General features: G+C 39.3%; 1 protein-coding gene across 8 annotated transcripts; it reads left to right on the plus strand.

Annotated features, from left to right (window-relative positions):
• The first annotated feature begins 9,819 nt into the window (after window positions 1-9,819).
• On the plus strand, window positions 9,820-53,294 carry ZNF267 (zinc finger protein 267). Of its 8 annotated transcripts, none has more exons than XM_074026994.1 (7): window positions 9,820-9,869; window positions 9,970-10,022; window positions 14,363-15,303; window positions 16,671-16,767; window positions 26,942-27,068; window positions 27,608-27,703; window positions 50,467-53,294. In XM_074026994.1, the coding sequence occupies exons 5-7, from the start codon at window positions 27,035-27,037 to the stop codon at window positions 52,470-52,472; spliced, it is 2,136 nt and encodes a 711-aa protein (XP_073883095.1). In that variant the 5' UTR covers window positions 9,820-9,869; window positions 9,970-10,022; window positions 14,363-15,303; window positions 16,671-16,767; window positions 26,942-27,034; the 3' UTR covers window positions 52,473-53,294. The 8 variants fall into 8 exon arrangements, with proteins under 8 accessions (XP_073883095.1, XP_073883096.1, XP_065393538.1 ...); XM_074026995.1 differs by having other exon boundaries at window positions 14,363-14,773; XM_065537466.1 differs by lacking the exon at window positions 16,671-16,767 and having other exon boundaries at window positions 14,363-14,773.
• The last annotated feature ends 18,795 nt before the right edge of the window (window positions 53,295-72,089 follow it).

The following is a 72,089-nucleotide window of genomic DNA, read 5'->3' on the forward strand; positions in this document are numbered from 1 at the left end:
TACATTGCTTTGGGCAGTATAATCATTTTAATGATATTGATTCTTCCTATTCATGAGCATGGAATGTTCTTTCATTTGTTTGTGTCGTATCTGATTTATTTGAGCAGTGTTTTGTAATTCTCATTGTAGGGGTCTTTCGCCTTCCTGGTGAGCTGTATTCCTAGAAATTCTATTCTTTTTGTGGCGATTGTGAATGGGATTGCCTTCCTGATTTGGCTCTCAGCTTGTCTGTTGTCGGTGTACAGGAATGCTAGTGATTTTTGTATGTTGATTTTGTATCCTGAAACTTTGCTGAAGTTGTGTATCAGCTGAAGGAGCTTTTGTGCTGAGACCATGGAGTTATCTAGGTATGGAATTATGTCATCTGCAAACAGGGATAGTTTGACTTCCTGTCTTCCTATTTGAATGCCCTTTATTTCTTTGTCTTGCCTGATTGCTCTGTCTGGAAGTTTCAATACTACATTGAATAGGAGTGGTGAAAATGAGCCTCCTTGTTTCGTGCTTGTTTTCCAGGGGAATGCTTCCAGCATTTGCCCATTAACTATAATGTTGGCTGTGGGTTTTTCATGGATATCTCTAATTGTTTTGAAGTATGTTCCTTTGATACCTAATTTATGGAGAGTTTTTAACATGAAGCAGTGTTGGGTTTTATCAAAAGCCTTTTCTGCATCTATTGAGATAATAATGTGGTTTTGTCTTTGGTTATGTTTATGTGATGAATCACATTTATTAATTTATGTATGTTGAACCAATCTTGCATTCCAGAGATGATGCCTACTTCATCCTGGTGGATTAGTTGTTTGATGTGTTGCTGGATTTGGTTTGCAAGTATTTGTTGAGGATTTTTGCATCAATATTTATCAAAGATATTGATCCTAAAGTTTTCTTTTTTTATTGTGTCTCTGCCAGGTTTTGGTATCAGGATAATGGTGGCCTCATAGAATGAGTTGGGGAGGCCTCCCTCCTCAATGTTTTGGAATCGTTTCAGTAGGAATGGTACCAGCTCTCCTTTGTACATCTGGTAGAATTTGACTGTGAATCCATCTTGTCCTGGCCTTTTTTTAATTGATAAGCTATTTATTACTGACTCAATTTTGGAGCTCATTATTAGTCTGTTCAGGGAATTAATTTCTTCTTGGTTCTGTCTTGAGAGGGTGTGTATGTCCAGGAATTGATCCATCAGGATCAATCCATCTGAGGATCCCCAGAGGATGGGAGCTTGTTCTGGAAATCACAGCAGCCCTTGTCACATTTTCACCAACCTGTGGCTCTATGGAAGAAGCATCACTTTAAAATCCCAATTAACGAACATTGAAGTAAATATTTTTTCCTTCTTTGTGGTTCCCAGTGCAGCTGAATGTGGTCAGATATGGGCATGCTTTTTCATATGGATTCAAAGGATCAATGGAGCTCAAATAAGCTGTCATTAAAACATCTGTTTACTACTGTAATATTTATTTAAAATAAAATAAAAGTAATAAAACCTACTGTCTGTTCCTCTCACCTCTTTCGGGGACAAGTGGCAGTCCAATCATATAATCACTTTGTCTCTTTTTATGATGGTGGAAATTGACCTGAGGGAAAAAAAAACCTTTGAACATGTTTGTGTCCATTGGGTATTTTCCATTTTATTACCTTAAAAAAGGATCACTAGTACTAATTGTTGTCATGGTTTGTGTGATTTAACTCTTTTGAAGTCACACTTTCAGAAAAACAGGTAGAAACCACTTCCCATCACAGCCCAGATCTTTTCTTTCCTTTTTTCCTTATGTATCACCAAAGAAATCTGCGTAATAGTTTTACTTCTGTATACACACACACACACAAAGACAAGAATAGAATGTCTTTTTACTTCTATCAGCCAGATGAAAACAGACTTCATGGAGCTTTGTATCATGAAATTAGAAATCATTTTTATTTATACAAAAATTATGGAAACAATTTTCATTAGTTTTGACGAGTTTCCCTAAGTTCTAAAGCTGAACACAAGCATTTCCTGACATATCCTCAAGAACAGCAATAGCCTGAAACACATTTGAAAAACACATTAGTATAGAACCCACGCACCCCTCCACAGTCTATCTTAAGAAGAGTTCCTTGGTCACACCCTAGTCCTCTGCCACAGGCCCCAAGACGTCCATGAAGCTCTCTTCCTTATCTCAGGGGAAAAAGCTCCCTGGGCATCGGACCCTCTGGGGGTCACCTTCCCAGCACTGGCGGTGCATCAGAGCCCCCTGGGGGCTTCAGGCTTGCTGATGCCTGGACCCTAAGCTGGATCACCCCATCAGAATCTCTGGGATGGGACCTCATAGGATGGTGAAATCCTCTGTAGGGAGTTCTAATCTGCACCTTGCTGTGAATCCCACTTACTGAAGTTCTTGCCTCCCTGTGGTACATTAAGATGAGGAAAGACAAAGGTCATCCCTGCCCTTAGAGCAGCTCATGACAAAGAGAATTCTGTTCTTCTGAGGCTGTGGATGTCAACCCAGGCTGCATGTCAATATCATGCAGGGAGATTTTCACAAACACGATGGTCTGCTCCAACAGAACGTGTTTCTTAGACCTGTTTCTCCACATTTCTTGGGATGAGTTTATCAAAACGATTTTACTTCTCCTTTGTAGATGCCAGTTTTACACGTCTTTCTCTTGAACAACTTTTGTCATTAATATATACACACCCCCACCTTATTTTTCACTTTTCTAACTCAGAGAGATATAGAAAAAATAAATCAACCAAAGTGTATTTCCTTTTCCTCACTCAACAATCAATACAGAATACTTCTGTGACCTCTGGTCACCAAAATATATGGAGATTTCTCTGCATCAACAGCCAATTATGCAGGAGACACCAGCTGGGTGTTGTATAATTCAACTGGATTCTGACACCGTCTACCTGGAGCTTCAGGGTCCTCTCTTGGTGTGGGCACCCCACCTTCCAGGAACTGCCATGTATCCAGCTATCCAGAAGCTCTAGGAACCCCTTCATTTTGGGCTTCCCTGCAAGCTTCACTAAATAAGCATGATTGATTAAATCATTGGTTATTGGTGATTAACTTTTAGCCTCTCTGCCTCCTCAGAGGTTGGGGTGGGACTAAGAAATGGTCCTGTTAGAGTGAAATTGTATCTGCAGGCAAAGACGGCAACATCCAGGTGAAGAAGTGGCATTGCTTCTGCATGTGGAGAGAGGACGCCTGTTCCTAGGCTGCAACACTGATTCCGTGGTGCAAGAATTCTGCTGGCTTCATTTTCCGATTCTCCCCTGTTCTTCTCTGTTAAGTTTCACCACCAGCTCCACAGGCATCCCAGCCCTTCTCCTCCTTTGTCTGTGTTCTGGCGGCAGCTCTCTCAATTGCCCTCCCCACCCCATGTCATCTCACATGGCATGTTATCATTCTGATGAGTAGTCTGAAATTATGCTAATACCAGGAGAAACCGTTTTCAATGGGAGAATTCAAGGCCATTTAAAGACTTTAAATAAAACATTCCGACCAGTTAATTGAGAATAGAAAAGAGCAATATCTGTAACCCCAGGCCCGTTAGAATGTCACTTATCAAAAAAACCAATGAAGGCAAGTGTTGGCAAGGATGTGGAGAAAAGAAAACCCTCGTACCCTGTTGGTGGGAATGTGAAGTTGTACAGCCATTCTGAAAACAGTATGGAAGTTCTTCAAAAACCTAGAAATATAAGTATCCTATGTAAAGAAAATGTGGTGCATATACACCATGGAATACTATGAAGCCATAAAAAGGAATGAGATCATATCCTTTGCAGGGACATGGAAGGAGTTGGAAGCCATTATTTTCAGCAAACTAACACAAGAACAGAAAACCCAATACTGCATATTCTTGCATCTAAGTGGGAGCTGAACAATGAAAACACATGGACACATGGTGGGGAACAACACACACTGGGGCCTACTGGGGGGTGGGGGGAGAGAGAGCATCAGGGAGAATAGCTAATGCATGCTGGACTTAATAACTATGTGATGTGTTTGTGCAGCAAACTACCATGGCACACGTTTACCTATGTAACAAACCTGCACCTGCCGCACCTGCATCCCAGAAGTTAAAGTAAAATTGAAGAAAAAAAAAAGTATCCTATGATCCAGCAATTCCACTTTTGGATATATATCCAAAAGAATTCAAATTAGGCTATTGAAGAGGGATCTGCTCTCTTGTGTTTATTTTGGCATTATTGACAGCAGTCAAGATATAGAAGCAATCTAAGTGTCCATCAACAGATGAATGAATAAAGAAAATGTGGTGTATTTACACAACGGAGTATGATTTAGCCTTCATAAAGAATGAAATTATGTCATTTGTGATAACTTGGATTGAACCAGAGGATGTTATACTAAGTTAAATAATCCAGGAACACAAAGATATATACTGTATGATCTCACTTAGTTGTGGAATTAAAAAGATTGATCTCACAGAAACAAAGAATAGAGACTAGAAAGGTGGTTACCAGAGGCTGGGTCAGGGGGAAGGGTGGGATAGGGAAAAAGAAGTGATTTATGGAAGGATACGAAGCTTTAGTTAGACTGGAGGAATAAGCGATCTATTGCACTGCACAGTGAGCACAGTGAATAATGTACATTTCAAAATTGCAAAATTAAATTTTTAATGTTCTCACTACAAAAAAAGATAAATTGGTGAGTGGATGGCTATGTTAATTAGCTTGATGGAATCTTTCCATAATGTATACATATATCAAAATGATCACTTTGTACCCCATAAATATATAAAATTATTATTTGTCAGTGAAAAAGAAAAGACAGCCTGCTCGGGTTCTAGTGATATTTATCTTTGATCTTCCACCGCCACCTGGTGACCAACTTCAGAGTGGAGAAGAAAGCAGAGGGGTGAGAAATGAAGTGACCACTTTGCCTCTGGAGCCCAAATGAGGACTTAGCTCCCGGTTGTGGTGGGAATGCGTTCTTTCACAGAATTCTTCCAAATTAGTGCCTAGCCCCCAACAAAACCTTTGGCACCCTCCACCAAGTCCCCCACCCACCGCAATTGGTCTTCTGCGTGGCTGCTCTCAAAGGAGCTGAGACTGAAACCTGAGGTTGAAGAGCCACCTACTAGGTGGGAGGATTCTGGATTCCACAGGACTTTACTTTTGTTTAAACTCAGAGCATTTCCTTTAGTTCAAACAGGCAGCGTATCTCATACTCAGTGGCAAACACACCACAGTACACACACACACACACACACACACACACACACACACACACACACACACTACACACACACACATGGAAATACACATTTGCGTGCATTTCATCCGAGGAGTGATTAGTTCCGTCCCTGATTCAATCTGGGTAATTTTTCTTTTCTTCTCATCGTAATGCATAGAAATTGAGTTTTTCAGGTGTCTTTGGCAAGAGTACACACCCCATTATTCTTTTTTCTTACTTTTTTGGAATGCTGTTGCCAATTTGATTGATGTGGTGGTAGCAGGTTTCACCCAATCATTGCATGAAAGCACAGATATGCCATCCACAGACTACTTAGGACTTTGTTATAGAATATATTTTTTCCTTTTAAAATAAAGCCTGTCTTCAAGTTTCTCTCTTCTTCCTTTTTTCTTCACTGTGAGGAAAGAATGTACTATGTTTCCATGAAGCGGAACTTCCATTTTGCTTCCCGTAGTCTATTTGTCATCTTCCCCGCTCTCCTGTCACACCCCCTCCAGCTTGTCATGTGGCACAGTCCTTTTCTGAGCTCATGCACTACTCAGCTCACCCTGACAATGGCAGTCATGAACACATGAGCCAACCACTTCTAGCCTGTTGTCTTTTCCTTCAAAGCATAAGGAGGATGTCTCATTTCCTGCCTCTCAGATTTTGTCAGCAGATAGACCTTTACTGTAGTTTGCAGTTGCATGAGATGTGTTGCCCTCTATCCAGGGTGCAGTGTGGCTTGGTATCAACCATGGACTGACCCCTAAGAACAATTTACCTATGTAACTTTTCTGAAGGGGTGTGACCCTGGCAGCCTACGGAGATCCTGGGAATATCTACCAGAGGGCCCTGGAACAAGGATATCTGCCTGGGTGTGAGACAGACAACCTCCCACCCTCCATGCACCTCGTGGGCCAGGACATGGAAATCTCACAGGCACCCTGCCCCACGCAGAAGAGGAGGGGGCTAGCCTCAGAGGGTGTGGACAGTTCCCTGGCTCCTGGGGGCACTTCAAACTTATTGCAGACGGAAACCCCTTCTTCCTCATTTTCAGTCCAGCCAACACACTTGGTGACTAGAGAAACTTTACTTCCTGTTTTGATTTATATACTACATTTTTCCTTTTCATGTTACACAAGATGTGTATTTAAACAACCAGATCCTAGCTTTGAAGAAGAACATATCTGGAATTTGTTCTGTTCTTTTAATTGTCACTTATCCTGTGTGAGGACAGATTTGTTCTGTGTGTAACAGCTACATTTAAAAAGTTATAAAATTGTCCTTAGCGTTACAATGATATATTTTTAAAAATAAAATTTTCTAATTGAACAATGTATGCAAGGGTTATTCCCTTTTATTTTTTTCCTGCTCCCAACAAGCCTAAAGGATCATTATATTTTTTATATTGTTGTTGTTAAAGTCCTGGAATATAGAGATAAACGGTGAGTGAGCAGCCCCTGGTGGAGAAAGGGAGTCTTTTCACAGAACCAGTGTTTTCCCTCACCTGCCTTCATTGGAAATCACTCAACACCAGTGACCCCAATGGTCATTGGAAATCAATGATCATTGTTCATTCAGTACAAACAAACAAGCAAGCAAACAAAAACTATCAATATGTCTGTATAGCTACACCCGATAATTTATGTACAATAAAGGAATGAGGAACAGGAAAGTGAAGAATAGAGAAAGGGATGCTGGACCAGTAGACGTGATGGAACCATATTGCAATTTTCTATGTGAGAATGTCTGCTTGGTCTGTAGTAACAGAGTTCTGGGGTAAAGCAGTGAGTATGTTCTCAGTAGACACTCCTGTCTGCTTCTGGAACACATCAACTGAATATTTGTCCTCCATTTCCAGTTCTGCAGATGTGTCTGTTTCACTAATTGGCCCCAGTCAAAGTGGAATCTGATCTGTGTCATGGACAAACTCTGCCTTTCACCAAAGGCTTCCACTCATTCACTAAGTAGTGTGCACCTCTTCACCGCCAACTGCACCCCAGGACCATCCTACCTGCCACCTTCAAATTCTGCCATAGCGGAGCCTGAAGGCTCTCAGCTGCAACTTCACCAAAGAGGTCCAGTGTGTGCATCAAACTAATGAGCCAGCAGCTCCCGATGCCATAGGTGGAGGAGGCAGCAGAACCTTACTCGGTGTTTTTATCACCATCCCTCCAGCAATAGCAGCAGCAGCAGCAGCAACCACAACTACTATTTCTAATTGTGGTAATAATAATGGTCACACTTAGAATAATGATGAATAACAGTAGTTGTAATTGCTGACATGCTTAGTTTATATATGTGTTATTTGTAATGTTCTATAATTTACTTTTAGTAATATACACATTAATTGTGTCATAAATATCAGGACCTCAAAACACCCCACCTAATGAGTGATTCTCACCTATGAACCTATGGCTGCCCACCTGCTAGTGCTGGTCCTCTCACCACTCTACCCTCAGAGCTTCGACCTGTCTGGTCAATCTTTCGGTACGATGAAGTAGTTGAAGCAGTCATATGCTGATTGTGGTCTTGGCAAATAGCTTGACTTGTTAGAAATCAAGGACTGACTTTAAGACGTACTCAGCTGTTTGGCTAAATTGTGGCAGGAGAAAATGTCTTCTCAGCAGATATACCTTTGTGTCTCTTGCTTTCAGAGTAAAAGTTTGTTTCAGGCACAGTAGTTTGAGTTAATCTGAATTGAAAATCATCAACAGCCTTCAAATACTGAAAGGGGACAAAAATAATTTGCAGACATATTGAGTCTATTATAAGTGCTTTCAAATCTCTCCCATAAGAAATGAAAAATAGAATGTTAGGCCTTGATTTCTTAAACCCAGCCTTCAGCCATTTCCCCAAATTATTCTAAATGTTTCCAAGACATTTCAGAAGCATTCTCTGGTGGGGATTATTTCCAATTGTGAAGAGTACTAGAAGGATGAGAATCAAAAGGAATCTTTCTTCTATTGCAGAAGAGTCAGTCTCCAGGATCTCAAAGGCCTAGGGAAGCTGCTTGAGTTGTGAGGTCCATGGAGGTGCATGGTCTTTGGAGTCAGACAAAGTTGATCCTGAGTTTCAGTCCAGCCCCTTAGTAGGCCCTAAGGACTCCCGCGGTGCTATCACAAGCAGTGCTGCCTTTGGGAGCTCCTAACCTCCTGCCTTTTCTCCCTTCAGTGTGGGAAAGGGGTTTGGTCAGCCAGTGGTGTCAGCAGCCCCACCCCATACCCATTATCTACACCTAATCTGGTGGCAGGGAGGCCACAGAGTGCAGCAATTGGAACTGGGTGTGAGGGTGAGAGGCAGCAGGGCCCCAGGCCGAGTCAAGCGCATAGAATCCTGATTGTCAGCAATCAGGGATCTTTCTGCTTTGGGGAGGGAAGTATTTGTTCCACGCGTCTCACTGAATAAGGCACAGCGCCTAAACTGTCCCAACTGGGAGTTTAACCAAGCTAGATGGGGGCCTAGGGCCCTGGCCCAGTCTGACACCCACCTCCTCTCCCACCTTCTACTCAGCGGGAAGACTAGGAGAATCCGAAAGCAGAGGTGCTGCAGCGCCACTAGCTCCAAGACTCCAGAAAAACAGGGATAGGGCATTCTGGCAGGTCAAGGCGGACAGAATACTTGAGCTCAGGAGTTGGAGAACTGACTAGTAACCTGTAGCCCCAGCTACTTGGGAGGCTAAGGTGGAAGGATCGCTTGAGCTCAGGAGATCGAGACGAGCCTGGGCAACATGGTGAAACCTTATCTCTACAAAAAATACAAAAATCAGCCGGGCATGGTCGCATGTTCCTGTAGTTCCAGCTACTCAGGTGGCTGAGGTGGGAAGATTGCTTTAGCCCGGGAGGCTGCAGTGAGTCATGATTGCACACTGCACCAGCGTGGGCAATAGAGTGAGACCCTGTCTCAAAACAAAAACAAAAACCAGAGGAGGAGTCCATGGCCACTGAGCCTGAGCCAGCAGGGCCCAGAGGAACTGAGCTCCCAGCCCTGTCGCTGCCAAGGACCCTTCTTCCCTGAGCTTGAAGGGATTGAGAAGGAGAGACAGACGGACAGTCAGCGGGCCCCTTGCCAGTGATGCAGACTCCAGGAGACGGGGGCAGAGTTGTAGATTAGAAGAAGAGGCCAGCCCCTCTTCCACGTTCCACCACTGCCCGCAACATCCTCCTGGGACCCCAGCCTGCATGCCCCTATAAGATGCTTTTGTACTGGTTCAGTGTATGTATCATGCAAAGGCCTAATTGAAAACACGTGAATGAAGTGTACAGTCTTCTGTTCCCAGCTGAGGGGCCCCCTCCCACGGTGGCGTTAGCAGTGGGGTACAGTGTGGTACGGGATGAGGGTCTTTCTTGCTTTAAAGGTGTCTAAATGTACTTCTTAATTAGCTAATAAGATGTCTTATACAAGCAGAACCAGGTAAGGGAAAGAGCAAGTGCATTTCAAGTCGCAGCTCACCCCTTAATTAGCTGTAATACCCGCGGCAGGCGGCCCCACCTCAATGAGCCAGTCTCCCTTTCAAAAAAATAAAAAATAAAAATAAAAGAACCCACTAGTAATGAGGGGGCGGGGCATGGAGCTTTATCCAATCAGAGGCGCTGGAATGGAAACCATCCAATCAGGAGTGAAGCCGGAGAGCAGGGGCGGCTTCCGGGATTTGGCGGGGGCCTTTGTCGGCTCCAGTTAGAGGTCGGGTCTCCTCATCACGGCCTTGAGTCTTTAGTTCTGGGAGGCCCAGGCAGCTTCACGTTCTGAGAATAAACAGTCTGTGTTGTTCTGTGACCTGCAGGCACTGGGAGATCCGTAGCTAAGACGCCAGAGCATCCCGGAAGCTGGGAAATGGTGAGTGTGGGGGTCGGGGGTCCCCAGAGTGGGGAAGGGGGTGGTCGGAAGCGGCCAGAACCCGCTGTAGGGGCACCCGGGCCTCCCCGCAGTCAGCTCCGGGGTCTGGTCCCCGAGTCCCAGCGGGCGCAGCTCGGCCCTCGGTCTCCTCCGCTGCAAGATGGCCGCCAGGCCGGCAGCCGGGACCCCTCGCGTCCTGTCCCGTCCCGTCCCGACCCCGCAGAGCGACCTCGGCCCTGGCCAGAGCCCTCTCTGGGCGGCTCCGCGCCGCAGCCCCGCGTCTCCCCCAGATTGTGCGGTGAGGACGGGAGCGTCTCTGGGGAGACCCAGGTTCGGTGTGTGGTTCGTGTGTGGGGAGAAACTGTGCCCCGTGGGGTCCTCAGTCACTCCTTTCTCCTATTAAGAATTAAAGGGAGTCACTGTTAAAACGTTGAAGAATTTGAGCAAATAGCGATTTGTGACGTGGGAAACCTGCAGTCCTGGTTTGTGGTTCGGAGGTCCCCACAGGGGCTTGAAGGAAATGTTTTTTATAAGGTGCATGAGTAAGCGGACCAAATTAACCGATGGGTTACAGTTCTGTAGTTGCCTTATTTAGACTATGCAGGTGGAGGTGAATTGGAGCTTTGTGGTTCGTTAAGTCTGAATTTTGTTTTCCCCTAAAGTTGTAATTTACAAGAAATGCATGAGTTTGGTTTTGGTTTTTCTTCCTAGAAACCTGGGGCACTATAACCACTTCCGTATAATCGCCTGCTCGTTAATCATCTTAACACTGCCCAGGGGAACTGGTTTTCCCCTGCGGTTTCCTAACGTGTGTGGCACGCAGAGTCTCAAATCCACCACTGTGTTCTCCCAGTCTAACGGGGCTTGCAGTAAAATATTAAATTTCCAGTTCCTTCCCGACATTTCCAAAGGCTAACTTCCCCTCTCCAATTCACAACATTATTAACTACTGGTCATTTACTGTACATTTCATATAGAGTATTTTATTCATTAATCATGATTTCACAGAGCAGTGGATGACACTTTTTTAAAGATTTGTGTTATTTTGGTATACATTTCACATGAGAAGAAAGAGAGAATAAAAAAGTCCCTGACACTCCACTGCAAAAAAATATTTGTGCCTCTTTTTCATTCATCTTCCCTAGGCACAGATACGTTATCAGAAAGAATGTCTTTTGACTTGAGGTTTTGCACAGGGCCCTGTATAGCCACTCTCTATCCAATCTTTTCCTGTTCCTGAATTTCAGTACTGTCTGGGATGACTCAAGATGCCCACAGTGGCCATTTCTCCTGAAATGTTTAGTGACTGTCAGCCCCAGGTCACCTCCTTGTTAGAGGATGGCCCAAGGTATCGAAGTGTAGCCCCCCAGGGGAGCAGCTGGATGCCCTGGGGCTGAGAGAAATCTCCTGGGACATCCTTAACCTAAAAAGATAACCCTTTGGGACTTAAGAATTTTATTTCTTCAAAGCTAGTTTTCATCCCTTGGAGACACATTGCTGGTCAGCCAGTTGTTTGCTGGTATTGAGAGTAAACAGTCACAAATGATTCCTGCCCCCAGATTCATTCAGATTTGTGAAGGGAGAAAAACTCCCAAAGGACCAAAAAACAAAAACCCCACCGCAGTGAGGTGCTGCAAACTCGGCTGCAGTGCGTGGGGGCACAGTGCAGGATCTCCTGGGAGGATGGTCCCTGAGCATTTTAATGAGCAGTATTGGGGTAGGAGAATGTCCCAGATGATACCGTGACCCGACTTGACACTTGAGCCAGTTATGTCTTGTGTTTCAATCAGCATTACCACTCCCTGAGTCTGCTGCCTTAGAAAGATTTGTTCATTTATTTCTACTTCAGTTTTTCAATTAGTGTAAATTTCATCAGTAGAGCTTGAAAGATAAAAAGCATTTCCAAGGCCGTGAAAGGTGGATTTCAGAAAATTAAAATATCAAGTCATATAATTCATTGTTAAAAATTCTTACTATCTTTTTTTTCAGCTGAGTGAGTGTAGTAAGTTTCTCAGGTTTGTTCTTTTTTTGAGAGTAATTTAAAACAATCTCAGGGCTCACCTTTTGGAAATGCTGCCAGGGAAAAGAAATGGAGAAAATCTTTCTTTCATTATTGGCTGTAGAAAGTGAATACATTTTCACAACAATGTGTGGTAGATTAATTGGTGAATTACATAGTTTCGTCAAAACATCAGTTTCTTTTTTTTTTGTAGGGTGAAGAAGTTATGACAGTGGATATCTTTGTTCTTTATCCTCTTGTCTGGATGTTGAGTTTATTTTTTATTTTTTGCTTTTTGGAGACAGGATCTCCCCTCTGTCACCCAGACTGAAGTGCAGTGGTGTGGTTACAGCTCACTCAACCTCCTGGGCTCAAGTGATTCTCCTACCTCAGCCTTCCTAGTTCCTAGTAGCTGGGACTTACAGGGGTGCTCCACCATGGCTGGCTATTTTGTTTTTTCTTTTTGTAGAGATGTGGGTCTCACTGTATTGCCCCCAGAGTGGTCTCAAACTCCTGGGCTCAAGCGATCCTCCTGCCTTGGCCTCCCAAAGTGCTGGGATAACAGACATGAGCCACCATGCCTGGCCTTGGATGTGCGGCTTTAATGCCGAACTTAGCACCTGCTAGAATTGTTTATATATATTTACTAAATGATCTGTTATCATGGAAATAAGTGGCCTATTTATTGTCTGAAAGGGATAGATACTTTTGTATTTTCTGTTGAGGTATAAATTATAAAGGCGTTTCAGTTTCCTTTATTCTATAAACGCTGTTTGAGTAGTTTTGCTTTCTTCAAACACTGGGCATTTTCTCATTGAATACTAATTGAATAACCCTGACTGGGAAGCAGAAGCCTGAGCTCGGTGAGTGCAAACTAACCCAGTCTTGAGCCTGCAAGAAGAGGTCACTGAAGCCCAGTTAGTTCTTCCAGGGGAGTTTCCCCTGCACATGTCCCAGCCTGCTCACCCCAATCATGGAAGAAGCCCTTTATACTGAGAAGCTACAGAGCCCTGGAAAGCTGAAAGCTGAAAATCCACAGAAAGAGGCAGTTAGGGTTGGGAGGCTCTTTCTGAGGATAGAAATTGTTGTCCTGGTTTTGGTTTTTCTCCCTGGAAACCCAGGGCACTACAACCACTTCCATATAATCGCCTACTCATTAATCATTTTAACACTGCCCTTGACAACTGGTTTTCCCCCTGTGTTTTCCTAATATTTGGCACGCAGAGTCTCAAATCTCTGCCACACTGTGTTCCCCCAGATTAACTTGAGGCTTGCAGTAAAATATTAAGTTTCCAGTTCCTTCCCCACATTTTACTTGATTTTGTCAAATAAAACCAATTCAGGTTTAGGTAAGAAGTTCCTTAATTCTCAAGGAGTATTGCAACAGGGGGAAAGCACCAGCTGTAAGATCTTTGTGGATCTCAAAGGTTAGGCAGACAAAGACTTGCTTTCACAGGGAGGAGCAAACAAGCTCAGAAGGCAGGAGGGGAAGGGCAGGATTAAGATGCCAATATCAGATTCTAGATCAGAGCATATTTCACTCTGATGTCAGCCTGTTCTTAGGAGGGGCTTAGGGAGGTGTTGAATGTTGACCAGGCTGTGGGTGTGTCAAAGTCCAGCAACTTGGAGAAAAATATAAAGTTTGGTTGAGTAGTTTATTCTGAACACTGAAGACAGAACTGTTCAGCTGAGTCAGAAGGGGAATTTGGAGAGTCTGTGGCTTTGTGATGACTAAATCAGGGAGCATCATCGAAGTCATAATAGGGTGGTTTTTGCAGTAAGCTGTTCTTGGAGAACACAGAAGATGGGGGATTTCTTTAATCACAGCTATTTACTAGGTTACTATTCCTATCTTTTCCCACTGTTTTTTTTTTTTTTTTTTTTGCCCTGTATGTATTTATCTCATTTGGCTGTTCTGAACTGTATCCTTATGATAACCTGATAAACATAAGTAAAGCGATTTGCTGAGTTATTTGAATAGATCTTTGAAATGATTGAACTTAAGGATAGGGTTATGGGTGCCCTCGATTTACAGGCAGTAGCTTGGAAGTATAGATAGTGCCCCAGGCATTGTGACTGGCATCTGAAGTGGGGGCAGTGTTGTGGAACAGAGCCCAGAACTTGTGGGGCCTGTGCTGACTCTGCGTGGTGTCAGAATTAAGTTGTTGGCACTCAGTTGATGTTGGAGGATTGGTTGGTGTTCAGCAAACTCTACACATTTGGTGTCAGAAGACAGACCTCACAGAGGCCTGGGTTGAAGAGAGACTCCCAAGTGTCTGGGGGAAGGGAGGCTCTGTTCTGCACACAGGTTGTCCCACTGTGCATTGTCCTTTGATTCCAGGTCTCCTGCTAGGGTGAGAGGGGACTGAAGACTGAGAGGAAAGGCGTTCTGAGAAGAGACCCCCTCCCCCACCCAGCTGCTACTACATGATTCCCACCCACTCCTGAACATACCAACTAGGCATTGGCATGTCCCCGTCCCTCCCAGGAGAAGGCTTGACCGTCAGGAATTACATCCGTAGCACCTTTGCTTCCAGTTTCCTGCCAAAAACCCACTCAAGTGCCTGAGGACTCCTGGCTTGTTGTAAGCCTAGACACTGAATCCGTAGCAGCGGCCTCGTTTCTCCATCAAACTAGGCTTGTGGACCATCCAATCATAATCTCATCTGCCTGCATGGACCCAGGAATATGTCAGAGCATAGCCCCACCTGGGCCAGTATCTGTAGCACAAACCAGTCCTTCCACCAACTTGGTACTACCCTCTGCTCATGGCTCGATAGCACCTTCCTCTGTTCTGCCTTTTACTTCCCCACAAGCCCCTTCTTTATGTGTACCCAGTGTTCCCCACCCCACAGGTGCCTGAATCCAGCACCTATTGGAACTCAGATGTCCATGAGCTCAAGACCATGGCCCTAGGCTTGGCTGTTGTAAGAGCAAATACAAATTAGAAATATATATAAGACTTAATCCTTCTTGAAAATAAGGAAAGAAATTTTTCTTTTTTTTTTACTTTAGAAAACTTTCATATGTAAATTATTTTTCTGTTTTACAATCTGTCTAAATCACTCTAACAGCTAAATAGGTCATTTGTCAGTCTTTTTGACTCACTACTGCCTTTCTCTAAATGTAAATAGCAAAGAAGATAGAGCCGTATCCCACAGTTTCTCTAGGAGAGCAGGCATCTGGCTCCAAGTTGCAAATCTGCCTGTCACGAAGACATGAAGTTTATTTTTCCTTTGACTGTAGCCAATTAAAAACCACAGATGGCCTCCCAATTCCCAGGTGAATTTAGAATGAACTCTATCTGACGAATGGTGCTGTCAGGTCTTCTATTGAGGACTAATTATGGTGGCTTTTCACCAGTGGGTGTTTTTCTAATCTCTTAGCAGGTTGCCTATCATGTCCTTTACATTCTGGGCTAATTATGTCACAAAAGAGTTTTCTTTCTTTTCTACCACTATGGATAGTTTTTCTGGGGTTGGAGATGATTTTATGATTTTCTTCTTCATTATATTTTTCAAACGTTGCCCAGAATTACCATACAGAATATAAACCTGTAAGGTGCCTGTAAGACTTCACTCCAGAGGGTCCTTTCCCTCTTTGATTTCTGTTCACAACCCACAATTGTGCAGCACAGTGCCCACTACTCCCAAAATCTGCAGGCAGAATGGTCTCTCTGCTTACTTGGAATCTTCAGTCCCTTCTAGAACCGTTTGGCTACATTTCTACAAAAATAAGTTCACAGGGCATCAGTCAGTTAGCCATTCCAGCTCTGTCTTTCCATGCCCCTGGCATCTTCAGACCTGAAACTGATTCAAAGACCATGGGGCCTGGAAACCAACCAGGCACACACACATGCATGGAGTAGGCCTGAGAATCTCAACATTCCCCTCATCCTCTTGCCCAAATGCCCATGAATGTGCAGAAGGCGCATGCCACTTCCCTGCCCCTCCAACACCTAAATATGCAGCTGTGAATTCTGAACCCAGGTCCTGGGGTTCTCCAGGATGTGTGAGAGCAGCCTTCCTGAGGGGCTGTCTCCTCTAGTTTTCTTCACAGCAATACCCAAGAATGCAGAGCCAGGTTGATCCCACCTGGAGTCTGCACATAAAGGCTGGTCTCCACCTGGGATCCACGAGACAGGGCCAGACTTTGGACTCAGGATATATAGAAAATCCAGGGAACGTTTTCTTCATTGTGAGAGATCAACATGGACTTTGTATAAACAGAATTTCGTGGCAGAATCTGTAAGTGTAAAGCAGCACCTTAGCAGAGGGAGGGAGCCATGAGTGAAGCTGCGCCTACCTGTGAGCTGTGTTACTGGAGTAGGGTAATCTTGTCCTTTCTTGTACCTAAGAGTTAGCTGATCAGGTATAGGTAATAACATATCTGGATCCTGGATCTGTGGCCCTACGATGACAACTCAATTTTCTATTCTGGTTCCACAAGGACAACTTGAGTCTTTCCTGCCTGAATCACTATTAGGTTTTCATCACACAGTTACAGGGACTATCTCACCAGCACCTAGGGGTCCTTGAGACACTTGGTTATATCCTGTGCAGGCAGGGGACAGGCTGACAATGGGCTAATCTTGCTTCTGTCTCAGAGGGAGAGGAATGAGTCATCAGGGTTTGTTTCTCTTTTAACAGAAGGAATCTCCTTATTTGGTATCCAAGTGGGAGTTGCTCCAGTTTTCTAATGTGTGGGTGAAATACAAGGAGGAGGCCTGGAGACTCATACTGATAGGTAAACCAATTGCTTCCATTTCATATGGCCACTAGGAAAACAGATGCAGCAGCCATAGTCCCTACCATCCAGGAACTTTCAGTCTAGAGCAGATGGATAATGGTTGAATTCAACATCATGTGGTCAGGAGCAAGAACAGAGGTGTACAGGGAACTTGGACTTGGTTTGGGACACTGCCCTTATGTTGACGTTGTGAGTTCTGATGTCACCACCTGAAGGGCCACCCATGGACAAAAGAGTTGTTATTATAATGATTATTTATATTGCTTTTTTCTTGTTAAAGATAATTATGTAGCTACTAATATAATTTTCCTAGAAAGCCCTATGCGTTTTGGTTAAATTGTTTGTTGTTGCATGTTACAAAATAGAATGAAGCTTAAACTATTAAAACAAGGCAACCCATGGGAGTCAAGTTCTTGTTGGTCAGGCTTAGGAAAGACAACTGAAAATAAAGCAGCAATGTAGAGACGAGAAGTATAGCCCAGCCCCTGCCCCAGCCCTGCCCAAATCCATGCCCAAATTCATCCTCTTCTGAGCCTGGTCCAGGTCTGCCCCTACCTTGGAGCCTCCCCTCATAGAACTGACTAGAGGAGATCAGACTTCAGGGTGGCTGCTGCTGCCATCTTTTCAGAGGTGGTGCTCACAATTTCCCCAAACCCAAAAGCAGATAAATGGGAGTAAAGGACTCACTTTTTCAAAATTATTTGAAAATTAAATTTTTTTCTTATTGAAACCAGTACCTCTAGAAACATTCCACCTGGCAACCTCTTTTTCATTTCTGCAGATCCAGTAGTTGCTCTACAAGTTGTAACAAAGTCAGTGTAAAGATATAAAGAGAATAATGAGAAATTCTTTTTCTTCTTCTTTTTTTTTTTTTTTTTTTTTTTGAGACTGAATCTCACTCTGTTGCCCAGGCTGGAATAGTGTCGCAATCTCAGCTTACACAACCTCTGCCTTCCTGGTTCAGGTGATTCTCTGCCTTAGCCTCCCGAGTAACTGGGATTACAGGTGTGCCACCATGCCCAGCTGATTTTTGTATTTTTAGTAGAGACAGGGTTTCACAATGTTGACCAGGCTGGTCTTGAACTCCTGACCTCAAATGATCCACCCACCTTGGCCTCACAGAGTGCTGGGATTACAGGCGTGAGCCACCACGCCCAGTGGAGAAATTCTTCCGAACTAAACTTGACCCCTTCCTTTCTGTATCCCTCCCATCTGTCTATAGTTAGCTTTTATAGTGATAGGGAAACAAGAAGAAATAGAAAGGCTGGGCCATTATCTAAATCCTGCTGGGAATTATGGGATACTCAGGAGTCACATCCCAGAGGTTTATGTGGCTTAACTGGCACCATGTGATGTTCCCAGCACAGTGTATACTGTGAGCACTTAGTACAAGCTCAGTAAACACTGCTTTAATGCATGTCTCCATGTTGTTTTCCAAATGCTGACTTAGACCTACTGTCTTCTCTAGTCTCTGTATCTGTAGACTTTAAATGGCTGGCAAAGGATGTGATCTTTCAGGACAGTGATTGGTGGTCCTCGCTGTGAACGAAAAGTTTTTTTTTTTTTTTTTTTTTTTAAGACGGAGTCTCGCTCTGTCACCCAGGCTGGAGTGCAGTGGCGCGATCTTGGCTCACTGCAAGCTCCGCCTGCTGGATTCACGCCATTCTCCTGCCTCAGCCTCCCGAGTAGCTGGAACTACAGGCGCCCGCTACCACACCCGGCTAATTTTTTGTATTTTTAGTAGAGACGGGCTTTCACCGTGTTAGCCAGGATAGTCTCTATCTCCTGACCTTGTGATCCGCCCATCTCGGCCTTCCAAAGTGCTAGGATTATAGGCGTGAGCCACCGCGCCGGGCCCAAAAAGTATTTTTGTTGTGATTAGAGTATTGGGTGTAAGGGACTCTGCTGTGTCTGCTTCCTTTAGCTGAGTGCTATTGATATTGGGTCTAGGAGGAGCAACATCAGCACTGACAGGGGACTTGTTAAAGAAGCCAGTTCATGGAAACTTTTCAAACCTGCAGAATCACATTACTTACAGGGGGCCCAGAATACTAAATGATATGTATGCGTATTGAACCTTGAGAGGCAATGCTTAGCTAAGTGATTCTCAGCCCCCGCTTCTAAGTAGGGTCACATGGCCAGTTTGAAGAACTGTGGTCACCTGTATCTTCCCCCACAGATTTTTTTTATGATTATATTATGCTTTACTTTTCCCCTCCACCCATATCACAGCAATGATTATGGGCCTGTCTGTGCGTCAGCACTGATACCAACTTGTCTTATTACAGATAATGCTAACTTCATTTACTTGGTTCAGGTGCCCTCTGCCAGAATCCTTCACTATAATCATTTTACTCTTTGTCTTTAATGAGTATCTAGGAGGGAGGATTGACTGAGTGTGTGTATAAACCATCACATTTAATCCAGAGACTCCCATTTCTTTTTGGTTTCCCTGTGTTTGTAGCTTTCTTTGCAGAGTGAAGGCTCTCACATTTGTTGACAGGAGATAACAGCTTTTAAGACTGGAAGTTCTGAAGCAGGTCTCAGTATTGTAGGTTTCCATTTTATTTCATCTCATGTCACAAGCATATGCTTATTTATCTTTATATTTTCAGAGGAAGAATAAGAATTAACATATAACAAATATATCTATTGTCTTAAAATTCTAAAATATATAATAGCACATAGAATAAACATAACAAAAACTTGAAAAAAAATACCAGACTCAGAAACAAGAGCTTTTACTTTATTTCGTTGTATGTATTGGTCTTTATAAAGTTTTGTTAAAAACACACAAAAAAGGCATCATCACAAAGAGTTTTATAGTTTTTATACAATTTAAAACATTTTTAAATTTTATTTACACAGAGATATTCTCTTACTTTTAATATGTATATAGTTACCATTTCTCTGTGTATATGTGTGTGTGCACACGCGTGCGCACACGCACATAAGATGAAAGCATTATTTGGTCACTATTGTGTGGCTGCTTTCTTGTTTTCATTACTCAGTTACGAAATCTTCTCTGAACATTGTTAAGGTTGTCTCTGTATATTGACCGGTATATCCCTTTGAGATAAATTCTAAATCAGATAAACTGAGGCAAAATACAAACTTTACTATGTAGCAAATATTTGGAAAATAATTCTTATATAAGAGGAAGAATATTTTTCTCATAGATTATTATTTTTTATTATTATACTTTAAGTTCTAGGGTACATGTGCACAACGTGCAGGTTTGTTACATATGTATACATGTGCCATGTTGGTGTGCTGCACCCACTAACTCGTCATTTACATTAGGTATATCTCCTAATGCTATCCCTCCCCCCTCCCCACTCCCCACAATAGGCCCCGGTGTGTGATGTTTCCCTTCCTGTGTCCGAGTGATCTCATTGTTCAGTTCCCACCTATGAGTGAAAACATGTGGTGTTTGGTTTTCTGTTCTTGCGATAGTTTGCTGAGAATGATGGTTTCCAGCTGCATCCATGTCTCTGCAAAGGACACGAACTCATCCTTTTTTATGGCTGCATAGTATTCCATGGTGTGTATGTGCCACATTTTCTTAATCCAGTCTGTCACTGATGGACATTTGGGTTGATTCCAAGTCTTTGCTATTGTGAATAGTGCCGCAATAAGCATACGTGTGCATGTGTCTTTATAGCAGCATGATTTATAATCCTTTGGGTATATCCCCAGTAATGGGATGGCTGGGTCAAATGGTATTTCTGGTTCTAGATCCTTGAGGGATCGCCACACTGTTTTACACAATGGATGAACTAGTTTACAATCCCACCAGCAGTGTAAAAGTGTTCCTATTTCTCCACATCCTCTCCAGCACCTGTTGTTTCCTGACTTTTTAATGATCGCCATTCTAACTGGTGTGAGATGGTATCTCATTGTGGTTTTGATTTGCATTTCTCTGATGGTGAGTGACGATGAGCATTTTTTCTTGTGTCTGTTGGCTGTATGAATGTCTTATTTTGAGAAGGGTCTGTTCATATCCTTTGCCCACTTTTTGATGGGGTTGTTTTTTTCTTACAAATTTGTTTGAGTTCTTTGTAGGTTCTGGATATTAGTCCTTTGTCAGATGAGTAGATTGCAAAAATTTTTTCCCATTCTGTAGGTTGTCTGTTCACTCTGATGGTAGTTTCTTTTGCTGTGCAGAGGCTCTTTAGTTTAATTAGATCCCATTTGTCAATTTTGGCTTTTGTTGCTGTTGCTTTTGGTGTTTTAGACATGAAGTCCTTGCCCATGCCTATGTCCTGAATGGTATTACCTAGGTTTTCTTCTAGGGTTTTTATGGTATTAGGTCTAACATTTAAGTCTCTAATCCATCTTGAATTAATTTTCATACAAGGAGTAAGGAAAGGATCCAGTTTCAGCTTTCTATTTATGGCTAGCCAATTTTCCCAGCACTATTTATTAAATAGGTAATCCTTTCCCCATTTCTTGTTTCTCTCAGGTTTGTCAAAGATCAGATGGCTGTAGATGTGTGGTATTATTTCTGAGGGCTCTGTTCTGTTCCATGGTCTATATCTCTGTTTTGGTACTAGTACCATGTTGTTTTGGTTACTGTAGCCTTGTAGTATAGTTTGAAGTCAGGTAGCGTGATGCCTCCAGCTTTGTTCTTTTGGCTTAGGATTGTCTTGGCAATGTGGGGTCTTTTTTGGTTCCCTATGAACTTTAAAGCAGTTTTTTCCTATTCTGTGAAGAAACTCACTGATAGCTTGATGGGAATGGCATTGAATCTATAAATTACCTTGGGCAGTATGGCTATTTTCACAATATTGATTCTTCCTATCCATGAGCATGGTATGTTCTTCCATTTATTTGTGTCCTCTTTTATTTTACTGAGCAGTGGTTTGTAGTTCTCCTTGAAGAGGTCCTTTACATCCCTTGTAAGTTGGATTCCTAGGTATTTTATTCTCTTTGAAGGTATTGTGAATGGGAGTTCATTCATGATTTGGCTCTCTGTTTGTCTGTTATTGATGTATAAGAATGCTTGTGATTTTTGCACGTTGATTTTGTATCCTGAGACTTTGCTGAAGTTGCTTATCAGCTTAAGGAGATTTTGGACTGAGACGATGGGGTTTTCTAAATATACAATCATGTCATCTGCAAAGAGGGACAATTTGACTTTTTCTTTTCCTAACTGAATACCCTTGATTTCTTTCTCTTGCCCGATTGCCCTAGTCAGAACTTCCAACACTATGTTGAATAGGAGTGGTGAGAGAGGGCGTCCTGTCTTGTGCCAGTTTTCAAAGGGAATGCTTCTAGTTTTTGTCCCTTTAGTATGATATTGGCTGTGGGTTTGTCATAAATAGGTCTTATTATTTTGAGATACATTCCATCAATACCGAATTTATTGAGAGTTTTTAGCATGAAGGGCTGTTGAATTTTGTGAAAGGCCTTTTCTGCATCTATTGAGATAATCATGTGGTTTTTGTCTTTGGTTCTGTTTATATGCTGGATTACGTTTATTGATTTGCGTATGTTGAACCAGCCTTGCATCCCAGGGATGAAGCCCACTTAATCATGGTGGATACGCTTTTTGATGTGCTGCTGGATTTGTTTTGCCAGTATTTTATTGAGGATTTTTGCATTGATGTTTATCAGGGATATTGGTCTAAAATTCTCTTTTTTTGTTGTGTCTCTGCCAGGCTTTGGTATCAGGATGATGTTGGCCTCATAAAATGAGTTAGGGAGGATTCCCTCTTTTTCTATTGATTGGAATAGTTTCAGAAGGAATGGTACCAACTCCTCCTTGTACCTCTGGTAGAATTCGGCTATGAATCTTTCTGGTCCTGGACTTTTTTTGTTTGGTAGGCTATTGATTATTGCCTCAATTTCAGAACCTGCTATTGGTCTATTCAGGGATTCAACTTCTTCCTGGTTTAGTCTTGGGAGAGTGTAAGTGTCCAGGAAATTATCCATTTCTTCTAGGTTTTCTAGTTGATTTGCATAGAGGTGTTTATAGTATTCTCTGATGGTAGTTTGTATTTCTATGGGGTCGGTGGTGACATCCCCTTTATCATTTTTTATTGCATCTATTTGATTCTTCTCTCTTTTCTTCTTTGTTAGTCTTGCTAGCGGTCGTTCAATTTTGTTGATCTTTTCAAAAAACCAGCTCCTGGATTCACTGATTTTTTTGGAGGGTTTTTTTTGTGTCTCTATCTCCTTCAGTTCTGCTCTGATCTTAGTTATTTCTTACCTTCTGCTGGCTTTTGAATGTGTTTGCTCTTGCTTCTTTAGTTCTTTTAATTGTGATGTTAGGGTGCCAATTTTAGATCTTTCCTGCTTTCTCTTGTGGGCACTCAGTGCTATACATTTCCCTCTACACACTGCTTTAAATGTGTCCCAGAGATTCTGGTATGTTGTATCTTTGTTCTCATTGGTTTCAAAGAACATCTTGATTTCTGCCTTCATTTCATTATGTACCCAGTGTCATTCAGGAGCAGGTTGTTCAGTTTCCATGTAGTTGAGCGGTTTTGATTGAGTTTCTTAGTCCTCAGTTCTAGTTTGATTGCACTGTGGTCTGAGAGATAGTTTGTTATAATTTCTGTTCTTTTACATTTGCCGAGGAGTGCTTTACTTCCAACTATGTGGTCAATTTTGGAATAAGTGCGATGTGTTGCTGAGAAGAATGTATATTCTGTTGATTTGGGGTGGAGAGTTCTGTAGATGTCTATTACGTTCGCTTGGTGCAGAGTTGAGTTCAATTCCTAGATATCCTTGCTAACTTTCTGTCTCATTGATCTGTCTAATGTTGACAGTGGGGTGTTGAAGTCTCCCATGATTATTGTATGGGAGTGTAAGTCTCTTTGTAACTCTCTAAGGACATGCTTTATGAATCTGGGTGCTCCTGTACTGGGTGCATATATATTTAGGATAGTTAGCTCTTCCTGATGAATTGATCCCTTTACCATTATGTAATGGCCTTCTTTGTCTCTTTTGATCTTTGTTCGTTTAAAGTCTGTTTTATCAGAAGCTAGGATTGCAACCTCTGCTTTCTTTTTGTTTTCTATTTGCTTGGTAAATCTTCCTCCATCCCTTTATTTTGAGCCTATGTGTGTCTCTGCATGTGAGATGGGTCTCCTGAATACAGCAAACTGATGGGTCTTGACTCTATCCAATTTGCCAGTCTGTGTCTTTTAAATGGACCATTTAGTCCATTTACATTTAAGGTTAAGATTGTTATGTGTGAACTTGATCCTATCATTATGATATTAGCTGGTTATTTTGCTTGTTAGTTGGTGCAGTTTCTTCCTAGCATCGATGGTCTTTACATTTTGGCATGTTTTTGCAATGGCTGGTACCAGTCGTTCTTTCCATGTTTAGTGCTTCCTTCAGGATCTCTTGTAGGGCAGGCCTGGTGGTGACAAAATCTCTCAGCATTTGCTTGTCTGTAAAGGATTTTATTTCTCCTTCACTTATGAAACTTAGTTTGACTGGATATGAAATTCTGGGTTGAAAATTCTTTTCTTTAAGAATGTTGAATATTGGCCCCCACTCTCTTCTGGCTTGGAGAGTTTCTGCTGAGAGATCTGCTGTTAGTCTGATGGGCTTCCCTTTGTGGGTAACCCGACCTTTCTCTCTGGCTGCCCTTAACATTTTTTCCTTCATTTCAACTTTGTTGAATCTGCCAATTATGTGGCTTGGCGTTCCTCTTGTCGAGGAGTATCTTTGTGGCGTTCTCTGTATTTCCTGAATTTGAATGTTGGCCTGCCTTACTAGCTTGGGGAAGTTCTCTTGGATGATATCCTGCAGAGTGTTTTCCAACTTGGTTCCCTTTTCCCCGTCACTTTCAGGCACACCTATCAGACGTAGATTTGGTCTTTTCACATAATCCCATATTTCTTGGAGGCTTTGTTCATTTCGTTTTACTCTTTTTTCTCTACACTTCTCTTCTCGCTTCATTTCATTCATTTGATCTTCAATCACTGATACTCCTCCTTCCAGTTGATCAAGTGGGTTACTGAAGCTTGTGCATTTGTCATGTAGTTCTCGTGTCATGGTTTTCATCTCTGTCAGTTCTTTTAAGGTCTTCTCTGCATTGATTATTCTAGTTATTCATTCATCCCTTCTTTTTTTTTAAGGTTTTTAGTTTCTTTGCGCTGGGTACATAGTTCCTCCTTTAGCTCTGAGAAGTTTGATAGACTGAAGCCTAAGCCGCCTTCTCTCAACTCTTCAAAGTCATTCTCCATCCAGCTTTGTTCCGTTGCTGATGATGAGCTGCGTTCCTTTGGAGGGGGAAATGTGCTCTGATTTTTTGAATTTCCAGCTTTTCTGCCCTGCTTTTTCCCCATCTTTGTGGTTTTATCTGCCTTTGGTCTTTGATGATGGTGACGTACTGATGGGGTTTTGGTGTGGGTGTCCTTTCTGTTTGTTAGCTTTCCTTCTAACAGTCAGGACCCTCAGCTGCAGGTCTGTTGGAGTTTGTTTGAGGTCCATTCCAGACCCTGTTTGCATGTGTATCAGCCGCGCAGGCTGCAGAAGATAGAATATTGCTGAACAGTGAGTGTTGCTGTCTGATTCTTGCTCTGGAAGCTTTGTCTCAGGGGTGTACCCAGCTGTATGAGGTGTGAGGTGTCGGTCTGCACCTAGTGGGGAATGTCTTCGAGTTAGGCTACTCAGGGGTCAGGGACCCACTTGAGCAGGCAGTCTGTCCATTCTCAGATCTCAGCTTCCATGCTGGGAGAACCACTGCTCTCTTCAAAGCTGTCAGACAGGGACTTTTACATCTGCAGAGGTTTCTGCTGCTTTTTGTTTAGCTATGCCCTGTCCCCAGAGGTGGAGTCTACAGAGGCAGGCAGGCCTCCTTGAGCTGTGGTGGGCTTCACCCAATTCGAGCTTCCCAGTGGTTTTGTTTACCTACTTAAGCCTCAGCAATGGTGGGCGCCCCTCCCCCAGCCTCGCTGCCACCTTGCAGTTAGATCTCAGACTGCTGTGCTAGCAATGAGGGAGGCTCCTTGGGTTTGGGACCCTCTGGGCCAGGTGTGGGATATAATCTCCTGGTGTGCCGTTTGCTAAGACCCTTGGTAAAGCACAGTATTTGGGTGGGAGTGACCCGATTTTCCAGGTGTTGTGTGTCTCAATTTCCCTTGGCTAGGAAAAGGAATTCCTTTCCCCCTTGCACTTCCCCGGGGGGCGATGCCTCGCCCTGCTTTATCTCTTGCTGGTTGGGCTGCACTCGCGGACCAGCATCGACTGTCTGACACGCCCCAGTGAGATGAACCCGGTACCTCAGTTGAAAATGCAGAAATCACCCATCTTCTGTGTCGCTCATGCTGTGAGCTGGAAGCTTGAGCTGTTCCTATTCGGCCATCTTGGCTCTCATAGATTACTTATTGGATTCTGTATATGTAAACAACTGTTAGTATGACATTGGATATACAGTATATGTTCAAAAAGGATTACTACCATTCTAGCTGTTGTAACTTGTAAATTTCATAAAATTCTCAGTTTCACATCATGCCTGAATTCTTTCCTCAGTGTTCAACCTCTATGCTATTCAAAAGTGGGTTCTGGGCCTGAAGCATTAACACTACCGGTGAACTTGTTAGACATGCAGACACTCAGCCAGCCGTGTTGGCTCATGCCTGTAGCCTTAGCTACTCAGGAGGCAGAGACAGGAGGATCACCTGAGCCCAGGAGGTTGAGGCTGCAGTAAGCTAAGATTCTACCACTGCACTCCAGCCTGGGTGGCAGAGTGAGACCCTGTGTCAAAATTAAAAATTAAAAAATATAGAAATGCAGAAACTCAAAACCTGGATCTACTGAATCAGACTCTGCATTTGAAGATCTCCAGTTTATTGTATACAATTTGAGAAGTATGCCTCTCAGTCACCATGACTTTTCCATCTGAGAGTTATACACAGCTGATTCTGGATGATGTAAATATAGCACCCAAAAATGTATATTCCTGTGTTGATGCCTTAGTTTTATATTTTACATTTGATATAAATATCTACACTAGTTTTGTGAATTTTATGTTATTCTCTTTCCACAGAGTTTGAGACTACATTAGAAAATATTACTGTGTTAAAAATGATCTTACTGAATAACTCAGGTCACTCATATAAGTCAGAACCAATAACTGTCATTTCATCTTGAGACAAAGAACTCTGCCATGGCCACATGGTCAGTGTATTGTTTATTTTTATTTCAGGGACTGTTGACATTCAGGGATGTGGCCGTAGAATTCTCTCTGGAGGAGTGGGAACACCTGGAACCAGCTCAGAAGACTTTGTATCAGGATGTGATGTTAGAAAACTACAGAAACCTGGTCTCTCTGGGTAAGGATAACTTACCTTCAGAATATCTAATAACTAAGAATTTTATTTCTTTTCTTTTCAGAATGTCCCTTGGGATCTTGTGCTTTGTATGAGGTAGTTTCAGATTCTTGTTTTCGGGAAAAAAATAGGGGTTTTGTTGATGCAGAAAAAATTTCATAATGTTTGATTTTGACATTTGCCTTTTTATTTGAGGTGATGTACAAGTTTCACTCTAGTTGTGATTCTAGAAATTGGTTGACATAAACTATTGTTGCTTACACTTTAAAATCCAATTTTTTGGTTTTTGATTCAGTCAGATTTGCAAGAGAAGCTCAGGATCCCCAAATTTTAAATGCTTCCTAAATATTGTAAAGAAGCTGGTAGGAAACAGTATTTTGATAAATACTTTCCAAGAATCTTCTATAATGTCTTCTTTTTTCTACTGAGCACAGTACTCACTTAGAAATTAATCCTGTCCTGTGGGGCCAAAAAAAAAGTATAAAAATAAAAAATAAAAAGAACTCTCAGTAAGAGTCATGTGAATTTTTCCAATGAAACAGGTCTTCTTGTCTCTAAACCGGACCTGATCACCTTTTTGGAGCAAAGGAAAGAGCCCTGGAATGTGAAGCGTGAGGAGACAGTAGCCGTCCAGCCAGGTAGGTGGGAGCGAATAAAGTAGATGACATGGTTGAGAGGTCCAGTGGTCAAGAAAGAACCAGACCTTGAAGTGTGGATTGGAAAGCTCTCCAATGGAAATGATTTTTGAGACGCCTGGGTTCTTTCCCTTGCTGTCACAGAGGGACATCTTCGTCACATGCTCTTAAATTATCTGATGATTCTCCTTCCTCTTCTGTGATCCACCATCATATTCACAGTGACAGCCAAAGTGCTCCCCTTGGCCTGTGAGGACCTGTGTGATCTGACTGTTCTTCCATTGATTTGGGGGCTCTGAGAAAGTCTGTGCATGTTTCTACCTCTATGTGAAACCACATCTAAAGTTCTGGTTTTGCTTCATGTCAGAAGTGTGTGAGGGGAGTGATGGACAGTGAAATTTTTTTTCAGAAGTCCCAGGAATTCTGTGGTTAGATGTCACATATTTTCTGATATATTAATTTTTAATCCTATTGTGGTTTCCGAGGTGATCCCACAGAAATTAAGATGCAGTAATTTTATCAAAATACAAAACATCTTTCCAAATCTAAGAAAATCTAATCATGTTTCACTTCAACTTTTCATTTTTCCTTGCCTGAGCTAAGATGAGAAATTTAAACTCTATAGGCACAAATTCCACAAATGTTAAATAGTTTAATGTGTATTACTTATTATGTAGAATTATTATCTAAATTTTTGTCTATGGGGAGCTTATAACATTGTCCATTATATAATAAACTCTAAACTGTTGCCTCATATCTTAATAACTATCATTCTTTAATTTTGTCTGGTTCAGTATGAAACTTACTGAGAATATGTCCTTTAGTTCCTTTTTTTTCCTTCTAGACATATGATTCTTTCCACAAATATAAATGGTATCTATTTCAAATTTTGATGATTTGACATACATACACATTGTGTAATGACTAAGACAGCAAAGTTAATTACCACATCAGTCACCTCACATTAGATGCCAATTTTTGTGTGTATGATGAGAACTCTTAAGATATACACTGTTAACAAATCTCAAGTATACTATAGTGCCGGGGTCTATAGTTCTGGTCTGTGGCCTGTGAGGAATCTGATCACACAGCAGGAGGTGACCATTCAGCCAGGGAGCATTACTGCCTGATCTCTGCCTCCTCTCAGATCAGCAGCAGCATTTGATTCTCATAGGAGTGTGAACCCTATTGTGAACTGTGCATGCAAAAGATCTAGGTTGTGTGCTTTTTATGAAAATCTATCTAATGCCTGATGATGTGAGGTAAAACACCTTCATTCCAAAACCACCCCCGACTGGACCTCCATCTGCAGAAAAATTGTCTTCCATAAAACTGGTCCCTGCTGCCAAAAAGGTTGGGGACTACTACTATAGAGTATCATTAACTATATTTACAATGCTGTACATTAGATATTCAGAATTTATCTTATAAATGAAAGTTTGTACTTTTTACCATGATGTCCACCTTGTTTATTCATCCATGTTGTCAGAAATTGCAGGAGTACCTTCTTCATTATGTCTGAATAATATTCTATATATTGTGAATAATTGGCTGTGAACATAGGGGTACAGATATATCTTTGACATATGATTTTATTTCCTTTGGTTAAACAATTAGAAGTAGGATCGAAGGTTCATATAATACTTGTATTGTTAATTTTTTTGAGGTGCCTGCATGCCATTTTTCATAATGGCTGAATCAATTTACATTTCCACTGACAGTATCCAAGGGTTTTCTTTTCTCCATGCTCTCTTATTATTAATATTAATATTTCTTGACTCTGACAGCAGTCATTCTAACAAGTGTGAATATTTATTGACTTTGACAGCAGTTGTTCTAACAAGTGTGAGGTGATAGCTCATTGAGGTTTTACTTGCATTTTCCTGATGAATAATAACATTGAGAACCTTTTTATAAACCTGTTTGCCACTTCCATGTCATATTTTAAGAAATTTCTACTTGAGTGCTTTGCAAATTAATTTTTTTTTTTTTTTTTTGCTATCGAATTATGTGAGATTCTTAATATTTTGGATATAAAACTCTTATCAGATCTATTTTCTCCCAATCCCTGGGTTGCTTTTTCATGTTCTGTGTTTCTTTGCTGTGCACACACTTTTTTGTTTAATTTAATGCTACTTGCTTTTATTTTTTGCTTTTTGTTGCTTGTGATTTTTTGATGTGATAGCCAGAAAAATTACTGCCAAGGCCAGTGTCAAAGAGATTGTTCCTTATGCTTTGTTCTAGAAGTTATACAGTTTCTAGTTTTGTATTTAAGTGTTAATCCTTTTGAGTTAATTTTTGTACATGGTATAAGTATTCAGTTTTATTCTTTTGCATATGACTACTTGTTTTCAGCATTATTTGTTGAAGAAACTATACTTCCCCTTTGTGTATCTTGGTGCCCTTGTCAAAGTATTAGTTGACTGTATACACATGGGTTTCTTTCTGGTTTTTGTATTCTATTCCATTGGTCTATGTGTCTGTTTTTACGTCAGTACCATAGCCTTGATTAGTATAGCTGTGTAATAGTTTGAAATGAAGAAGTGTGATGCCTCTAGCTTTATTCTTCTTTTTCAAGATTGCATTGGCTGTTTGGAGTTATTTGTGATTCCATAGAAGTTTTATAATTTTTTCTATTTCTGTGAAAAATGCCATTAAAATGTTAATACAGATTTCATTGGATCTGTGAATCACTTTGTGAAGTATGGACATTTTAGCAATATTATTTTTTCCAATCCATGAAGAAGGGATATTTTTCCATTTGTGTCTTTTTCAATTACTTTCATCAGTGTTTTATAGATTTTGCTGGACAGATCTTTCACTTCCTGTGTTCAATGAAGTTATAAAATTTTCAAAAATTTTTTGATACTATTATAAATAAGATTTTTTTGTAACTTTTTTCTCAGATAGTTTATTGTTAGTATATGGAAATGCAACTAATTTTTGTATATTTTTGTGGCCTCAACTTTACTGAATGGATATATTAGCTCTATTTTTTGTTTGTTTGTTTGGTATAGTCTTTATGGTTTTCTGTATTTTAAAATCATTTCATCTGTAAACAGTGAGAATTTTACTTCTTTATTCCTGATTTGAATGCCTTTTTGTTTCTTTTTCTTACCTAATTGTTCTGGCTTGATTTCTCACTACTATGTCGAATAGAAGTGTTGAGATTGGGCATCCCTGTCTTGTTTCTGATACTAGAGGAAACTTTCAGCATTTCACTGTTTACTCTGTTGAGATGGATACTTTTGTATGTATGCTGTTTGGAGTTTTTATTATGAAAATGTATTTACTTTCGTCATAGACTTTTAATAAATTTTTTGAGACGATTATATGATTTTCATTTTTTTTGTTATTGTGGTATATCATTTAAATTATGTATGTTAAAACATTCTTGCATCTCAGGGATAAATCCTACTTGATAATGATGTCTGATCCTTTTAATGTGTTTTTGAATTTGGTATCTAGTATTTTGTTGAGAATTTTTGCTTGTATCTTTATAAGGAATATTGTTTTGTTCCTTTTTTGTAGTGTCCTTCCTTACTGGCTTCAGTATGAGATGTTGGTGGCCTCATAGAATGAGTTTGAAAGTGCTTTTTTCTTTCAGTTTTTTGGAAGAGTTTGGGAAGTGTTGACATTGCTTCTTTAAATGTTTGGTGCGGTTTACCCATGAAGTCATTTGGTCATGGGCTTTTTTTTTTTTAATTGGGAGATTTCTGAGTACTTCTGTCTTCTTTCTCATTATTAGTCTTTTGGGTGTTTCCGTTTCTTCACAGTGTGGTGTTCTTTCTGAGAATCAATTTCTTCCAAGTTATCTTTTGTTGTTATGTAATTGTTCATAATAGTTTATTTTTTCTCTTTCTGTGATACTAGCTGGAAGGACTACTTTTTCATTAATAACTTTTTGAGTCCCCTGTCTTTTTTTCCCTTGGATAATCTAGGAAAAGTTTGTTCATTTTTTTTTTTTTAAAGACTCAACTCTTAGTTTTTTGATATTTTTTATTTTTCTGGTCTCTATTTTCTTTTTGCTCTAATCCTTATTATTTCCATAATTATGCCAATATTGGGATTATTTTGTTCTTCTTGATCAAGCTCCTTGTGGATTACAGTTAGATTGCTTAAGATCTTTGTTTTCCTTATTGTAGAACTTTATCACTTTATACTTCTGTCTTAGAACTGCTTTTGTTACATCTCAGAAGTTTTGGTTTCTTGGCGTTTCCAATTTCATTTGTATCAAGATAATTTTTTATTTCCCTTTTGATTTCATGGTTGTTCAGAAGCATGTTGTTTAATGTCAACACTGTATTAGTCCATTCTATAAAGAAAGGAGATTTAATTGGCCTACAATTCTGCAGGCTGTACAGAAGCATGGCACCAGCATCTGCTTGGCTTCTGGCGAGGGCCTCAGGAAGTTTGCAATCAGGGGAACTGGGAAAGGAAGAACAGGCAGTCACATGGCAAGAGCAGGAGCACGGGACTGAGTTGGGAGGTGCTCACACTTTTAAGCAACCAGATCTCGTAAGATCTGGGACAGATCCAAAGAATACTTGAGGGATCTGCCCCTATTATTCAAACACCCCATATTAGGTTCCACCTTCAACATTGGGGATTACTTTTCAATGTGAGTTTTGTGGTGGGAGACAAAACATTCGCACTGTATCACACACATTTGTGAGCTTTCTAGTTTTCTTCCTGCTGTTGATTTTCTAGTTTTACACCATTGTGATAAAAAACTTGATATAATTTTAATCTTAAATTAAAAAAACTTGTTTTCTATTTTTGGTTTAACATATGATCTATCCTGGAGAATATCCCACGTATTCTTGAGAACAATGTGTATTCTCATACTGTTTGATAAAATATTGTCTATTTAGTTTATAGTGTTCAGGTGAACTCTTTTTTTTATTAGTTTTCTCTCTAAATATTCCATGCTTTGTTGTAAGTAGGACATTGAAATTCCCTGTTACTGCATTTTATTTTCTCACCACAGGTATGTTAATGTTTGCTTTGTATATTTGGGTGCTCCAGTGTTGGGTGCATACATAATTTTAATTTCTATATCCTCTTAACAGATTAACTTCTTTATCATCATGTAGTGAACTCCTTTCCTCTTGTGACAGATTTTTGCATGTAAGTCTGTTTTGTCTAATATAACCAACAACCACTCCTGACTCTTGGTGGTGGTTTGCATGCAATATGGTTTCTATTCTTTAAGTTTATGTTTGTCCTTAATTCAAAAGTGAATCTCTTGTAAGCAGCATACTGTTAGTTTAAAAAATTCATTTAGCCACTCTGTTTATTCTGGTCTGTTTTGTTTTCTATAATGGAATACCATAGATTGGCTAATTTATAAACAATGGAAGTTTATTTGGCTCATGATTCCAGGAGCTTGGAAGGCAAAGAAAATGACACTGTTATCTGGTGAAAGCATTTTTGCAGCATAATAACATGGCCAAAGACCTGAGGGAGAAGAAAGCTCCCTTTTACAACAGAGTCACTTTTGTGATAACTAACACACTCCCATAAGGACATGAATTAATTCATCAGGGCTGAGTCCCAGTGGCCTAACCGCTTCTTAAAGATCCCACCTTTTAATTCCATCACAATGGCTATTAAATTTTACCCTAAAATTTTGGAGGTGACATTCAGTCTATACCAGTATCTGTTTATTGGATAATTTAATCTCTTTATATGTAAAGTAATTATTGATACATAAGGACTCACTATTATAGTTTTGTTGTTTTCTGTTTTATAGTTTCTTTTTTTCTCATGCTGTCTTCTGTTAATTTTTGGATTTGTTTTTGTTGTTTCTATGTTTTGATGGCTTTTTCCATTTGTGTATCTACTACAGTTTTTTCCTAGAGGTTATCATGAGACTTAGATAAAATATCTTATATTTGTAAAGGTCTAGTTTAAGATGATAACAATTTAACATCTATCCGTGGAAAAAAACTCAACAGTTTTTCTCCCTTTCACACATTTTTTACTATATATATTATACTTTGTAACTTTTTATACTTTGTATTCATTAACAAATTATTGTAGCTATACTTATTTTAATGCTTTTATTTTGTAGCTTTTATATGAGAGTTAAAAATGATTTGTACACTAGTGTTACAGTATTAGTGTATTCTGAATTTCACTGTGTATTTACCATTTCCAGTAACATTTATACTTTTCACTTTTTTTGTGTTTTTCATTAGCATTTGATATGGTTTGGCTGTGTCCCCACCCAAATCTCATCTTGAATTGTAGCTCTCACAATTCCCACGTGTTGTGGGAGGGACCCAGTGGGAGGTAATTGAATGATGGGGCACGTCTTTCCTGTGCTATTCTCATGATAGTGAATAAGTCTCACGAGATCTGATGGTTTTATAAAGGAGAGTTTCCTGCACAAGCTCTCTTCTCTTGTCTGCTGCCATGTGAGATATGCCTTTCACCTTCCACTGTGATTGTGAGGCCTCCAGCCACGTGGAACTGTGAGTCCACTAAACCTGTTTCTTTTGTAAATTGCCCAGTCTTGGCTGTGTCTTTATCAGCAGTTATGAAAACAGACCAATACAGTAAATTGGTACCAGTAGAGTGAGGTGCTGCTGAAAAGATACCTGAAAATGTGGAAGCCCTTTTGAAACTGGGTAGTAGGCAGAGGTTGGAACAGTTTGGAGGGCTCAGAAGAAGAAAGGAAAATGTGGGAAAGTTTGGAACTCCCTAGAGACTTGTTGAATGGTTTTGACCAAAATGCTGATAATGATATGGACAACAAAATCCAGGCTAAGGTCGTCTTGGGTGGTGTATTAATCTGTTCTCCCACTGCTGATAAAGACACACCCAATACTGGGTAATTTACAAAAGAAAGAGGTTTAATGGATTTACAGTTCCACATGGTTGGGGAGGCCTCACAATCACAGTGGAGGGCGAGGAGGAGCAAGTCACGTCTTACATGGATGGCAGCAGGCAAAAAGAGAGGGAGCTTGTGCAGATAAACTCCCCTTTATAAAACCATCAGATCTCATGAGACTTACTCATTGTCACAAGATTAGCACAGGAAAGACCCACCCCCATGATTCAATTACCTCCAGACAGGTCCCTCCCACAACATATGGGAATTCAAGATGAGATTTGGGTGGGGACACAGCCAAACCATATCATTCCACCCCTGGCCTCTCCCAAATCTCATGTCCTCACATTTCAAAGCACAATCATGCCTTCCCAATAGTCCCCCAAAGTCCTAGCAGATTTCAGCATTAACTCAAATGTCCACAGACCAAAGTCTCATCTGAGACAAGGCAAGTCCCTTCTGCCAGTGAGCTTGTAAAATCAAAAGCAAGTTGGTTACTTCCTAGATACATTGAGGGTACAGGCATTGGGTAGCCATTTCAAATGGGAGAAATTGGCCAAAACAAAGGGGCTGTAAGCCCCATGCAAGTCCAAAATCCAGTGGGGCAGTCAAATCTTAAAGCTCCCAAATGATCTCCTTTGACTGCATGTCTCACATCCAGGTCACGCTGATGCAAGAGGTGGGCTCCCATGGCCTTGGGCAGCTCTGCCCCTGTGGCTTTGCAGAGTATAGCCACCCTTCTGGCCACTTTCATGGGCTGGCATTGAGTGTCTACAGCTTTTTCAGGTGTCCAGTGAAAGCTGTCAGTGCATCTAGCATTCTGGGGTCCGGAGGACAGTGGCCCTCTTCTCACAGCTCCACTAGGCTGTGCCCAAGTAGGGACTCTGTGTGGGGGCTCCAACCCCACATTTCCCTTCTGCACTGCCCTAGCAGAAGTCCTCCCTGAGGGCCCTGCCCTTGCAGCAGACTTCTGCTTGGGCATCCAGGCGTTTCTATACATCCTCTGAAATCTGGACGGGGGTACCCAAACCCCAGTCCTTGATTTCTGTACACTCACAGGCTCAACACCACGTGGAAGCTGCCAAGGCTTGGGGCTTGCACCCTCTGAAGCTACAGCCTGAGCTCTGTGTTGGCCCCTTTCAGCCACTGCTGGAGCGTCTGGGACCAGGGCACCAAGTCCCTAGGCTGCACACAGCATAGGGACCCTGGGCCTGGCCCAGGAAACCACTTTTTCCTTCTAGGCCTCTGGGCCTGTGATGGGAGGGGCTGCCGTGAAGACCTCTGACATGCCCTGGAGACATTTTCCGTATCATCTTGGTGATTAACATTCGGCTCCTCGTTGCTTATGGAAATATCTGCAGCTGGCTTGAATTTCTTCTCAGAAAATGGAATTTTCTTTTCTATTGCATTGTTAGGCTGCAAATTTTCTGAACTTTTATGGTCTGCTTCTCTTATAAAACTGAATACCTTTAGCAGCACCCAAGTCACCTAGGTTACAGAGCTGCTTTAAGATTCACAATGAGACTAATGTTAGCAGGTATGCCTTTGTGGGCACAGATGTGTGTGCCTTCAGGGAGGTCTCAGGTTGATCATAACTGTTCCTGAACTGTGGTTGCATGCAGCTGGAACCAGATTACAGTGCCACTTCAGGTCCACATTCAGATCATTGCTGATGGTCCTATATATAGAACCACAGACAGATATTTTTCCTTGAGAATCTCTGTGTAGGCAGGACTTTTTTTCCAGACCATTGGTGAGAGGTGAAGAAGGTGAGTTTTGCCTGATTCATGTGTCACAGACAGGATCAAATTCTGCATGTATGTCACCTAAGACTTAGGTGGGTATAAGTTGTCCTTGGTTCTTGGCAGATGGTGACAGTGACAGGGCAAAGGCCAAGTGGGTTATAGCTAAGTCTACAGTGGGATGTGGCAAGTTTTGTTCTGTAGCCAGGACCATGATCAGCAAGCCTACCACTTGGCCAAGGGCAGTGTCTAAGGTTGACCAGCAAGGTCACATTTTTCAAGAGTGGTGATTCTCTCTTCCATGTCTTCCTTTTGGGCCATGGCTTTATGGACATCTTCTAGCAATTTGGGGTTCATTTCTTCAGATTTGATGAAATATTTTCTAGATTTGATGAAAATCTTTTCAGATCCTCTTCCAGCTCTGTCACATGACTGGAAAGGGCAGCCAGGTGTTCTTTCATTTGGCTCTGCTCCCTTGACTGTTAATAATTTCTTGGACCTCAATTACTTTAGCAAGGTCTTCCTCATAGCTTAAAGAACCATCATAAGATCTCTTTCCATTCTGTTTGGTGTATTTTCTTGTTCATGGTTTATGTTTAGCACTCCACCTGTTAGTGTTTTTTTTTTTCTGACTATTCTGTTCTTTAAGAATCATTAGCTCTTTGTGACACCTAATTCTTCTAACAAACTACATCTCTCAAGTGCTACTCATAATCGTTCTCTCATCTTTTCATCCAGAGCTTTGTGCTGTTCAGATAATGACTTCAGTGCTTTCAGCACTTCAGCTTCACTGGACATGCCTGCTTGAGACTGCACTTTGTTTCTTCACCACTGTCATCCTAAGATACCGCTCATGTTTGGAGACAGGGCATTCCAAATGCTCTAATAGCACCCTGGTGGTGTTCCTTTCTGCTTTCATTTTTCAGCAGTTTCTTCTTTCCTTTCAAGGAGCTGTTCCCTGCCTACATTGACTTCTTTAGTAAGTGCCGTGAACTCCTGTGGAGGTGGAGTGGTGAGCTGTCTCTGCAAGGAATCTCTTTCATGACCAACCTTTTGTAATTTCCCCTGCATTGGTGCCAGCATTTCTGGAATCTCTCTCAGTGTGTCAAGAAGACAGCCTCTTTCTTCTAGCATGGAGACCATCAACTGTTCAAAATATGAATCTGCATCTGGCTGTGAAGTGGAGCTGGACCCATGGCTCCCACTTCCTCCCAGGGGGCCTTCTGTTTGCTGATGGACGGCATCACCTCTCATATCATCTTGGTTGCCATGGGAGCGGGCGAGGAGGCTCTGCAGTGTCTAGCAGGTGGGTGCGAGCTCTGGGTGAGTTCGGGAGCTGATGAAGGCAGCCTGCGGCCAGACATTGGTAGACAAAGTATTTGCTTTTCTACATATGGCTTATTTCACTTAACGTGAGATTCTCCAAGTCCATCCATGTTGTTTCAAATGACAGGATTTTATTATTTTTTAATGGCTGAAAAGTATTTAATAATATGTATGTACAGTGCAGTTTCATTATCCATTTATCTGTTGCTGTACACTTGAATTGGTTTTATATCCTGGCTATTATAAATAGTGCTGCAGTAAACATGGGAATGCAGATATCTTTGTCAAACTTGATATTCTTTCTTTGGGGATGTATACCCAGTAGTGGAATTGCTAGATCGTATGGTACCTCTATGTTTGATTTTTTGAGGAATCTTCATATGATTTTCTGTAGTGCCTACACTAATTTATAATTCCACCAGCAGTGTTTATGCATTCCTTTTCTTCACCTCCTCACCAATACATTTTTGTTAATATGTTTTTTCTTTTTGATTATATCTATTGTAACTGGAGTGAGGGGGTCCCATTTGGCTTGGATTTGTGTTTCCTGTGTGATCAATGATTTTGAGCATTTTTTATGTACCTGTTGGCCATTTGTATTTCTTCTTTTGAGAATGTTTAGTAAGGTCTTCCTCACATTTTAAAATTCGGTTATATGTTTGTATTATCTTGAAATTTTAAAGCTTCTTACATGATCTAGATATTAACACCTTTTCATATGTGTAGTTTGCAAATATTTTCTCATATTGTTTAGGTTGTCTTTTCACTCTGTTAGTATTTTCGTTTTGTATTTAAACTCTTTTTGGTTGGATGTAATTATATTTGTTTTTTCTTTTGCTATCTATGCTTTTGAAGTCTTTATTTTTAAGAGACATGGTCTCACTCTGTCACCCAGGTTAGAGTGAAGTAGCATGATCATAGGTTACTGCAGGCTTGAATTCCTGGGTTCAAGTGATCCTCCTGTCTCATCCACTTGAGTAGGTTGACTATAGACATGTGCCACCACACCCAGCTAATCTAAAACATTTTTTTTGTAGGAACAGGATCTCACTATGTGGCCCAGGATGCCCTCAAACTCCTGACCTCAAATGATTCTCCCACCTTGGCGTTCCAAAGTATTGAGATTACAGACATGAGCCACTGCAACTGGCCATGCTTTTGAAGTCTTATTTGAAAAATATTTTCCAAGTCTGTTGTAAAGCATTTGCCCTATGTTTTTATCTAATAGTTTCATAGTTTGGGCCGATTACATTTAATTCTTTAATCCAGTTTGAGTTGATTTTTTGGTATATGGTGAGTGGTAGGGGTATAGTCTGATTTTTCTGCATATGGATATTCAATTTTTCCTGCATCATTTATTGAGGAAACTGTCTTTTCCCCAAAGTGTATTCTTGGCACCTTTGAAAATCAGTTTGCTTTAGATGCATTAATGCATTTTTTGGCTCAGCAGGCATATTGGTCTATATGTCTGTTTTGGTGCCAGTACAATACTGTTTAGCTTACTATAGCTTTGTCGTAAATTTTGACGTAAGGTATTGTATTGTCTGCAGATGTATTCTTTTTGCTTAGGATTGTTTTGGCTATTCAGCGTCCCTTTGTAGTTCCACATACATTTAGAATTTTTTTTTTCTGTTTCTATGAAGAATGCTGGTGACTTTTTGATCAGAGTTGCATTAAATCCATAGATCATTTGGGATAGTATGGCCATTTTAATTATATCTTTTCAATCTATGAACACAAGGTATCTTTTCATTTATTCACATGTATTTTATTTTTTCTTCCATGCTTTGTAGTTTTAGTGTAGGAATATTTCATCTTCTTAGTTAAGTTCATTGCTAGGTATCTTAATTTTAGTACTTAGTAGATGTCTTTTACATCTAAATTGGAAACAAGGAAGTTAAATGGTTCCTGTTGGAGACAAAACCTGAACACAACATCAAAGACCAAAAAGAAAAAACCAGAAACAAAACTGTTAGGACTAAATAAATTCATTAAAGTTGCAGGATATGAAATTTCATAATTCCATTCACAATAGCTACAAAAAGGAAGTCAGTTCATTTAAAGTTCATGTTTGTATATGGTACAAAGTGAGGTCAAACTTTATTCTTTCCCTTGCAAATTTCTAGTATTTCTAACATTCTTTGGTGAAGAGACTGTTCTTTCCTCATTGTGTGTTCTTAGAGCCCTTGTTGAAGGTAAATTTACTATATACATGAGGATTTATGGGCTCTCTAATCTTTACATCATCTATAATACTTGTCTGTCTTTATTCAAGTACCACACTGTTTTGATTACTATAGCTTTGTAATGTGTTTTAAAATCAGAAAGTAGATGTCTCTTTTTTCCCCCCGAGATTGTTTGACTATTTCTGATTTCTTGAAATTCTATAGATATTTTGAATATTTTAATACTTCTGCAAAGAGAAGGATTGGTATTTTGATAGAGAGTACATTGAATCTGTAAATCACCTTGGATAGTATTGACATCTTAGGAATATTGAGTCTTCAAATTCTTAAACAAGAATGTGTTTGAGACTTTGTTTAATTTCTACATATTTGTAGACTTGCCAGTTTTCTTTTCATTTTTAACTTCAAGCTTTATTCTGTTGTAGTCAAAAATAATACTTTGTGTGATTTCCATCTGTTTAAATTTGTTAAGACATTTATGGCTTAAAAAGTTGTCTATCTGGAATAATGTGCCATATGTGATTAAAGATATTGTGTATTATGCTGTTGTTGGGTGAAAAGTTATGTATATGTGTTAAGTCTAATTGTCTTTAGTGTTCAAGTCGTCTGTTTCCTTATTGATCTTCTTTCTGTTTTTGGTTTTCATTTTTGCAATACTGAAAGTGGAGTATGGAAGTCTTCTACTATTATTGTGCTGTTAGCTACTTGCTTCAATTCTGTGAAAGGTCACAATGTTTATATGGGAGCTGTGACATTAGGTGCATATATGCTAAAGCTTGTTACAGCTTTCTGGTCAGTGGACACTATTATTATTATATAATGCCCTTTGTTGTATTTTGTGACAGTTTTTGATGTAATGTGTATTTTGTCTGATAGTATTTTACTTTGCGTTTAATTTCTTTTTCCATGCTTTCATGTTCAGCCCATGTGTGTTTTTATATCTAAAGTGGGTCTTCTATTGAAAGCATAGAGTTGGATCTTGTTTATTGAATTTCAGCCAAATTTTGTCTTGTGAGTGATTTAATTTTTTTTATATACAAAGTAATTACTGAAGGGGAATGACATTGCTTTTTGTTTGTTTTTTTGTTTTAGATCTTGTAGCTTTTTTGTTCCTGTTTTCCTCCTGCTGTCTTCCTTGGTGTTTTATTGATTTTTTTTATAGTGGCATATTTTGATTCCTTTCTCATTTCTTTTTGTGTATCTACTATAGGTATTTTTGTGGTTACCATAGATATTACACAAAACATCTTAAAATTATTAACAATTTGTATTAACCTGATAACTTTAGTAGCATACAAAAATCCTGCCTCTTTATGTTCCCTTATTGTATTTCGTTGAGGTCACAAATTATATCCTTTTGTATTGTGGATCCATTAACAGAGATTTACAGTTATTTTTAAGTGTTGTCTTTTCACACAGATAGGCTCAAAATAAAGGGATGGTGGAAGATCTACCAAGCAAATGGAAAGCAAAAAAAAGCAGGGGTTGCAATCCTGGTCTCTGATAAAACAGACTTTAAACCAACAAAGGTCAAAAGAGACAAAGAAGGCCATTACATAATGGTAAAGGGATCAATTCAACAAGAATAGCTAACTATCCTAAATATATATGCACCCAATATAGTAGCACCCAGATTCAAAAAGCAAATTCTTAGAGACCCACAAAGAGACTTAGACTCCCACACAATAATAATGGGAGACTTTAACACCCCACTGTCAATATTAGATCAACGAGACAGAAAATTAAGGATATTTAGGACCTGAACTCAGCTCTGCACCAAACAGACCTAATCTGAAGATGGCTATCTTCAGAACTCTCCAACCCAAATCAACAGAATATACATTCTTCTCAGTACCACACTGCACTTATTCTAAAGTTGACCACATAATTGGAAGTAAAACACTCTTCAGCAAATGTAAAAGAACAGAAATCACAACAAACTGTCTCTCAGACTACAGTGCAATCAAATTAGCACTCAGGATTAAGAATCTCAAAACTGCACAACTACATGGAAACTGAACAACCTGCTCCTGAATGACTACTGGGTAAATAACCAAATGAAGGCAGAAATAAAGATGTTCTTTGAAACCAATGAGAACAAATACACAACATACCAGAATCTCTGGGACACATTTAAAGCAGTGTGTAGGTGGAAATGTATAGCACTGAGTGCCCACAAGAGAAAGCAGGGGAGATCTAAAGTCGACACCCTAATATCACAATTTAAAAACCCAGAGAAGCAAGAGGAAAAAATCTTAAAATTACACAGTGAAAGTAAATTGTGAGAGATATGCCTAACTGTGGTGTTTAGGAACAGGAAGTCTACATACCTGTATGTATTTCAAAGTTAACAGGCTCTCGAATGCCTAGTTATTGGTTATACAGATTGCATAATGCCACTCAATGTTTTTATTTAAAATACTTTATAAGCATATTAATTTAAAATGATGAGTGTATTTTCTAATAATCTAGATTGTAATACAAAACAAAAATGAATCAAAAAGTAAATTGCAATTAGGACTTCTAAATTATCTTTTTAGAAATTAATCTACCCGCCAATTGCATTTTAATTGGGCCCTTGGTGTCATCCATATGTGTGTGTGTGTGTGTATATGTATATATGTATATGTTTATATATGTATATGTATATGTTTATATGTATATGTATATATGTATACGTTTATATGTATATGTATATTTGTATATGTTTATATATGTGTATATATATAAACTGTGTAGGTATGTAGTGTTTTCATTTCCACAAGATACTGAAAATTTTGTGTCATCTTTGTGTCCTATATTTCCATGTAATTAATAATACAGAATTGTATCAGGTAAATTTAAAAAATATTAAAAAGAGAGCCATACAAACAGTCACACACACAAGAAAGTGTTTGTCTTTTCAAATGTATAGCAGAATTAAAAGTATTCTATATACTATTATTACAATAATACCAAATACTTTGTGTATATTATTACCTTAACCAGAAAACTTTATATTGTTACATGATTTTTTGTTCCTCCCTACCATCATTTTATTTTTCAATGTAAAGAACTGACTCCTTTAGCATTTCTTGTATGACAGGTCTAATGGATATAAATTCATTTAGCTTTTATTAAGAATTTTTTATTTCTTTTCTTTTTTTTTTTAAGCGGAGTCTTGCTCTGCTGCCCAGGCTGGAGTGCAGTGGTGCGATCTTGGCTTACTGCAAGCTGCGCCTCCCAGGTTCACGCCATTCTCCTGCCTCAGCCTCCCGAGTAGCTGGGACTACAGGCACCTGCCACCACTCCTGGCTATTTTTTTATAATTTTAGTAGAGACGGGGTTTCACAGCGTTAGCCGGGATGGTCTCGATCTCCTGACCTCGTGGTCCGCCCGTCTTGGCCTCCCAAAGTGCTGGGATTACAGGCGTGAGTCACTGCGCCTGGCCCCAAGAATTCTTTATTTCTAATTCATTTTTAAAGTATAGTTTGGGCAGATGTAGTGTTCATAGTAGGTAGTTGTCAATTTTTCATCACTTTCAATATATCATCCTGCCATCTTCTGGCTTGTGAGATTTTTTGCTGAGACATCTGTTGATCATTTTTTGAGTGGCCTTGTACCTGCCAAGTCATCTTTTTCTTTCTGACTTCAAGATTCTCTTTGTCACTTTTGAATTTCTGATTATAATGTCTCATGTGAGTCTCTTTGTGTTGCTTCCAGAGTTGGTTGAACTTTAAATTTTAGGCCATTTTCTCCATCAAGTTTGGAAAATTCTTAGTCATTATTATTTCAAATAAGTTTTCTGCTCTTTTTCAGTCTAGAATTCTCATGAGTATATTACCTACTTGATAGTATCCCATAGGTTTACTAGGCTGTGTTTTTCTTCTTTTTTTTGTACTGTTTGGCTTCCTGACTCTAAAATTTCAAATGACCTGTTATCAAGCATGCTGGGGATTTTTTGCCTGTTACATCAGGTCTGCAGTAGACCTCATCTAGTGAATCTTTAAATTTAGTTTTTATTTTTTACCTCCACACTTTGTGTTTTTATAGTTTTAATCTCTTTGTTCATTTTCATCATCCATTTTCTCTTTTAGTTTAGTTGTGTTCTCCTTTAGTTGATGGAACATTTTTAATACAGATATTTTAGCCAGTTTTGTGGCTCATGCCTGTAATCCCAACTACTTTGGAGGTTGAAGTCGGAGGATCGTTTGAGGCCAGGAGTTTGAGACCTGCCTGAGCAATATTGTGAGACCCTGTGTCTATAAAAAATAATAAGTACACTAGGTGTGATGGTGCATGCCTGTAGTTTTAGGTACTCAGGAAGCTGAGGCAGGAGAATCAGTTAACTTCAGAAATTTATGCCTGCAGTGAGCTGTGATTGTGCCACTGCTCCCTAGTCTGGGTGTTTTTTGAGAAATGTCCCTTCAAATCTTTTGCCCATTTTTGATTGGATTATTAGATAGTTTCTTATAGAGTTGTTTGAGCTCCTTAAATATTCTGGTTATTGATTCTTTGTCAGATGGGTAGTTTGTGAATATTTTCTCTCATTCTGTGGGTTGTTTCTTCACTTTATTGATTATTTCCTTTGCTGTCCAGGTGCTTTTTAACTTGACATGATCCCATATATCCATTTTTGCTTTGGTTCCCTGTGCTTTAGTACATTACTTAAGAAATTTTTACACAAACCAGTGTCCTGGAGAGTTTCCCCAATGTTTTCTTGTAGTAGTTTCATAGTTTGAAGTCTTAAAGTCCTTAATCCATTCTGATTTGATTTTTGTATATAGTGAGAGATAGGGGTCTAGTTTCTGTTTTTAATGAATAGCTTGTCTTCATGTATATGGATATCCAGGTTTTTTAGCACCAGTTATTGAAAAAAACTGTCCTTTCTCTAGCGTATGTTCTTAACATCTTTGTTAAAAACGAGTCCACTCAAGGTGTCTGGAGTTGTTTTTGGGTTCTCTATTCTGTTGCATTGGTCTGTGTGTCTGTTTTTATGCCAGTACCATGCCATTTTGATTACTACAGCTCTTGAGTGTAATGTGAAGTCAGGTAATGTGACTCCTTAAGTTTTGTTCTTTTAGCTTAGGATAGCTTTGCTATTCTGTGTCTTTTGTGGTTCCATATATATTTTAGGATTGTTTTTTCTATTTCTGTGAAGAATGTCATTAGTATTTTGATAGGGATTGTATTGAATCTGTAGATTGTTTTGAGTAGTATGGATATTTTAACAATATTGATTCTTCCAATCCATTGACATGGGATATTTTTTTTGTGTGTGTGTCTTCTTCTGTACTTTTCTTTTCTTTCTTTTTTTTTTTTTTTTTTTTTTGAGATGGTATTTTCCTCTTGTCGCCCAGCCTGGAGTGCAGTGGCGTGATCTCGGCTCACTGCAACCTCTGCCTCCTGGGTTCAAGCCATTCTCCTGCCGTAGCCTCCCAGGTAGCTGGGACTCCAGGCATGCACTACCGGGCCTGGCTAATTTTTTGTATTTTTAGTCGAGATGGGGTTTCACCATGTTGGCTATGCTGGTCTCAAACGCCTGACCTCAAGTGATCTGCCCACCTCGGCCTCCCAAGGTGCTGGGATTACAGGCATAAGCCACTGTACCCGGCCATCCTCTTCAATTTCTTTCATTCATGTTTTATAGTTTTCATTGTACAGATCTTTCACTTCTTTGGTTAAGTTTATGTCTAGGTATTTACTTTTATTTGTGGCTACTGTAAATTGAATTACTTTCTAATCTGTTTTTTCAGATTCTCTTTTGGCATATAGAAATGCTTGATGTTTGTATGTTCATTTTATATTCTGCAGCTTTATCAGTTCTTATCGTTTTTTGTTGGAGTCTTTAGATTTTTCTAAATGTGTAAGAGTATACCACCTGCAAACAAGGATAATTTGATGACTTCCTTTCCAATTTGGAAGCCATTTAGGTTTTTTCTCTTGTTTTACTGCTGCTGTAGCTAGCACTCCCAGTACTATGTTGAATAACAGTGGTGAAAGTGGGCATCCTTGTTATGTTCCAGATCTTAGAGAAAAGTCTTTCAGATTTTTTCCCTCCATTCAGGATGATACTAGCTGTGGATCTGTCATATATAGTTTTTATTATTTTGAGGCATGTTCTTTCTATACCCAGCTTTTTGAGGGTTTTTATTATCAAAGGGTGTTAAATTTTATTAAATGCTTTTTTCAGCAGCAGTTGAAATGATCATATGATTTCATCCTTCATTCTGTCGATATGATGTATCATATTGATTGATTGCATATGATGACTCATTCTTGCATACCTGGGATAAATCCCACTTTGTCATAATGAACAATCTTTTAATGTGTTGTTGAGTTCTGTTTGCTAATATTTTGTTATTTTTACATGAATAACATGTAAAATAGATATTGGCCTACAGTTTCATCTTTTGATGTATCTTTTTCTGATTTGGGTATTATGGTAATACTTCAAAGAATGAGTTTGGAAGTATTCCTTCCTCCTCTGGTTTGGAAGTTTTTGAGTAGGGCTGGTATTAGATCTTTAAATGTTTGGTAGAATTTAGTGATGAAGCCATCAGGTCCTGGGCTTTTCTTTACTGGGAGACTATTATGGATTTGAACTTGTTACTTCTTATTGGTCTGTTCATGTTTTGGATTTCTTCCTTGTTTAATCTTGGTAGGTTGTATATATCTGGGAACGTATCCATTTTTGCTAGATTTTCCAATTAGTTGGCATACAGTTGTTAATAATAGCCACTAATAATCTTTTGAATTTCTGCAGTATCAGTTATAATGTCTCCTTTTTCATCTCTGATTTTATGTGGGTCTTTGTTTTTCTTGGTCAAGGTAAAGGTTTGTAACTTTTATTTATCTGCTTAAAAAATTAACTTTTCATTTCATTGATTTTTTTTGCATTTTTTATTTCAATTTTATTTATTTCTGCTGTGATCTTTATTATAATTTTTGTTTTGTTTTGCCATTTTTTAGTTCTTTAAGATACAACATTAGGTTATTTGATTTTTTTGTTTTTTGATGTAAGTACATATATCTATACATTTCTCACTCAATACTGCTTTTGCTGTATCCCATAGGTTTGGTATGTGTTTTTTCATTATTTGTTTGAAGAAATTTTTCAGTTTCCTTCTTAATTTCTTTATTGATCCAATTTTCATTCAGAAGCATATTGTTTAATTTACATTTGTATGGTTTCCAAAATTTTTGTTACTGATTTCTAGTTATATTCCATTGTGGGCAGAGATGTTTGATATTATTTCACTTTTCTGAATGTTTTAAGACTTGTTTTGTAACTTAAAATGTTGTGTATCTGAAAATTATGTGCTGAGAAGAATGTGTGTTCTATAGCCATTAGATAAAATGTTCTGCAAATATTTATTAGGTATATTTGGTTTATAGTATAGATTAAGTCTGATGTTTCTTTTATGATTTTCTGTCTGTAAGATGTGTACAATGCTGAAAGTGGTGTGTTAAAGTCTCAATTATTGTATTGGGGCCTTTCTCTTTAATAGACTTTGCTTTATGTGTCTCAGTGCTTTAGTGTAGGGTACATGGATATTTAAAATTGTTATATTCTCTGGCTGAATTGATCCCTTTATCATAAAATGACCTTTGTTCTGTCTTCACAGATTTTGTCTTGAAATACATTTTATCTGATATAAGTATAGCTACTTTAGTTCTTTTTTTTGGTTTCATTGGCATGGAACATTTTTCCATTCCTTTATTTTTCAGTCTATGTGTATCTTTATAGATGAAGTGTATTTCTCGTAGGCAGCAGATCACTGGGTCTTCCTTTTTCTTTTTTTCACCCATTCTGTGTTATTTAATTGGAGTTTTAGTGCATTTCCTTTCAGTGTTATTATTGATAAGTATGTGTTTACTCCTACCGTTTCGTTATTTGTTTTCTGGTTGTTTTTGTATCTTCTCTTTATTTTGTCCTTCCTTCCTCTCTTCATTTAGTGAACATGATTTTTCTTGGTGGTATGATTTAATTTCTTGCTTTTTGGTTTCTGTATCTGTTGTATGTTTTTTTTATTTGAGGTTACCATGAGACTTACAAATACTATCTTATAACCTATTTTTTTAGCTGTTGACAGCTTCACACTGATTGCCTCAATGAACAAATAAGCAACAAGAAAACTAGTAAAAACTCTACCCTTTAACTTTGTTTCCCCATTTTTAAACTTATTGTTGGTTCTCCTTATGTCTTACTGTACTATCTATGTCTTGAAACCTTGTTCTAGTTGTATTGAGTCATCATTGAGTATTTCTACTTGAGTATTTTACACACCACAATTACCATATTATAATTATAATATTCAGTTTTTCTCTGTGCTGTTACCAGTGAGTTCTGTACCTTCGGATGACTTCTTATTGTTAATTAACATTCTCTTCTTACAGATGGAAGAGAATGCCCCTTAGTATTACTTGTAAGACAGGTCTGGTTTTAATGAAACCTCTCAGTGTTTGTCTGGGAAGGTCATTTTTTTCTCCTTCATGGTTAGGAAATATTTTCATGTGATACACTATTCTAGCATAAAAGTTTTGCTCCTTCAGCACTTTAAATATGTCTTGCTACTCTCTCCTGGCCTGTAAGGTTTCCACTGAAAATCTGCTGTCAGACATACTGGAGTTTCATTGTATGCTGTTTCTTTTTTCTTGGTGCTTCTAGGATCCTTTATTCTTAATTTTTGGAAGTTTGATTATTAAATGTCTTGACGAAATCATCTTTGGGTTCAATCTACTTTGTGTTCTGTAACCTGATTGTACTTGGATATTGATATCTTTATAGATTAGGGAAGTTCTCTGATCGTATTCCTTGAGTAAACTTTCTACCCCTTTCTCTTTCTCTCTTTAAGGCTAATAACTCTTAGCTTTACCCTTCTCAGGCTGTTTTCTAAATCATGTAGGCATGCTTCATTCTTTTTTGTCTTCTCTACATATTCTCAAATTGCCTATGTTCAAGCTCAATAATTTTTCTTCTGCCTTATCAATTTTGCTATTAAGAGACTCTGATGCATTCTTCAGTATGCCAATTGCATTTTTTAACTTCAATTTCTGCTTGATCCCTTTTAATCATTTCAATCTTTTTGTTCAATTTACCTGCTAGAATCTGAATTCCTTCTCTATTTTATCTTGAATTTATTTCCTCAACACAACTGTTTTGAATTATCTGTCTGAAAAGTTACTTACTTTGTTTCTCCAGGATTGGTCTCTTGTGCCTTATTCAGTTTGTTAGGCCATATTTTACTGGATGGTCTTAATGTGTAGATGTTCATCTGTGTCTGGGCATTGAAGAGTTAGGCATTTATTGTAGCCTTCACAGTTTGGGTTTTATGTCCACCCTTGTTGGGAAGGCTTTCCAGAATTTGAAAGTACTTGGATCTCAAACTCAATATTGTTCTTCTTGCAGACTCATAGAGGTACCATGTTGTTGGTCTTGGTTAAAATCGGTGAATTATCTGAATTACCAAGCACAGAGACTCTTGTTCTGTTCCCTTAGTTTCTTCCAGACAAATGGAATTTCTTTCTCTATGCTGAGCTACCTGGAGCTGGGGTGGGATGACACAAGCTTCCCTCTTACCCCCACCACTGGGACTGTGCTAATTTAGACCTGAAGTGAGCACAGCACTGGGTCTCACCCAAGGCCCAGTGTAATTACTGCCTGGCTACTACCTAAGTTTACTCAAGACCTTAGGCCTCTACAATCAGCAGGTGGTAACCAGCCAGGTATGTGTCTCCTCAGGGCAGTGAGTTCTTTTGGCCCCAGGTAGGTCCAGAGATATTGTGTGGGAGCCAGGTACTGAAGTCAGAAGCCTTGTTTATCTCGTGTTCTATTCTACTGCAGCTAAGCTGGCATTCAAATCACAAGACAACATCCTTCCCTCTCCTCCCTCCCCTTTCTGCAGGCAGAGGAGCCTCATATTGTGTCTGCCACCACCACCAGCTCACAGGGGTTTTCACTGGGCTATCACTGATGTTTACTCAACACCCAAGCACTCTTCAGTTAGCTTGTGATGACTGCTTCCACATCTGGGACTTACTCTTTGGTGCAGGGCAGGTCCAGAAATGTTGACTAAGGGACCCTAAGAGTATGCTTGGTGCTCTACCCCACTGTGGCCAAGCTGGTACCTCAGGTGCAAGACAGAATCCCATTTACTTTTTCCTCTGCTTTGCTCAAACAGAAGGTGTCTTTCACTATACCCATCATAGTGGGAGATGTTCTGGGTCACACCTGACGCCAGGACATCTCAGAGTCCAGTGTTCATGATGTGTTATTGGGGTACCACTGTTGGTTATTCAGAGACCAGCAGCTCCTAAGTCAGAAGGTGATGAATCCTGCCAGGTCTCTGCTGTGATAGGGCAGCACTGGGTTCATTGTAGTCCCCTAGTCACTGTGCTCTCCGTCTCCCAAATTAACAGATTTCTCCCCGCCATGCAGATGCTGCTGAGGGGCAAGGGCAGGTGGCACAAACACTCCCTTTTCTCCACTGTTGGTGTCTTAGTAGTTCACATGCCACTTTATTGTTGTAAAGTTATTGTAGTAAAGTTTGTATATCAATTGAGAAAACAGGGCCTCAGGTTTTTCACTCAACTGTTGTATTCTCAACTTAGCATAATTTTGTGTATTAGATTTGTAAAATATATGTATCTGAATCTAGTAATTGGAATTCTTAAAATTTTTATATCTTTCAGATGTGTTTTCGCATTATAACAAGGACCTGTTGACAGAGCAATGCACAGAAGCTTCATTCCAAAAAGTGGTATCAAGGAGACACGGGAACTGTCATCTTGAGAATTTACATTTAAGAAAAAGGTGGAAAAGGGAGGAGTGTGATGGGCACAATGGATGTTATGATGAAAAGACTTTTAAATATGATCAATTTGATGAGTCCTCTGTTGAAAGTTTGTTTCACCAACAAATACTTTCTTCTTGTGCCAAAAGCTATAACTTTGATCAATATAGGAAGGTCTTTACTCATTCATCATTGTTTAATCAACAAGAGGAAATAGATATTTGGGGAAAACATCACATACATGATAAAACTTCAGAGTTATTTAGGCAGGTCTCTACTCTAAGTAGGTACCGAGATGTTTTTATTGGAGAGAAAAATTATCATTGCAATAATTCTGAAAAAACCTTGAACCAAAGCTCAAGCCCTAAAAATCATCAGGAAAATTGCTTTCTAGAAAAACAATGCAAATGTAAAGAATTTGAGAAAGTCTTTCTTCAGAGTATGCATGGGCAAGAGAAGCAAGAACAGTCTTACAAATGTAATAAATGTGTAGAAGTTTGTGCCCAGTCATTAAAACATATTCAACATCAGACCATCCATATCAGAGAAAACTCATATAGATGTAATAAATATGATAAAGACCTTAGTCAGTCATCAAATCTTAGAAAGCAGATAATCCATAATGAAGAGAAACCATACAAATGTGAAAAATGTGGGGATAGCTTTAACCATAGTTTGCACCTTACTCAACATCAGATCATTCCTACCGAAGAGAAACCTTATAAATGGAAAGAATGTGGCAAAGTCTTTAACCTTAACTGTAGTTTATACCTTACCAAACAGCAGCAAATTGATACTGGAGAAAACCTTTACAAATGTAAAGCATGTAGCAAATCTTTTACTCGTTCCTCCAATCTTATTGTGCATCAGAGAATTCACACTGGAGAGAAACCATACAAATGTAAAGAATGTGGCAAAGCCTTTCGCTGTAGTTCATACCTTACTAAACATAAGCGAATTCATACTGGAGAGAAACCTTATAAATGTAAAGAATGTGGAAAAGCTTTTAACCGTAGTTCATGCCTTACTCAACATCAGACAACTCATACGGGAGAAAAACTTTACAAATGTAAAGTATGTAGCAAATCTTATGCTCGTTCTTCAAATCTTATTATGCATCAGAGAGTTCATACTGGAGAGAAGCCTTATAAATGTAAAGAATGTGGCAAAGTCTTTAGCCGTAGTTCTTGCCTTACTCAACATCGGAAAATTCATACTGGAGAGAATCTTTACAAATGTAAGGTATGTGCCAAACCTTTTACTTGTTTCTCAAATCTTATTGTGCATGAGAGAATTCATACTGGAGAGAAACCCTATAAATGTAAAGAATGCGGCAAAGCCTTTCCTTATAGTTCACACCTTATTCGACATCATCGAATTCATACTGGAGAAAAACCATATAAATGTAAAGCATGTAGCAAATCTTTTAGTGACTCCTCAGGTCTTACTGTGCATCGGCGAACTCATACTGGAGAGAAACCCTATACATGTAAAGAATGTGGCAAAGCCTTTAGTTATAGTTCAGATGTTATTCAGCATCAGAGAATTCATACTGGCCAGAGACCCTACAAATGTGAAGAATGTGGCAAAGCCTTCAACTATAGGTCATACCTCACTACACATCAGAGAAGTCATACTGGAGAGAGACCCTACAAATGTGAAGAATGTGGGAAAGCCTTCAACTCTAGGTCATACCTCACTACACATCGGAGAAGTCATACTGGAGAGAGACCCTACAAATGTGATGAATGTGGTAAAGCCTTCAGCTATAGGTCATACCTCACTACACATCGGAGAAGTCATAGTGGAGAGAGACCCTACAAATGCGAAGAATGTGGCAAAGCCTTTAACTCTAGGTCATACCTCATTACACATCAGAGAAGTCATACTAGAGAAAAACTTTGAAAATGTAAAACATGGAGCAGATTTTTACTTGTTATCCATGTCTTATTGTGCATCAGATAATTTATATGGGAGTGAAACCCTACAGATGTTAAGAATGTGGCATAACCTTTAACCATTTTTCAAGCTTTACACAACAGCAGAGAATATAAACTGAAAAAAATCCATATAAATATTAAAAATGTGGCAAATTATTTAAACTGTGCTCAACCCTTACTCAAGGTAACCCATACTAGAGAAACACTATAGATGTAAAAATGTGAAAAGCTTTATTCAAAATATCAAACTTATGAGTCACCTAGGGGTTCATAGAAAAAGAAAGTTTGTAGATGCAATAAATGTGAGGAAGTATTTAATAAAAAATGAAGTCTAAATGTGTCAGAATTTATGTGAGAAAGGACTAAAGCACAGACACTTTCAGCCTTTATACTAAATAAATTTATATAGAATCTAAAGGCAAAATAATTAGATAATTTATTTGCTTATATGTTTTAAAGTAGCAAGAACATTGATGTTTTGACAGGTATATTTCATAGATACTTCATTTGTATTTACAGTATTTGAGGTTTTTGAAGAGCAAATATTATTTATATAATTCAGCTTTCAAATCTGTTGCTGCTTTTCCTTAATCCATGGTGTTCATGTGAAAATATATGTTCTGTTTTTTTTTTCTGCATCAGAGCAATGTGAGGTCCTTCTAAGTTAGGTGAAAATAATTAATATCAACATTTTTCATGGAAGTTTAATGCCAAATGTAAAACACATGAGGAAAATTTTAAAAAATATGCTCTTTGTGTTTGAATAAAGTAGTAATGCATGTAAACATATACGTGTTTAGAGCATTTTTCTATATTAAAGTAAGAGGGATATTCTGGATTTTTGAAATTACTTCACCAATTCCTCCATAAGTTAAAAAAAAAAAAAAAAAAAAAAAGAGACTTCATTTAAAGCAGAGGTCCCCAGTCCCAGGCTGTAAACCGGTTACTGGTCTGTGGCCAGTTAGAAACTCAGCTGCACAGCAGGACATGAGTGGTGGGTAAGCAAGCATTACCACATGAGCTCTGCCACCTCTCAGCTGAGTGGTGGCATTAGATTTTCGTAAACCCTATTGTGAATTGTGCATGTGAGGGATCTAGATTGTGTGCTCCTTAGGAGACTCCAACTAATGCCTGATGATCTGAGGCAGAACATTTTCATCTCAAAACCATCTCTCTCCTTGCCAGTTTGTAGAAAAATTGTCTTCCACAAAACCAGTCCCTGGTGCCAAAAAGGTTAGGACCACTGAGTTGAAGTACTGACATATCTTTAAAACAGAATAAAGTAGGAGTCTTTAGTATTATTTGATGTGATAGAAGACATAGTGAAAGAGTTGAGTATTTGATGTGAAGAGAATAACATCTTCACCTGTATCAGAGAAATGTGAAGATAATTCCTATCAACATTCACTAAATAATTAGCCTCACTTAAAAAAAAAACGTAGCAAACAGAACTGCAGGATTAGTATATTGGAAAAAAGGAATGTTTCTTGAGTACTTGTAACTGTATTTTGACCAGGAAGAATATAGTGGATTTTAAAATGGTTTAGACTATGGGTGAACTTAATTTCTTTTATTAAAATTAGTTGGTTTTTCATATTTTAACACTGATGTACAATGAATGAAATGTTGTACTGACACCAGTGTTAAACTATTCTATCTTATCTAAGATTGTGGTTAACAGATGGAAATAATATACTATGGGTTAACAGTGAACTGTCTTCCCTAATATTCCTTTTGTTGGAGGACTTAAACTTTCAATAATTTAGAGAATAGTTTTCTCATAGTGACTGTCTTGATAATGATTAGATAAGGCAGGTAAGACTGAAAGGCCACAACTTAGCAGCAAATGTTTTACATTCATTTGAGAGCCAGTTTGTAAGTAGTTCACAAAAAGATGTTGGGTTAAAGCAGTGGTTTGAATTAATTGCATAGCATTCATATAACATAATGCAACTCAGCCATACAAAGAACTAAAGCTCACGCCCTATATGAATCTCATACACCTACTAAGTGAAAAAAGCTAGACATAAAATTGTGTTTTGTGTATTTATGTGTTGCATTATTTCAGGCAAAATAAACCTATGGTGAAATAAATCAACGCATTAATAGCCTCTGGTCGAGGAAGAAAAGATAGATGTTTGGGACAAAACACAAGTGAATTTTCTGAAGATGATGAAAATGTTCTGTTTGTAAACTAGGTGATGGTCATATGGGTTTATTTGTTGAAAGTTTACAACTAGAGTTTGTGTCAGCCAATTGGTGCTGCAGAGTCTGTTTCCTTTGGGTTGGGATCTCATTTGTTTGAGTTGGGACTTCACCTCATTGAAGTCCTGGCAGAGTCACTAGAAGAGATGTGATGATCTTGTCCCAGACCCGAAGAGTGGGTTCTTGAATCTCACACAGGAAAGAATTCTTGGTGAGTTGCAAAGTATGGTAAAGTTATAATGGTTTATTAGAGACTACTCAGTTACAGAGTAGGGCATCCTCAGAAAGCAAGAAGAGGAATGCCTTGCAATGAGAAGAGATCGTTGATTGAAAGTTCCTCTGTTAGAGCAGGCCTTCCTCACAAAGCAAGGGGAGAAATGCACCCATTTCAAATGGCTATATAGGTTATTAAGAATGGTATACTTTATTACAGAGACTTGTAATCAGCTTGTGACAGGCTATTAGTATTGTTACTTTTCTATGTTACTATTGATTTCAGCAGGAATTTATAAGTGTACTATTTTTAAAGCAAAACATACTTAATAATGCTTTTTCTTAAAGTACTGGGACATTTTCATAAGTTTTGAGTCCTTATTTAGTTGATTAACATCATTAACTCTGTGTCTCAACCATAAACATCTTGTGAGCAAGAGTGCCAGCCCCCTTGGAAAGGAATCCAGCAGGTTTGGCTTTTTTTTTTTTTTTTTTTTTTTTTTTTTTTTGAGACAGAGTCTCGCTCAGTTGCCCAGGCCAGAGTGCAGTGGTGCAGTCTTGGCTCACTGCAATCTCCACCTCCTGGGCTCAAGCTATTCTCCTGCCTCAGCCTCCCGAGTAGCTGGGATTATAGGCGCCTGCAACCCACACCTGGCTAATTTATATATTTTTAGTAGAGACAGGGTTTTGCCATGTTGGCCAGGCTGTTCTTGAACTCCTGACTTCAGGTGATCTGCCCACTTCAGCCTCCCAAAGTGTTGGGATTACAGGTGCGAGCCACTGCGCCCGGCCACAGGTTTGGCTTTACCTGGCCTTTATTCAAGATAGGGTCACTAGTTAGGATACTTCTGGCAGATTTAGCATGATTGTTATCTGAAAGCTGTCTATCACACTGCAGTGAGGAGGGGGGTTGAACAGCGACTAAGGTGTAATGGCTGCTTATTTGGCTACAGAGGTCCAGCTAGCAGCAAAAGTGTAATGGCTTGAGTAGGAATTACAGTTAGGAAAAGGATTTTTAAAGAGCTCTATAGTCAAAAGTTGAGTTAATAAAAACTGGTATTTACTCTATGTACATACGCATATGCATGGTTTTAAGATCTCCTCTCTCTGTAATACAAACAGTCAAATGAATTCTGTTTCTCCTTTTACTTCTGCCTGTCCTTCCTCTTGCCACTCCAAATGTCACATGAGGGGACTTAAAAAAAAAAAAAAAGAATTCTAACAATTCTAGCCTAGAATCACAGAATACAGAAAAGTTGGCACAGTCTCCTCCTTTTGGGAGGAAACTGCTTTTCTCATGAGGCCCTCAGTTGTAAGCAGAGAGATTCCTCTCAGGTCTAGCACTCTGCTCTTTTTTGTATTGCATTACTTGATCTCCTTGACTGGGGGATACCAGAGATTACACTGTACTATGAGAGAACTTCACTAGGTGGATGTAATTGCTGGTGAGTCACTGGCAAGAGCTATGGTTTTAGAGGGCTGACAGCAGTCGCTTATAGCAAATGTTTATTACTCTAGAGAGTTGCTTATTTCTTTGGGTGTTTGGATAGAAAAAGCATGGTTTAGAACGTAGAGGCTACAGAAACACCCCCCAGCCACTCCACTGAGGGGTAAGACACCCATGTGGGATGCAGTAATCATAGTGTGTGCTAACTGGCATAGGATCGCCCACCAACCTCAAAGGAATGTCCTTCTACTGAGGTGCACTGTGGGATCATTGAACTGCCCAGTCCTCTGGCAGTTCCTTTCTTTTGGGGGCTCAGAATTCAGTGTTAAAATGGGATTCTTGATTTGGGAGGATCTAAGTGTTATGCCTTCCAGCTGTTAATGCTTTGCACATATTTAAATATTAAGCCTTAAAAACTGCATGCTTCCTTTATTTATTAAGTGGCTCCACCCTGAAGCCAGTAATCTAATTAATAAACAAACTAAGTTAAAAAGCCCACCTATCCAACTAAATCCATCTCCAAAATGTGCAACTTTCTGACATTTAGCTGGCTGGTTTGCTGCTCTTTGTAAAAACAAAAAAAAAAAACCAATTCAGGAATGCTTTTCTCCAGGACCTGGGAACAATGTATTTGAAATGTAAATATGAAAAAAGATAGTACCCTATCTCACAATTTTGCAGTAAGATAGGAGCCTAATTTAATCAGGCACTTAGTTCCAAGTTGCAAAACAATTTTCTGTCACAAAGGTTAGTTTATTTTTCCCTTTTTTTTTTTTTTAATTATTTTGGGACGGAGTCTCGATCTGTCGCTCAGGCTGGAGTGCAGTGGTGCAGTCTGGGCTCACTGCAAGCTCCGCCTTCTGGGTTCAGGCCATTCTCCTACCTCAGCCTCCTGAGTAGCTGGGACTGCAGGCGCCCGGCTAATTTTTTGTATTTTAAGTACAGACGGGCTTTCACTGTGTTAGCCAGGATGGTCTCGATCCCTGACCTTGTGATCCGCACACCTCGGCCTTCCAAAGTGCTGGGATTACAGGCATGAGCCACCGCGCCTGGCCTATTTTTCCTTTTAATAAAGCCAATTATCAAACCTAGATCATCTTTCTCGTTACCAGGTGAATTTAGGATAAACTGCCAAATGGTGCTGTCAAATTTTCCTGCTTGGGGGCTATTAATCTTGACAACATGTATGTTTTATAACTCAATTAAACCAGACTGTGATGTTTAAACACTACATGTTTTGCTTCTGATGTACATCACATTCTGGTTTGAGTTTTAAAACAGTTTTATCTCTTTTCTACCTTTGTGGAGAGGCATTCTAGGTTGGGAGGCAATGTTGTTTTAATTATATTTCCCAAGCACTGTTCAGAATTACAAGATCAAATATAAACATAAAAGATCAGGCTTCGTACTAGAAGGGACTTTGGCAGATACCCGTCAAATTTTCTCACAGGCTTTCTTCCCCCAAGCCACAATAGTTCAGTGAAGATCTTGCCTGCCCTCAAAATCTGAATGCAGTATGATCTCGCTGCCTATTTTGGGCTCTGCAGTTTCGTCTGGGGCACAGTTAGAAAAGATTTGTAATAGAATAACCTCATAAAGTGGCAATCATCAGTTCCAGCCCTGTCTTTCAGTGCACCTGGTGACTTTATAACAGAAATGAATTCAGAGAACTTGGGGCCTGGAAGCCCAATCAGACATGTACATGTGCATTGAGTTGGCCTCTTCCACTTCCCCGTCTCTCTAGGGACCTAAATCTGCACCATTACATTTTGAACGCAGGATCTGGGGCTCTTCAGAATGCTCTATAGCAGCCTTCCTGGGAGGAATCTCTTCTCCAACTTGTCTCTTCTTGCTGTAAAACCCAAGAATACAGAACAGATGCGATCCCTCATAGAATTTGCACACAAAGGGAATTTGCCTCCCCCTGAGATTCATAAAACAGGGCCAGCCTTCAGTCTGAGGGTTACAGAAAGTCTAGGGCAGACCTTTCTTGTATCATGAGAGATCAATACAGACCCTATAAAGCAGGAGGATGGCTCAGGGTGGGGCCTGTAGAATCTTTTAGATCTTGTTCATTGACCTGCTGCCATTGTGTGAGGGGCTTCTAGTGGTCAATGCAGAATCTATAAGTGTAAACAAGCATTAACATCAAAACTACCACTTTCAGGGACACCAGAACCTGCTTTGTTTAGAATGTTAAATGTATCTTTTCCAAAAAATTGACCAGCTTATCTAATCAAAATATTATAACTGTACATTAAACCTCACATAGAAAGATGTTAAAATTCTGTTAAACTTTCTGGAATTTTGTTTATCTAAATGATCTTAAAATTCTACACTTTGGAATACTGACTTCCATTCTTTAAAAGCTGTGCTTTTCTAGGCGGCCTATCCTAAATGTTTGTATTTAAATAAAGTCTTTTAAACTTACTTTCTAATCTTTTTGATTATCTTAGGTTGACACAACTATAGTCACCATGTTGTGAAAGAAATCTCAAAAACATATTCCTCTTTTGGGTGTCTCATAAACGGTTTAGCCACAGAGTCAAGGAGAGAACACTGGAGTGTCTGAGAACATGGGTCTTGACTAATTTTAATCAGTGTTCCTGGGCACAGAGGACATACCCTCGATTTCATTCCTGATGCAATATTTGATGTAGTTCATAGTACTATAATCTTGTTACTGTGATACACCAAAATATGAGGTTAAAAGACCTTTAAATCTTTTAGGAAGAAAAAGTGTTCTATGTTCCTCATCTTTTTGGGTTTTGTGGTCAGAAACATGCACTGGCAGACAGGATTTTTAAAGTTTCCAGTAATTTGTAGCTCAGGATTTGTGTCCAGTGTTTTTCTATCTCCTACCTCTGCAGCTGCCTTCTCTGACTCATGTTTTTCTCACATGAGCTGAGAATAAAATGTCTTCAGATTGGGAGTGTCCATGATTTCCGATGTATCTTACTCTGTTTAATGAATAGTATATGCATTTCAGTTGTTTGATGGCATCTAAAATATCCTAATTCTTATCTTGCCATTTGTGCATTTTACACAAATATTTAATAAAACTGTTATTAGCCAGGAAGGGCAATTCCCTTTTCTGATATTGCTAGCTGTGTTTCTTGGGTTGCCACTATTGCCACTGAATGAAAAAAACCTTTCCTTCACCAAACCAGGTAATTTGCAGCTCTCATAATCGCTTCGTGCTGTTGATGAGCAGTCATATGTTTTTCAATGCTATTTACAAAGTATGGTAAAATTGATGAGGAATATGCTTTTGATTGTTATACTAATAAAACAGGATATTTTGTGATTATATAGCTACACTTAAATATGTCAGGAAGAATGCAAGTAATTATTAAAATAATATTGTTAATAAAATGATGTAGAATTCCAAATCCTGGCTCATGAATCTGATGTACAGCTGAGGCCAAACAGTGTCACTGGTGCTTGGAGATAGAGGAACGTTTATTCAGTGGGGCCAAAGTAAGAATGTAGGACAGAAAATTTCTCAAATCCATCAACAAAGCAACATCAGGGGATATTTATTCAGCCAGAAGATAAGGAAAGGGGAGTTTAAGGGAATTGAGGGGAAAAGTGTGTATTTCTTCAGTCTCAGATAACATCTTGACCAACAAGACTTCTCGGTGTCAACAGCTGGTAACAATGTCCTTCAAGGCATGTATTTCTTCTGCAAAATGTTTCTGTGACCCTTGTGCTTGACAAAGAAAATTATCTCCTCCTGCTTGACAGAGAACAGTATATCAACCATTTATAATTGTATTGTAGAAACAAGGGATGCTGGCTTTTGTGCAAGCAAGCAAGGGTTTAATTAGAAATTTCATTATTTCAGTCGCTAAAAATGCCGGGGTGCTGAAATCTCAAGGGGCTTGGTTATAATAATACAACACTAAGCAATAGATATTATTATAAAACTGAGGAAATAAGTCTTATAAAACTTTATTTTTGTCTAACATTCTGTAATGCAAAATAACATTGGTTTTGGAAATGGCTTCTTTCTTTGAAGACCTTATTTATTTATTTTTTTTTTCAGATATTTGATCTAAGCACATAGATTTTATGATTAGTTTTTAGTTCCTGGTTCACTTGACGATGTTTTTCGAAACTGACATTTCCATGATTGCATGGATGCTTTCGGGCTTGCAATATCATAAACAAGCTAAGATGAAAGAATAAGGAAGATGAACTTGATCTGCATTATCTGTCTCTGAGAGTACTCAGGGGCTTCACCCTCAGCCTAAGGACAAACTGTCACTACTCAGAGCAATCTGAGATGTGCATTCAAATACATATATTTGTATGGTACCAGATAGCACCCAGTTCTCCATGCTCGTTCCAATCTATATGACCTCTATGGATTTTTCTTTTTTTGCTTTTCTCCCAGGTCTGCATCACGTTTTCAGATCCTATGATTATTTCATGGTGGCATTGATGGATTCGGCAAGTAAAACTACTAGACCCACAGTTACATCTAAAAAGCAGAAAGACAGCTACTAACTCTGTAGTATAAAGTATTTGGGGGCTAGGTGCAGCAGCCCACGCCTGTAATCCCAGCACTTTGTGGGGCCGAGGTGGGCAGATCACAAGGTCAGGAGATTGAGACCATCCTAGCTAACACAGTGAAATCCCGCCTCTACTAAAAATACAAAAAAAAAAAAAAAAAATAGCCGGGCGTGGTGGCGGGTGGCTGTAGTCCCAGCTACTCGAGAGGCTGAGGCAGGAGAATGGTGTGAACTCGGGAGACAGAGCTTGCAGTGAGCCGAGATCACGCCACTGCACTCCAGCCTGGGCGACAGAGCGAGACTCCGTTTCAAATAATAATAATAATAATAATAAGTATTTGGATACTCTATATGTAATTCATTATCTGAAATTTATTTAACTATCTTGTACTTTATTTGTTAACTCCAATCTGTGAGAAACATAGTTCTCTCCAGTCCAGGCTCAACACCAATGCCCTCCAGAGTCTCCTTGGAGAGGCAGGGCTCATGCTGATGTAGGAGAAACACTTTTTTATCAGTATATAGAGTTGTTTAGAGTGAAGAGCATACATTAGAGGTGATGAACTGGATATCTCACGTGGTAAGAGAACAAAATATTAAAATTTTAATCTCTTTTCTATTATTTTTCTCTCTTTTGGGTATATGAACTATCATATAAGATGATAAAAATAAAATAATTCAGATATAGTTATTAAATAATTTCATGAATATTAGTATTTTATGTCCAAATATTGTTTTACTTATATGGGATTGTGAACCGTAAGATGTGGAGACCATTGAGCCTTTATGGCAATATTCTTCTGGCAATTCTCTGGCTTTTTATTGTTAGCAAACTTCTGAATGATTCTACTCTGAGGTCATGCCAAGGTGGTCTTCTGTTGTTGGATAAATTCCTCCATCAGGGAAGAAATAAGTTTACTTGGGCTGTGTTTTTTTGCTCTCTGGGGGGCTGAAAAACACTAAGTGTTGGTCTCTTTTTTTTCTCAGTTGAGTTAGGGGAATAACATACATTGCCACAAAACAATTCTTTCAGTTCTGGAGTCCTTAAACAGATTGTCTCCTTCCTACCACCTTTCAGAGCTCTCCTTTCAAGGCTTCCTGTGTGATTTTCAAGGTTTATAGCTGTAGTTAGTGGAGAAATGCAGCGGGAAATGGGTCTGTTATAAGAAAAATTTTAGACTGTAATGTTTCCCTGTCCCACAATCTGGAAGGGAGCTGAGACCAAATAATGACCCGACCAATCCAGCTTGGCAAGTAGATAAGTGTATTAAGACTTACATGTGGGACCCTCCTAGGAGGCAGCAGGACAGCTTTAGAGTCCACATCACCTCCCATCTTTAAGCTGCTTTTGAGCTAATTTTACAGCTCTTGGCCTACTGTGTGTGTATCATGGGACTCTCCCTTGGTATGTTCTCAGATACTCTCTAGGATGTTTGCATTCTCAGAAACAACTGCTCCTCAGCTGATCCCTATGGCCTTGGCTCACTTCCTGGCATTCAGTGCTCAAGCAGTGGATATACACCTTGAAGTAATCTAGTGGAGGACTTGTCACACTACAGAGTCTACATCGTCCTTTCCAGACTCAAAGTTTCTACTCGCAGACTTTTTTGTTGACTCAGGATTCTTCTGACATCCTGAACTAATTTATTTAAGATTGCCTGGAAAGTCTTCCAACATATCAGTAATAAAATGTATTCCTTATATCCTATATCATCTTGAACATAATGGAATACATGACCCAAACAAACTCACCAGTGTTAGTCCACCAGTGTTGCCATACCACAAAACAAGAGAAACATGAGAATACAGAAAAGAAACCGTGTGTGCTGCCTTCTATTACATTATAACAACATCAGCAAATAACTGACACCCCCTCCCTGATTTTCAGGCATTAAAATTAAGGTTCTGTGGGTTAATCTTATTTCAATGTGGAGGGCTGTTTCTTTTTGATGACATTAACCATTTAAGTTTGTAATCTTTGAGTAAGCAGATTGTCCTACATACTGCGGGTGGGGCCTCATCCAGTCATCTGAAGGTTTAAATAAAACAAAAAAGCCAGCCTTCCTGAGCAAGAGAAATATCTCCATTCGATCGCTTTTGTACTTTATCTGCACAATTAACTGTGTCAAATTTTTCTCAAAATTAAAACTGGAATTGCCCTCTCAGATCTCAGTCTTGATCTTCTCAGCCCACACTGCAGATTTGGACTTGCCAGTCTCCATAATAAAATGAGCCTATATATATATACACACACACACATATATATATACACACACACATATACACACACATATATACACACATATAATATGTATTATAAATATTATTGAATTATACACTACATATATTAAGGTTAAATGAGTTCATAAGGGAGAGCCCTTATTCTGGTAGGAGTGGTATCCTTATAAGAAGAGGAAGAGACACCAGAAAGTTCTTTCTCCACACACAGAGAGGAAAGCTATATGAGAACACAGAAGGGAGCCTCCTATAAGCCAGAAAGAGAGGGGTTACCGGAAACCAACCCTGCATAATAGGACCTTGATCTTGGACTTAAAGCATCCAGAATTGTAGAAAAATAATTGTATGCTGTTTAATCCACCCAGTTTGTGGTACTTGTTATGAAAACTTGAGATAAGTTAGACAATATACCATTGGCTCTATTTCTCTAAAGAATCTTGGCTAATACAGATTTTGGTACTAAGAGTGGTTCTACAGGAGTGACCTTGGTAAATCTTATTATTTGGTTCTGAAGTTTCTGTATTGGGCTCAATAATTTGATTAAATTCAGACACTATTAATTATTTCCAGTAGTAATAAGAGCATTGATAGTACATGTCATGATATGGCAAAAAGGTGCAGAATACTGCCATTGAATACCCCTAATGAAGCATTTTTAGAATCAAGAACCTGGACAACCATGCATATAATACTTTGAAACATTTTTGTCAAAATAAAAATATATGAATATTGACTGGTTGTATGTAATGTCAGTGGACAAAGTGGAGAAAGAAAAGAATGAGCTCAGAAAAAACAATGTATGCCAAATGCCACGTTAATGACCTTAAAGCTTCTGTGTCTGCCATGGAGATGCTTATCTCCAGTAACCACAAGGCCAAGATTGCTGAAAACCAAATGCAGAATCTCATCCTGTGAGTACCCGAATTACAACACACATTAAATTACCAGACTAGTGTCATGTCAAATACCAAAAAGAAGACAGAAGAGACTGGGAATCTATATTCAGCATTCTTAAAGAAAATAATTTCTGACTAATAATTTTATATCCAGCCAAATTAAGCTTCATAAGTGAAGGAGAAATAAGATCCTTTTCAGGCAAGCAAACACTAATGAAATTTGTTACCACCAGACCTGCCTTACAAGAGTTCCTGAAGGGAGTGCTACATATGGAAATAAAAGACTGTTATCAGCCATTATAGAAACACATTTAAGTACATAGACCAGTGACACTATACAGCAACCACACAAACAAGTCTGCATAATAACCAGCTAACACCATAACAGGATGAAGTCTGCGCATATCAATACTAACCTTGAATGTAAGTGAGCTAAATGCCCCAATTAAAAGGCATAGAGTAACAAGTTAGACAAAGAAGCAAGACCCAATGGTGTGCTGTCTTTGAGGGAAACATCTCACATGCAACGATACCTGTAAGCTCAAAGAAAAGGGATGGAGAAAAATCTACCAAGCAAACAGAAAAAAAGCCTGGGGTTGCTATTTCATTCCAGACAAAACACACTTCAAACTAACAAAGGTCAAAAAAGACAAAGAAGGACATTACATAATGGTAAAGAACTCAAACAAAAAGACCTAACTATCCTAACTATATATTCATGCATCACAGGAGCACCCAGGTTCATGAAACTAATTCTTGGAGACTGTGAAGAAACAGATAACCACACAGTAATAGTGGGAGACTTCAGCAATGAATTCAGAGTGATTAGACAGATCACTGAGGCAGAAAACTTACAAAGGTATTCAGGACCTGAACTCGATACTTGACCAAATGAACCTAATAGACATCTACAGAACTCTCCACCCCCAAAAACCAGAATACATATTCTTCTCATCTGCACGTGCCACACACACTGTAAGACTGACTGCACAATTAGACATAAAATAATCTTCAAATTTTTAAAAAATCATACCAACCACACTCACAGACCAGAGAGAAAGAAAAATAGAAATTAACACTAAGAACATTGATCGAAATCATACAATTACTTGGAAATTAAACAACATGTTCCTGAATGACTTTTGGGTAAACAATGAAATTAAAGCAGAAATTATGAAACTCTTTGAAACTATAAAGATACAACATACAAGAATCTCTGGAACACAGCTAAAGCAGTGTTAAGAGAGAAACTTATACACTAAACATCCACATCAAAAAGTTACAAAGATCTGAAATTGACAACCTAACATCACAACTGGAGGAACTAGAGAAACAAGAACAAACCAACCCCAAAGCCAGCAGAAGACAAGAAATAACCAAAATCAGATCCGAACTGAAGGAAACTGAGATTTTAAAAACCCATATAATAGATCAATAAATTCAGAAGTTGGTTATTTGAAAGAATTAATAAGATAGATAGACTACCAGCTAGAAGAGTAAATAAAAAAAAGAGAAAAGGTTCAAATAAACAATTAGAAAAGGACATTACCACTGATGCCACAGAAATACAAAATACCCTAAGAGAAAACTACAAGCTTCTGTACATACAAGCTAGAAAACCTAGAAGAAATAGATACATTCCTGGAAATATACAACCTCCCAAGCTGAACCAGGAAGAAATTGAATCCCTGAACAGACCAATAACGTGTTCCAAAATTGAATCAGTAAGAAAATACCTACCCACCAGAAAAATCCCAGGACCAGATGGATTCACAGCAAAATTTTACTAGATGTGTAAAGAAGAGCTTGTACCATTCCTATTGAAATTATTTTTAAAAATTGAAGAGAAAGGACTCTTCCTGTAACTCATTCTGTGAGGCCAACATTATTATCATATCAAAACCTGGAAGAGATACAGCAAAGAAAGAAAACTTCAGGCCAGTATTCTTGATGAATATAGATAGAAATATTTTCAACAAAATACTAGTAGGCAGAATGTAGCACATCAAAAAGCTAATTCACCATGATCAAGTAGTCTTTATCCTTGGGCTGCAAGGTTGGTTCAGCATACACAAATAAAAAACTGTGGAGAAACCTCTGCAGACGCAAACGACTCTGTCTGACAGCTTTGAAGAGAGCAGTGGATCTCCCAACACGGAGGTTGAGATCTGAGAAGGGACAGACTGCCTGCTCAAGTGGGTCCCTGACCCCTGAGTAGCCTAACTGGGAGACATCACCCACTAGGGGCAGTCTGATACCCCACACCTCACAGGGTGGAGTACACCCCTGAGAGGAAGCCTCCAAAGCAAGAATCAGACAGGTACACTCGCTGTTCAGCAATATTCTATCTTCTGCAGCCTCTGCTGCTGACACCCAGGCAAACAGGGTCTGGAGTGGACTTCAAGCAATCTCCAACAGACCTGCAGCTGAGGGTCCTGACTGTTAGAAGGAAAACTATCAAACAGGAAGGACACCTACACCAAAACCCCATCAGTACGTCACCATCATCATCAAAGACCAGAGGCAGATAAAACCACAAAGATGGGGGAAAAAGCAAGGCAGAAAAGCTGGAAATTCAAAAAATAAGAGCGCATCTCCCCCGGCAAAGGAGCGCAGCTCATCGCCAGCAACAGATCAAAGCTGGACGGAGAATGACTTTGACGAGATGAGAGAAGAAGGCTTCAGTCCATCAAACTTCTCAGAGCTAAAGGAGGAATTACGTACCCAGCGCAAAGAAACTAAAAATCTTGAAAAAAAAAGTGGAAGAATTGATGGCTAGAGTAATTAATGCAGAGAAGGTCATAAACGAAATGAAAGAGATGAAAACCATGACACGAGAAATACGTGACAAATGCACAAGCTTCAGTAACCGACTGGATCAACTGGAAGAAAGAGTGTCAGCGATTGAGGATCAAATGAACGAAATGAAGCGAGAAGAGAAACCAAAAGAAAAAAGAAGAAAAAGAAATGAACAAAGCCTGCAAGAAGTATGGGATTATGTAAAAAGACCAAATCTACGTCTGATTGGGGTGCCTGAAAGTGAGGGGGAAAATGGAACCAAGTTGGAAAACACTCTTCAGGATATCATCCAGGAGAACTTCCCCAACCTAGTAGGGCAGGCCAACATTCAAATCCAGGAAATACAGAGAACGCCACAAAGATACTCCTCAAGAAGAGCAACTCCAAGATACATAATTGCCAGATTCACCAAAGTTGAAATGAAGGAAAAAATCTTAAGGGCGGCCAGAGAGAAAGGTCGGGTTACCCACAAAGGGAAGCCCATCAGACTAACAGCAGATCTCTCGGCAGAAACTCTACAAGCCAGAAGAGAGTGGGGGCCAATATTCAACATTCCTAAAGAATTTTAAACCCAGAATTTCATATCCAGCCAAACTAAGTTTCATAAGTGAAGGAGAAATAAAATCCTTTACAGATAAGCAAATGCTTAGAGATTTTGTCACCACTAGGCCTGCCTTACAAGAGACCCTGAAGGAAGCACTCAACATGGAAAGGAACAACCGGGACCAGCCATTGAAAAAACATGCCAGAATGTAAAGACCATTTAGGCTAGGAAGAAACTGCATCAACTAACGAGCAAAATAACCAGTTAATATCATAATGGCAGGATCAAGTTCACACATAACAATATTAACCTTAAATGTAAATGGACTAAATGCTCCAATTAAAAGACACAGACTGGCAAACTGGATAAAGAGTGAAGACCCATCAGTCTGCTGTATTCAGGAGACCCATCTCACATGCAGAGACATACATAGGCTCAAAATAAAGGGATGGAGGAAGATTTACCAAGCAAATGGAGAACCAAAAAAAGCAGGGGTTGCAATACTAGTCTCTGATAAAACAGACTTTAAACCATCAAAGATCAAAAGAGACAAAGAAGGCCATTACATAATGGTAAAGGGATCAATTCAACAGGAAGAGCTAACTATCCTAAATATATATGCACCCAATACAGGAGCACCCAGATTCATAAAGAAAGTCCTTACAGACTTACAAAGAGACTTAGACTCCCATACAATAATAATGGGAGACTTCAACACTCCACTGTCAACATTAGACACATCAACGAGACAGAAAGTTAACAAGGATATCCAGGAATTGAACTCATCTCTGCAGCAAGCAGACCTAATAGACATCTATAGAATTCTCCACCCCAAATCAACAGAATATACATTCTTCTCAGCACCACATCGCACTTATTCCAAAATTGACCACATAGTTGGAAGTAAAGCACTCCTCAGCAAATGTACAAGAATAGAAATTATAACAAACTGTCTCTCAGACCACAGTGCAATCAAACTAGAACTGAGGACTAAGAAACTCAATCAAAACCGCTCAACTACATGGAAACTGAACAACCTGCTCCTGAATGACTACTGGGTACATGACGAAATGAAGGCAGAAATAAAGATGTTCTTGGAAACCAATGAGAACAAAGATACAACATACCAGAATCTCTGGGACACATTTAAAGCAGTGTGTAGAGGGAAATTTATCGCACTAAATGCCCACAAGAGAAAAGGAAAGATCTAAAATTGACACTCTAACATCACAATTAAAAGAACTAGAGAAGCAAGAGCAAACACATTCAAAAGCTAGCAGAAGGCAAGAAATAACTAAGATCAGAGCAGAACTGAAGGAGATAAAGACACAAAAAACCCTCCAAAAAATCAATGAATCCAGGAGTTGGTTTTTTGAAAAGATCAACAAAATTGACAGACCGCTAGCAAGACTAATAAAGAAGAAAAGGGAGAAGAATCAAATAGATGCAATAAAAAATGATAAAGGGGATATCACCACCGACCCCACAGAAATACAAACTACCATCAGAGAATACTATAAACACCTCTACACAAATAAAGTAGAAAACCTAGAAGAAATGGCTAAATTCCTGGACACGTACACCCTCCAAAGACTAAACCAGGAGGAAGTTGAATCCCTGAATAGACCAATAACAGGCTCTGAAATTGAGGCAATAATTAATAGCCTACCAACCAAAAAACGTCCAGTACCAGATGGATTCATAGCCAAATTCTACCAGAGGTACAAGAAAGAGCTGGTACCATTCCTTCTGAAACTATTCCAATCAATAGAAAAAGAGGGAATCCTCCCTAACTCATTTTATGAGGCCAGCATCATCCTGATACCACAGCCTGGCAGAGACACAACAAAAAAAGAGAATTTTAGAACAATATCCCTGATGAACATCGATGCAAAAATCCTCAATAAAATACTGGCAAACCGAATCCAGCAGCACATCAAAAAGCTTATCCACCATGATCAAGTGGGCTTCATCCCTGGGATGCAAGGCTGGTTCAACATTCGCAAATCAATAAACATAATCCAGCATATAAACAGAACCAAAGACAAGAACCACATGATTATCTCAATAGATGCAGAAAAGGCCTTTCACAAAATTCAACAGCCCTTCATGCTAAAAACTCTCAATAAATTCGGTATTGATGGAACGTACCTCAAAATCATAAGAGCTATTTATGACAAACCCACAGCCAATATCATACTGAATGGGCAAAAACTGGAAAAATTCCCTTTGAAAACTGGCACAAGACAGGGATGCCCTCTCTCACCACTCCTATTCAACATAGTGTTGGAAGTTCTGGCTAGGGCAATTAGGCAAGAGAAAGAAATCAAGGGTATTCAGTTAGGAAAAGAAGAAGTCAAATTGTCCCTCTTTGCAGATGACATGATTGTATATTTAGAAAATCCCATTGTCTCAGCCCAAAATCTCCTTAAGCTGATAAGCAACTTCAGCAAAGTCTCTGGATACAAAATTAATGTGCAAAAATCACAAGCATTCTTATACACCAGTAACAGACAAACAGAGAGCCAAGTCATGAATGAACTTCCATTCACAATTGCTTCAAAGAGAATAAAATACCTAGGAATCCAACTTACAAGGGATGTAAAGGACCTCTTCAAGGAGAACTACAAACCACTGCTCAGTGAAATAAAAGAGGACACAAACAAATGGAAGAACATACCATGCTCATGGATAGGAAGAATCAATATCGTGAAAATGGCCATACTGCCCAAGGTTATTTATAGATTCAATGCCATCTCCATCAAGGTACCAATGAGTTTCTTCACAGAATTGGAAAAAACTGCTTTAAAGTTCATATGGAACCAAAAAAGAGCCCACATCTCCAAGACAATCCTAAGTCAAAAGAACAAAGCTGGAGGCATCACGCTACCTGACTTCAAACTATACTACAAGGCTACAGTAACCAAAACAGCATGGTACTGGTACCAAAACAGAGATATAGACCAATGGAACAGAACAGAGTCCTCAGAAATAATACCACACATCTACAGTGATCTGATCTTTGACAAACCTGAGAGAAACAAGAAATGGGGAAAGGATTCCCTATTTAATAAATGGCGCTGGGAAAATTGGCTAGCCATAAGTAGAAAGCTGAAACTGGATCCTTTCCTTACTCCTTATACGAAAATTATTTCAAGATGGATTAGAGACTTAAATGTTAGACCTAATACCATAAAAATCCTAGAGGAAAACCTAGGTAGTACCATTCAGGACATAGGCATGGGCAAACACTTCATGTCTAAAACACCAAAAGCAACGGCAGCAAAAGCCAAAATTGACAAATGGGATCTCATTAAACTAAAGAGCTTCTGCACAGCAAAAGAAACTACCATCAGAGTGAACAGGCAACCTACAGAATAGGAAAAAATTTTTGCAATCTACTCATCTGACAAAGGGCTAATATCCAGAACCTACAAAGAACTCAAACAAATTTACAAGAAAAAAACAACCCCATCAAAAAGTGGGCAAAGGATATGAACAGACATTTCTCAAAAGAAGACATTCATACAGCCAACAGACATATGAAAAAATGCTCATCATCACTGGCCATCAGATAAATGCAAATCAAAACCACAATGAGGTACCATCTCACACCAGTTAGAATGGCGATCATTAAAAAGTCAGGAAACAACAGGTGCTGGAGAGGATGTGGAGAAATAGGAACACTTTTACACTGTTGGTGGGATTGTAAACTAGTTCAAGCATTATGGAAAACAGTATGGCGATTCCTCAAAGATCTAGAACTAGATGTACCATATGACCCAGCCATCCCATTACTGGGGATATACCCAAAGGATTATAAATCATGCTGCTATAAAGACACATGCACACGTATGTTTATTGCGGCACTATTCACAATAGCAAAGACTTGGAATCAACCCAAATGTCCATCAGTGACAGACTGGATTAAGAAAATGTGGCACATATACACCATGGAATACTATGCAGCCATAAAAAAGGATGAGTTTGTGTCCTTTGTAGGGACATGGATGCAGCTGGAAACCATCATTCTTAGCAAACTATCACAAGAACAGAAAACCAAACATCGCATGTTCTCACTCATAGGTGGGAACTGAACAGTAAGATCACTTGGACTCGGGAAGGGGAACATCACACACCGGGGCCTATCATGGGGAGGGGGCAGGGGGGAGGGATTGCATTGGGAGTTATACCTGATGTAAATGACGAGTTGATGGGTGCTGACGAGTTGATGGGTGCAGCACAGCAACATGGCACAAGTATACATATGTAACAAACCTGCACGTTATGCACATGTACCCTAGAACTTAAAGTATAAAAAAAAACAAACAAACTGTGATTTACCACATAAACATAACCCAAACCAAAAACTACATAATCATCTCAGTAGATGCAGAAAAAGCTTTTGATAGTATTCAACACTCCTTAATGTTAAAAACTCTAAACAAACTAGGCATTGAAGAAACATACCACTAAATAATAAAAGTCTTCTATGAAAAACTCACAGCCGACATCATCCTAAATGAGTGAAAGCTAGAGGCATTCCCCTAGAGAAATAGAACAAGACAGGGATATCCTCTCTTCTCACTTCTATTCAACATAGTACTGAAAGTCATCGTCACAGAAATCAGGCATGAGAAAGAAATAAAAGGCATCCAAATAGGAAGAGAGGAAGTGAAACTATCACTGTTTGCAGATAATATAATTATATACCTAGGAAACC

The sequence above is a fragment of the Macaca fascicularis genome, chromosome 20 (genome assembly GCF_037993035.2).
Source record: "Macaca fascicularis isolate 582-1 chromosome 20, T2T-MFA8v1.1".
NCBI classification, from domain to species: domain Eukaryota; kingdom Metazoa; phylum Chordata; class Mammalia; order Primates; family Cercopithecidae; genus Macaca; species Macaca fascicularis.

Coding starts and splice junctions, on each gene's coding strand:
- ZNF267 (XM_065537466.1), top strand. CDS start 14,696: ATGGACCCAGGAATATGTCAGAGCATAGCCCCACCTGGGCCAGTATCT. Junction 14,774..26,941: donor CCAGTCCTTCCACCAACTTG/GTACTACCCTCT, acceptor TTTTTATTTCAG/GGACTGTTGACATTCAGGGA. Junction 27,704..50,466: donor GACAGTAGCCGTCCAGCCAG/GTAGGTGGGAGC, acceptor TATATCTTTCAG/ATGTGTTTTCGCATTATAAC.